The sequence below is a fragment of the Lampetra planeri genome, chromosome 34 (genome assembly GCF_965212315.1).
Source record: "Lampetra planeri chromosome 34, kcLamPlan1.2.h2, whole genome shotgun sequence".
Lineage (NCBI taxonomy): Eukaryota > Metazoa > Chordata > Hyperoartia > Petromyzontiformes > Petromyzontidae > Lampetra > Lampetra planeri.
In genome coordinates, this window is record NC_136140.1 from 10,562,754 (window position 1) to 10,634,660 (window position 71,907).

A 71,907-nucleotide genomic window follows, 5' to 3' on the forward strand; every position below is an offset into this window, starting at 1 on the left:
GATTGTGTGTGATGTGTGTGTGTTAACTGTGATTGTGTGTGATGTGTGTGTGTTAACTGTGTGTGTGCTGTGTGTGTGTTAACTGTGATTGTGTGTGATGTGTGTGTGTTAACTGTGATTGTGTGTGATGTGTGTGTGTTAACTGTGATTGTGTGTGATGTGTGTGTGTTAACTGTGATTGTGTGTGATGTGTGTGTGTTAACTGTGATTGTGTGTGCTGTGTGTGTGTTAACTGTGATTGTGTGTGATGTGTGTGTGTTAACTGTGATTGTGTGTGCTGTGTGTGTGCTAACTGTGATTGTGTGTGCTGTGTGTGTGTTAACTGTGATTGTGTCTGCTGTGTGTGCAGTAACTATGATTGTGTGTGATGTGTGTGTGTTAACTGTGATTGTGTGTGATGTGTGTGTGTTAACTGTGATTGTGTGTGCTGTGTGTGTGTTAACTGTGATTGTGTGTGATGTGTGTGTGTTAACTGTGATTGTGTGTGCTGTGTGTGTGTTAACTGTGACTGTGTGTGCTGTGTGTGTGTTAACTGTGATTGTGTGTGTTGTGTGTGTGTTAACTGTGATTGTGTCTGCTGTGTGTGCAGTAACTATGATTGTGTGTGCTGTGTGTGTGTTAACTGTGATTGTGTGTGATGTGTGTGTGTTAACTGTGATTGTGTGTGATGTGTGTGTGTTAACTGTGATTGTGTGTGATGTGTGTGTGTTAACTGTGATTGTGTGTGTTGTGTGTGTGTTAACTGTGATTGTGTGTGATGTGTGTGTGTTAACTGTGATTGTGTGTGATGTGTGTGTGTTAACTGTGACTGTGCGTGCTGTGTGTGTGTTAACTGTGATTGTGTGTGCTGTGTGTGTGTTAATTGTGATTGTGTGTGCTGTGTGTGTGCTAACTGTGATTGTGTGTGCTAACTGTGATTGTGTGTGCTGTGTGTGCAGTAACTATGATTGTGTGCGCTGTGTGTGTGCTAACTGTGATTGTGTGTGATGTGTGTGTGTTAACTGTGATTGTGTGTGATGTGTGTGTGTTAACTGTGATTGTGTGTGCTGGGTGTGTGTTAACTGTGATTGTGTGTGATGTGTGTTAACTGTGATTGTGTGTGATGTGTGTGTTAACTGTGATTGTGTGTGATGTGTGTGTGTTAACTGTGATTGTGTGTGCTGTGTGTGTGTTAACTGTGATTGTGTGTGATGTGTGTTAACTGTGATTGTGTGTGATGTGTGTTAACTGTGATTGTGTGTGCTGTGTGTGTGTTAACTGTGATTGTGTGTGCTGTGTGTGTGCTAACTGTGATTGTGTGTGCTGTGTGTGTGCTAACTGTGATTGTGTGTGCTGTGTGTGTTAACTGTGATTGTGTCTGCTGTGTGTGCAGTAACTATGATTGTGTGTGCTGTGTGTGTGTTAACTGTGATTGTGTGTGATGTGTGTGTGTTAACTGTGATTGTGTGTGATGTGTGTGTGTTAACTGTGATTGTGTGTGATGTGTGTGTGTTAACTGTGATTGTGTGTGATGTGTGTGTGTTAACTGTGATTGTGTGTGCTGTGTGTGTGTTAACTGTGATTGTGTGTGCTGTGTGTGTGTGTTAATTGTGATTGTGTGTGCTGTGTGTGTGCTAACTGTGATTGTGTGTGCTGTGTGTGTGCTAACTGTGATTGTGTGTGCTGTGTGTGTGTTAACTGTGATTGTGTGTGCTGTGTGTGTGTTAACTGTGATTGTGTGTGCTGTGTGTGTGTTAATTGTGATTGTGTGTGCTGTGTGTGTGTTAACTGTGATTGTGTGTGCTGTGTGTGTGTTAACTGTGATTGTGTGTGCTAACTGTGATTGTGTGTGCTGTGTGTGTGCTCACTGTGATTGTGTGTGCTGTGTGTGTGTTAACTGTGATTGTGTGTGCTGTGTGTGTGCTAACTGTGATTGTGTGTGCTGTGTGTGTGCTAACTGTGATTGTGTGTGCTGTGTGTGTGCTAACTGTGATTGTGTGTGCTGTGATTGTGTGTGCTGTGTGTGTGCTAACTGTGATTGTGTGTGCTGTGTGTGTGTTAACTGTGATTGTGTCTGCTGTGTGTGCAGTAACTATGAGTGTGTGTGATGTGTGTGTGTTAACTGTGATTGTGTGTGATGTGTGTGTGCTCACTGTGATTGTGTGTGCTGTGTGTGTGTTAACTGTGATTGTGTGTGCTGTGTGTGTGTTAACTGTGACTGTGTGTGCTGTGTGTGTGCTAACTGTGATTATGTGTGCTGTGTGTGTGTTAACTGTGATTGTGTGGTCTGTGTGTGTGCTAACTGTGATTGTGTGGTCTGTGTGTGTGTTAACTGTGATTGTGTCTGCTGTGTGTGTTAACTGTGATTGTGTGTGCTGTGTGTGTGTTAACTGTGATTGTGTCTGCTGTGTGTGTTAACTGTGATTGTGTGTGCTGTGTGTGTGTTAACTGTGATTGTGTCTGCTGTGTGTGTTAACTGTGATTGTGTGTGCTGTGTGTGTTAACTGTGATTGTGTGTGCTGTGTGTGTGTTAACTGTGATTGTGTGTGCTGTGTGTGTGCTAACTGTGATTGTGTGTGCTGTGTGTGTTAACTGTGATTGTGTGTGCTGTGTGTGTGTTAATTGTGATTGTGTGTGCTGTGTGTGTGTTAATTGTGATTGTGTGTGCTGTGTGTGTGCTAACTGTGATTGTGTGTGCTGTGTGTGTGTGTTAACCGTGATTGTGTTGTCTGTGTGTATCTTAACTGTGATTGTGTGTGCTGTGTGTGTGTTAACTGTGATTGTGTGTGCTGTGTGTGTGCTAACTGTGATTGTGTGTGCTGTGTGTGTGCTAACTGTGATTGTGTGTGCTGTGTGTGTGTTAACTGTGATTGTGTGTGCTGTGTGTGTGCTAACTGTGATTGTGTGTGCTGTGTGTGTGTTAACTGTGATTGTGTGTGCTGTGTGTGTGTTAACTGTGATTGTGTGTGTGTGTGTTAACTGTGATTGCGTGTGCTGTGTGTGTGTTAACTGTGATTGTGTGTGCTGTGTGTGTGTTAACTGTGATTGTGTGTGTGTTAACTGTGATTGTGTGTGCTGTGTGTGTTAACTGTGATTGTGTGTGCTGTGTGTGTGTTAACTGTGATTGTGTGTGCCGTGTGTGTGTGCTGTGATTGTGTGTGATGTGTGTGTGTTAACTGTGATTGTGGTCTGTGTGTGTGCTAACTGTGATTGTGTGTGCTGTGTGTGTGTTAACTGTGATTGTGTGTGCCGTGTGTGTGTTAACTGTGATTGTGTGTGCTGTGTGTGTTAACTGTGATTGTGTGTGCTGTGTGTGTGTTAACTGTGATTGTGTGTGCTGTGTGTGTTAACTGTGATTGTGTGTGCTGTGTGTGTTAACTGTGATTGTGTGTGCTGTGTGTGTGTTAACTGTGATTGTGTGTGCCGTGTGTGTGTGCTGTGATTGTGTGTGATGTGTGTGTGTTAACTGTGATTGTGTGTGTGCTAACTGTGATTGTGTGTGCTGTGTGTGTGCTAACTGTGATTGTGTGTGCTGTGTGTGTGTTAACTGTGATTGTGTGTGCCGTGTGTGTGTGCTGTGATTGTGTGTGATGTGTGTGTGTTAACTGTGATTGTGTGTGTGCTAACTGTGATTGTGTGTGCTGTGTGTGTTAACTGTGATTGTGTGTGCTGTGTGTGTGTTAACTGTGATTGTGTGTGCCGTGTGTGTGTGCTGTGATTGTGTGTGATGTGTGTGTGTTAACTGTGATTGTGGTCTGTGTGTGTGCTATCTGTGATTGTGGTCTGTGTGTGTGCGCGGTAACTATGATTGTGTGTGATGTGTGTGTGTGTTAACTGTGATTGTGGTCTGTGTGTGTGCAGACCAGGTTGCTCGCTCACGGCACTTGACCCAACAACCTGTGTATTCTTCAGGGGGGATCTTTGTAATGTTTCTGGTGACCAGGGGCGCAAGTGTTGTCTCATCCATTTGTAACCTGTTGGGGGAGGGGTATCTGGACAGCCACGACACCCACAGTACCTCGAGTTGAGGGTTGCCTAGCTCAAAATCGGAATAATAATTTATCCTGGAGGAATCCGATTAGTTTTTACCTGTCGTATAATAAAACTCCTGTCGTGTGTTTGTACTGTTTGTTGTTGTACCGTTCTGACCCCGTGGCCCCCACTGGGACATCTGTGAACAAGAGCTTTACAGCTCATCAGGATTCCTCCTGCGGTATATTAAACACAGATTCTGACAACACCGCCAAGTGGCTGAGCGCGATTTCAAAACGCAAAACACGTGGTGCGTGCCCCTCGTCGCTTGTCGTATTGTTTACGTGGCGACGCCGTCGCAACACCCAATCAGTTTTCGCTTTACTCCGCCAGGCGTTCACCTCGGCCAATCAGAGACCGCGTTATTAGTCGCGTTGCCTGGACAACCGCGTGTTGACGCCGCGTGACAGCGCTGCATCCATCATCATCACCAGCAGCTCCTCCATCAGCTCGTCTCTCACCACCACCACCATCACCTCGTCTCTCATCACATCCTCCATCACCTCTTCTCTCACCACCACCTCCACCTCTTCTCTCACCACCACCACCATCACCTCTTTTCTCACCACCACCACCACCATCACCCCGTCTCTCACCACCATCACATCCTCTCTCATCACATCCTCCATCACCTCGTCTCTTTTCGTCACGGCCCGTGGCCTCGTCGCCTCATGTCTTCAGGCCGCCCCTCACGTCGCTCCGCTCCGGATGAGAAGGATGGAGCGGTGCGGGTGAAAGGTAATTGACGAATACCGAACATTAGCGGCCGCACCGTGGCCATCAAGTGGTGGTACAGAAAATCATTAAAATAACTCCTTTTTGTGTTTAATTTTGTTGTCCTTCCCAGCACCACCGAGTAGCACGGTTGGCTACGTGCGGTGCGAAAGAAGTTCAACATACATAGACTCATAATCTTGGTTCTTTCGGTAAAGTCACGTAGAAGAAAAAGAATCAAATAATAAAAATAAAAACGGTTTATTATTATTTTATTATGTCCTTTCTACGTGACTTTACCGAAAGAACCAATAATATGAATCCCTGCAGTCACGAAAGCTTTAAATCGAAATACATAGACTCACACAGAGGCCCATAGACTCACACAGAGAACCATAGACTCACACAGAGCACCATAGACTCACACAGAGCACCATAGACTCACACAGAGTACCATAGACTCACACAGAGTACCATAGACTCACACAGAGACTCATAGACTCACACAGAGACCCATAGACTCACACAGAGACCCATAGACTCACACAGAGACCCATAGACTCACACAGAGAACCATAGACTCACACAGAGACACATAGACTCACACAGAGACACATAGACTCATACAGAGACCTAGACTCACACAGAGACACATAGACTCACACAGAGACACATAGACTCACACAGAGACCCATAGACTCACACAGAGACCCATAGACTCACACAGAGACCCATAAATAGATATTCTGATTCTGACCATGGCCCATGGTGATTGGCCATTGTCCCCCCGGACCTCCCCCGCCCCTCTGATCTGCCACTCGTCAAAAGTTCATTAGGTTGCAGGTCAAGGGGTGGAAATATTTTCCGGAGGTCAGCCCCGGACAGCTCCGGCTGAAATGAAGCCCTGCTTGTATACGCGTGTGCCCGCGCGTGTGTGCATATTGTGGGGAGCGGTAGCGGTTAGCGCGCTGCGCTACAAACACGGCTACCACCAGTGACGATTATTTTAATCGGTCCTGGGCATCTCCTAGGTTGACTTAGCCTCAAATGAGTACCTGGTGCGGTGTGTAAAATCATTGCCTCTGGGACAACAGACAAAGGCGATTGGGTGAGGTGGTGCTGGCCATGCGTACCATACCCCCCTTCATAGCTGCTGCTCGCTGACAGCACGTGCCCGAGCAGTCTGTTACAGGCTCTACGGAGGGGGGGGGGATCTTTGTCTCCGTGTGCGTTTGCCTACGCAGCGGGCGGCACAGGAGCGCCTCCTCCCCGAGGGAACCCGTTCCGAATCCCGGCAGACGTGGACGTCCTGCAGCTGCGGGCTCGCGAGAGGGAACGCGCGAACCAGGTGACGATGGCACCGCGTGTCTCACCCAACAGGATGGGATCGTAAATGACCTGCTCGCATTGGGATCGTAAATTGACCCCAACCGGATGGGATTGTAAATTGACCCCAACCGGATGTGATCATAAATTAATCCAACCGGATGGTATCGTTAATTGACTCAAACCGGATTGGATCGTAAAATGGCTCCAACCGGGATTGATCGTAAATTGACTCTAACTGGATTGGATCGTGAATTGACTCCAACCGGACTGGATCGTAAGTTGACCCCAACTGGATGGAATCGTAAATTGACCCCAACCTGACCCCAACTGGAGGGGATCGTAAATTGAACCCAACCAAATGTGATCGTAATCTGACCCCAACCAGGGGGGATCGTAAATTGACCCCAACCAAATGTAATTGTAAATTGACCCCAACCGGATGGGATTGTAAATTTTCCAATGGGGATGGGACCATAAATGGCCCGACCAGATGAGGTTGTAATTTACCCAACCAGATGAGGTTGTAATTTACCCAACCAGATGAGGTTATCTGACCTGACCCATCCCGACCTGACTTGACCCAACCCGTGCCAATCAAGCAGCCGTAACCATGCAAAACTAAGTGAACATAATGGACTGTATTTTCAACAACTCCACCTCTTTGCAGGTAATAACAGTGTGTTGAAAATCTGTAGTGCATACAAGTGCACTGAACTGGTTTATATCAGCCCTTTTTTTTCAAGGGAGTGATTTTTGTTTCTGCGCGTGTAAAAAGGGCTGCTGTACACCAGTAGGGGGTACAGCTGGTGCATCTGCCAGTCATCTCAGTCAATCAACCCATGGCACCACCTGGGTCTGTCCCGTGACCTGTCAGCGAGCCTTCGATACTACACTTGGCCTCAAAGTGCACCTAGCTTGGCACAGGCGCCGTGGTGACGAATGGCAGGTATTGATATTGCAGTTAAGTGCACCGGTACTGTATGTACTACAGCTTTTCAATATACTCTACTGTATTACCCACCAAGAGGTGGAGTATAACTTGCTTACGTGTTTAAATACAGTCCATTATGTTTACTTAGTTTTGCATGGTTTACATAGTCATAGATTGTTGGGGTAGTTTTACAAATTATGAAGCACAATCAATGTTTTCTAAATCGCCCTGAAAATATATGCAGGGTGTCATTGTGAAGGCGATTGAAGTTTGAGAAAATTTATTTATACAGCGAGTCGGTGTTTTAACATGTGTTGTACACACATCTGAATGCACCATCACCACCATCCCAGCATGCATGAAATATTCAGTTCATTGGAGTGTGTTTGACACCGTGATATTTTACGAGCATTTCTCCCTCATCAACAATGGTGGACACTTTATTTCTACGCTAATCAATGTCACAATTTGCTGACGTACCAACACCAAAAGTAAAAAAAAGCCAATGCGTGATCACACAAACGATTACCCACATCAGTACAGGGTCTGAATTGTTCCGTTCGAAAATCATGGAACTGCCCATTCAACCGTTTGTTATCCGTCATCAGAAACAGAGCTCACGTGAACGCCACGGCCATCGGCACCCTCATCGGCCATCACGGTCACATGTAATCAAGCCACTGCTAGATGAAGGTCTCCCACATGCTGTGGTTAGGTTCGTTCAATGACTCGTCATGCCTCACGCATTATCTTTGCTCCTGTTTCGTCCTGCGCCATCTGCCCGTGACTCTATCGTCACCGGACATCTCGCCTCGCGATACATTCTACCCCGCGTCTTTAACCCTGTGCACGTCTCTATTCTTAGACCTGTCCTTAAATCTCCCCCTAACTCTAAACCTGTTTAGTTTTGTTTCCAAATTTCAACTTTTCCATAACCTTAACCGCGTGCCTAAAGCTAACCCTTCCTCTAACCATAACTGTGAATAACCAGCATCATGTATTACTGCATGATAGACTCCTGGTGCCGTTTTGGTCAAAGGGGTTGTTGGTCAGCATGGATTTGTGGAGCTGGAGGTTGGTGGGGTGTTTGGTAAATCTAACCTATCTCTAACCCTGTCTCTAACCTTGTTTTTAACCCGGACCCTCTCCGTAATTCGAACCCTGTCTCTAACCATAACTTTGTCTCTGTCCCTAACTCTATCTCTAAACCGACCTCCGCTCCTAACCCAATCTCTCCCCCTAACTCTGCCCCTAACCCTGTCTCTAGCCCTAAACCTTGTCCCCAATTCTATCTCTAAACCTAACCCTGCCCCTAACCCGATCTCTAAAAACCTCAACCTGCCCATAAGCCTCTCCGTAAATCTAACCCTGCCCCTTAACCCCCGTCTCTAAACACAACCCTGCTCCGATCCCGGCTGTGTGAACTCATGGCGTGCAGGAACGCGAGAACGCCCGCGGGCTACGCGTGCAGGACAAGAGCACATTCGCGAGCCGCGTGCGCGCAAACCAAGCCCGGAGCCGGCATGGGGACCCCCTTCACGACGCGGGGGAGGAGGAGGGGGACGATGCTGAGCAGGGGTCCAAGCTGCAGAAGAGGCCCGGAGCTTCCAGCCTTGGCAAGGACCCCGCGTGGACCCTGGCGCTCACGAGGGGTGCGTGACGATCCGTGAATATGTTTTATGCCCGTGAAATTATTCATTTCACCTTTCCCCAATTGTATGAATCGTCACAATTGATGGATCGCTACTGGTTTTTAGGTTTGTTTGTAGACAGTATTAACTTTTTGGCGAATGGTATCGCCTCTAGTGGTAGTAGTTGTGATGTGAACGCACTATGTACTCTACCTCTGTATGTATGAATGTTGAACTTGTTTCGCACCACATGTAGCCAACCGTGCTAATTGGAAGTGCGGGGGAAGAACAACAAACTAAACACCAAAAGCATTTCTAAAGAAATGAGTTTTTAATCGAGATTAACAAAATATTGCTTTCCACTTATGATAACCATAGCTGGGAAGTTATTGCATAACTTTGGATGATATAAAAGTTATGTGCCCGGACTTGTTCTCGAATTTTTCATCTCAGAGCTGGAATTATGCCAAATTAAGTGAGATTTCAAGTTTGACATGATGGGGTTTTTGTGTGTGTGCTGTCATTGTTGTCCCAGTTGAGATTGTGAACTCGCTACACTTTACAACCCAGTTTAGTCAGGGAAGATTGGAACCCGGCTTTGAATGCAGGATCTCAGCAGTGTTGGCAGGGCGCCGCGGTGGCGAGATCTTAACTACCTCGCCGGGTATACAGGAGGTTGTGGGTTCGATCCCGACCCTGACACCTGCATATTTGGAGTTTGCATGTTCTCTCCGTGGTCGCGTGGATTTTTCTCCGCGTCCTCCGGTTTTTCCCTCCACATTTAGAAACATGCGTTAGTATTTGGCTGATATATATTTCCATGTGACAAGGTCGCTTCTGAAAAAGAGCTATATAGCCCAGTGGGCCTTACCTGGTAAAAAAATATAATAAACTAGTTCTACCTTGCTCTCTCTCATCCTCCCTTGGTCACCCTGTCAAGGAAATTCCCTTCTCTGTAGATAGTTTTGAATGCCTGACCACTTTCTCATATTTCCCTCATTCTTTAGGCATTACTCGTTATTCAATATCATTCTTTTTGTTACATTTTTGGGCTGCCTGTTTGACGTGCGTGTCAATGTAAGGTCATTCTTACCTCGCCCTTGTCATGTTGAGCCCCCTGTCTTTTTTTTCTCTTGTGTCAAGTCACGCCTCGTGTGTTTTGACAACATGCAGTGTGACCTGGGGACAGCAAGGTCAAACTCTGTGTGTCGCAGCAACCTCCCATGTTATATCTGGCAGCATGTGTGTATGTGGGTAGAGGTGGCGAAGGGGTTAGTGCACTGCACTACGGACCCAGCAAACTGAGTTCACATCCCAGCCGTGGGTGTCATCAGTCGGCGAGCGATATTCGAACCAGTCTTGGGTCTCCTCTAGATCGACCCAGCCTTAAATGAGCACATGGTGCAGTGAGTGAACATCAGCATTGGGGGGACTAAGGCAGCCAGGCGTGGTGCTAGTTAGTACTTACGGCACTTGCCCCATCAGTCTATTAAAGGTTATATGGGGATCTTTGTGTTGTACGTTAACTCTGTGAGTTGGGATTGTGTTGTGACTGGTGTAATCGTGTGTGTTCGTACAGACCGCCAGGTGGAGAAAGAGGGGCTCTCTGAATTTGTCTCCCGCAAGCGAGAGATGTTCCTTGTGCAGGTAACGGGGTTCAAGGGCCAACATGCCGCTGCTGACTTCTCGCTCACACACACAAACGAGACTGTCTCGCTCCGGCCCGTTTTCTGGTACTATTCCGATTATTCCTGAACCCAACAAGATGTACGTATGTGCACACATGCATTGAAATCCTATGCAAAAGAGCTTTATAGCTCATCGGATTCCTCCAGTAAAAATAGAGATTCTGAAAATACACGATTCAATGTCTGTACCCTGAATGCGAAAATCTCTTTTAATTGATAAATCCCGCTGAATCGTCCTGCGCATGCTGTGTGTGCCGTGCACAGTATGGCCTGAGCGTGAAGCGCGAGGAGATGCGCGCCCTGGAGCAGCAGGGAGCGCGCGAGGAGCGAGCGCTTGAGCAAGCGGAGCGCTTTCTGGAGGACGACGCGGCCATGTTCGATGAGTTCCTTAAGCAGAACGATCGCAGCGCCGTGGAGGCCATCAGGGTGTGAGCGTTCGCACAGCATCGGCACTGCACTTGCGCAGCACCCGGTACTGCACCGGTACCGCATCGGCACCGCACCAGTACCGTACTGGCACCGTACTGGTACCGCACTGGAACTGCACCGGCACCGTACTGACGCAGCACCGGCATCGTGCTGATACCACACCGGCACTGACTGGCACCATACTGGTACCGTACCGGCGCAGCATTGGCGCAGGACCGGCGCAGGCCCGACAACGCACCGGCACCACACCATTTCCATGGTAATACTACAGCAGCATAGCAATGCAAATCAAGACACAATCACCACACCATTACTACAACATCATCACACCATTGCCACAGTAGTATCACACCATTATCACACCAACGCTGCACCAGTACCACACCATCAGCACACAATTACCACACCAGCACTGCACCATTATTTCACTAGTACCACACTGCGCAAGAACCATCATTGCACAATCTCCACACCAGTGCCTTACCAATACCACATTTCCACCACGTTACTTGCTAGACTCACCTGCAGCATTGCCCAGCGTGACTCAACAAGTCCCACGTCGGGGTGGCTGATGTGCCGCGTGGTTTGTGTGCGTGCTCGTTGGCGCGCCGTGCCCCAGAGCGGAGATGGAGATGAAGGCGCGGATGGAGCAGGTGGCTGAGATTAAGAAGCTGACGGCCCAGATCGTGTCCGCCAAGAGGTGAGGCCTGTGTTCCGCTCTGCAGGCCGCTTGGCAGCGACATCGTATTCGGCCAGGGGTGGGCAACGTATGGCTCTGTGGGCTCGTTTCCCATGGCCCACGGCTTCATTTAACACGGCCCGCACCATTATTTCATATGGCTCTGTGGCTTCATTTCACACAGCCCACAACTTCGTTTTTGTTACGTGGCCCATGGTCTCTTGAGTCTTACCAAGAGCTTAATGTCAGCCGGGTGTCTCCGTGTCAGTGAAATCGGAAAATATTTCCGCACATGGCACACTACATCAAGTATACCTCTCGTCATGGCTGGCTGCTCATCACGTGCGACCTACTCCAACCAACCAGCGGCATCAAAATTACTCGGTGAGAATATTAGGCCAGTACCTATCACTTCGAGACTATCACTTAGATATGGCCTGCAATGATATTAATCCATCACTGCCAGCATCAGAGCCACACAAATTGGGTACTGGAGGGGAATATTTCCAAATTGCCAGCACTGTTTCTATTTTGAACGAACTCGGTCACTTATATCACTGCAGGTGCCTCTTTGCAGAGAGCGATGTCTGAGGTGTGTATGCTCCTGTGCGGGCGCGTGGCTGATTCGCGCTTCGTGTTGCATTGTTCAGTGAGATCGCACGGCAGGAGGATCTGCTGCAGGAGTACCGATTGTATAAGCGCTTCCTGGAGGGGCTGGCGCCACCGGAGTGGCACCAGCGGCGGCGCGAGCGCAAGCGGGCGGCACGAGCGATCACAGCACCCGGGGAGGGAGCAGTGGAAACGGAGGGAACCTCCCCATGCAGTGAGACACAGCAAATAGGACGGCCGCCCATCCTGAGCTCTCACGCTATGCCCCCCTGTTCTGTGACCTGCACGTGTGTGCCTCTCACTATTTCAACATTCGTGTTCGCAGGAAAGCCCAGCGGAGTCTGAAGATTGTTCTGCTGGAGGGTTGTGTTACATTGTAATGTTTTGCCAATTTAGTTTTTTAAGAGAGTTGGGATTCACGTGGGAGGAAATCGGAGTTCCAGTTTAAAATCCAGAATGTTTGTGAGGATAATGCTGAAGAGTTTGCACAGACGATAACAACAGCCCTAATTTCAATTATATAGCATCTAAATACAACCGCATCTCAATATGTTTACAAGTGTGATCATGACATGAAGGTAAAAAGGATTGGGGTGTGGTCAGGCCAGGGAAACCTGTGAAAGAAGAGAGCAACACCACAGGACAGTCCGTACGTCCGATTAGCACGATTGGCTACGTACGGTGTAAAAGAAGTTCAACATACATACAGCCAAGGCTGAAACAACTGTGGCCCAGCATCAACAACACCCAACAATCCCCACGGAAAGCCAGGGCAGCACCAACGAGTCCTAAGGCATCCTCAGGGAGGTGGGGTCCGGGGTGATTCACCAATCATTCTCAGGGACAGCCAAGGTAGCACTGACACATTCCATTCCAGGGCAGCCCTGGCGACAAACCAAGAAAGGAGGCATTGGGAGCAAGAACGCAGAGGAATGGTCAGACAAGGTTCAGGAGGAAGTGTGTGTCAGTTCAGTCAAGCTATGGGGAGCAATGAAAACAAATTAGGTGGTGGAAAAGCCCGTAAAACAAAGAGGCAGAGGGGATACTTGGGGAAGGTTTGTGTCGGACAGCAGCAACATCAACACCAATATACAGCCACGTCCACCCAAGTGGAGGTCAGGAGAGAGGCACAGCTCTCAGGCGGCCAACCTACCCGCCACCACCAGACGGGGGTTCACAAACCCAACTTCTGTCGTGCCAACTCCTGGCCACCTGCTCTAAATCGCAGTGGTGATGGTGCACCACTATGGCCAATTCAACATTTACCATTGTGGGTGCACTACAATGATGTGTGTGTATGATCGCTGGTGATTGCATCACGGGGGTGATTGTGCGTGCAATTCCTGCAGAGCCAGAGAACAGCAAAGGAGACGGAGGCAGCTCCAACGCCTCCCAGGACAACTCTGACGACAGTGAGGGGGTGAGTGAGGCGTCTGCATCCCTTGCTAAGTCAATGGTCAGTTCACCACTTACACTGGTCATTTCACTCAGTCGTTCACTGAACAGATCACTGAATAGATATCCGACAAGTTAAATAGTTCGTTTATTTATTAGTCCACTAAACAGATCACCGACTAGTTCACTGCAGGTTAAAGGTACCGAGTGTTCCGGTTTGGCCAGAACAGTCCTGGTTTTAAAAAGTATTTTCCTGAAATGTTCTGGCCTCATGCTCGACTCATGATACAGGCAAACGCTGGAGCTACCTGAGTGGTGGATGGCGCTACCTGAGCAGTGAATGGGGCTACCGGAGTAGTGGGCAGGTTTACCTCTGGAGTGGGTCGGGCTCTCTGAGCAGTGGGTGGGGCTACTTGAGTTAGTGGGAAGGGCTACCCAGGTAGTGGGCGGTGCTACCTGAGTAGTAGGCGGGGCTACCTGGCAAGTGGGCAGGGCTACCTGACGAGTGAGTGGGGCTACATGTGCAGTGGGCGGGGCTATCAGAGGAGTGGGCAGGGCCTATGAGCGAATCAGAAACAGCCAATCCCCTCATTGTGTGGAAGAGGCTAGTGATTGGGTGTTGCTATGTAAAAGTGCGTAGGGCTGTCATCTCCCCATATGCCCCAGTTTAGCCGCCCCTGAATGAACGTGCCATTGTTTCACTTCCATACTAATCATGGATGCTGGTATGGTGTAATAGTGAGCAATTTACTTTTCTAGAGGTTACCGGTTCACTCTTGTGGTGCAGCAGTTGAAAACACCCCACACCTCTGTCCTCCCACCATTATAAATGGCTACACCACAGGTATTGTGTGGTTGAAGAGTAGGCCAAATACCCTTTAGAAGGGGCTATCTAAATTTCCCTCTAGTGGAGGCCCTGCCACCAGCAGTGGCATGAGTAGGCAATTTCAGGGCTGCTCATTTACCTTTATCGTCCAATTTAGTCTTGGAGAATCGTCATGAGCTGGATTGCTCCTCCGCTGGCCGGGCCATTCTGCGGCCTGGCGAGATGTTAACTCCCTTGCCTGGTATACAGGAGGTTGTGGGTTCGATCCCGACCCTGACACCTGCTGTATATTTGGAGATTGCATGTTCTGCCCGTGGTCGTGTGGATTTTTCTCCAGGTCCTCCGGCTTTTCCCTCCACATTTAGAAGCGTGTTTAAAGCATTTGGCTGCTAGAAATGTCCACGTGATAAGCCACTTCATTGAGCTATCATTAGTGGCCAGGTCGCTTTATGAAAAATAACTAAATAGCTCAGTGGGGCCTTACCTGGTGGTAAAAAATATATCTAAATGTGGATGCCGTTGCTCACCCAGGAGTTTGAGCTGCCGCTCAGCAGCCCCCAGGAGCTGCTGGACCTGTTCACGGAGTTGGAGGAGCAGAACCTCTCCCTGATCCAGAACTCCCAGGACATGGAGCAGTCCCTGGAGGAGGCACGCCAGAACATCGCCAGCACGAACCAGCGGCTGTGAGTTCAGATGCTTGCATACAGCACCGAGTACTCGTTTAAGGCTGAGTTGACCCAGGGGAGGTCCAGGACAGGATCGCATAACACATGCCACTCATGTTCTGCATCATGGTCGAGAATGAGAAGGTGGCCACTCGGATAGGAGCTGAATTCACGCAAGAAAATATGCAAACTTCTGCACAAAGCACCGACAAATATCCCCCATATAGCTTACATAGACTGCTGGGACAAGTTAAATTAGTTTGCACCTACTGAGGCTGGAACGATGCACAAGTAAGTGGTGTGGCCATTGTTTACACTTCACCAGGTACTTGTTTCAGGCTGAGTTGACCTTGAAAGGCCCAAGACCTGTTCAAATATTGACGAGGTTTGATATTCTTTGGGTCTTTCGGTGAAGTCACATAGATAGGTTAAAAGAAAATAACAAAAAACTACGACGTTTCGATCGCAACACAAGCGGTCATCATCAGGAAAAGGGGGTTAGCTTCTAAAGGTAAACTGTTTATAAAGGTTTGAAATGGGTGTAACCCAAATGTCAGCAGCTAATGTGGTTGGCAGCAACCACGACCGTGGTTGGTTTTCCACCAATCAAAGGGCTGCCAGGGGAAAATTAGCATGTTAATGTAAAATCGGTGAGCAGCCTCCATGGCGCGCGCGCTGAGGTGGCTATGTTCATGTGAGAGATTAACATGTTAATGTGAGAGATTAACATGTTAATGGGAGATTGCAGAGCAACAACCTCTAAGGTGGCGCGCGAAGTAGCTGTGTTAGTGTGAACCTGTTAATGAACAACTAACATCGGAAAGTGCTAGGATCGGAACATCATAGCCATACACTTTGGTTCTTTTGTCACGTAGGTATAAAATAAAATAAATCACGACGTTTCGGACGCAACACAAGCGTCCGTCATCAGGTGGGAAAGCATGGTCTGCTGCTGAGGCAGACTGTTTTAAAAGGTTTGAAATGGGTGTAGCTCAAGGGTTATAAAGAAGTGGCCGGGGCTAGTGATGTTAATGTGATAAACTGGTTGATAATGTCCTTCCAATGATTGCTCAATTTGTACCCATCTTCTCGGTTGGAATTGTGTCTGTGTCTTGTTTTATAGATGGCTTCATGAACGAATCTTTGTTGATAGCCAGTGGGTTTGCAAAGTACCTTCATCTTAGAGAAATCAATTTCATGTGAGCCCACCGCATTAAAACAATGATCAGCCACGGCCGTGGTATTGGTCCTACCGTGTTTCAGATCTGCCTTATGTTCACGAACACGGTCCGAGACATGTCGCTTAGTTTCCCCAATGTAACTACTGCCGCAGACACAGCTTAGTTTGTAGATGCCGAGGTATTGCATGTCAGGGATCACATCCTTCACATCCCAAGTTCGATTCCCGCTCACGACCAACACCAGTGCAACCACACACCACCATAGAACCACACACCACAAAATACAATCCCACACCACTACATACAACCACACAACACTACAATCATCCAACACCACGTACAACTACACACCACTACGTATGATCACACAGTACTGTGAACCAGTCCTGGGTCTCTCCTAGGCTGACTCAGCCTCAAATGAGTACCTGATGCTATGTGGAAATCATCACCACTTGTAAGACAAATGCGGCCAGGCATGGTGTTGGCGACCCACCCCCTCGTGTGCCGTGTCGGGCTTTTATGTATGTAGAACTTCTTTCGCCCTGTACGTAGCCAACCATGATAATCGGAGGTGCGACCTTCATAGGTGCTCGCTAACAGCGCTTGCCCCAACAGTCTGTTAAGGCTATACGGGGGATGTTTGTCTTTGTGTGGTCACGCTCGACGTTACAGGAATAAAGAGACAGAGACCCTCGATGTCCAAGTGCAGGAGCTGCGTGCCGCCATCGCTCACGAGGAGGAGAGGGCGTCCGACCTGGAGCTCCAGGCCAACGTGTTCTCCCTCGGCGAGCTCCGCCAGGAAGAACAGGTGGGCAGCCCCGACCGCTGGCCCAAGCCCTCGCTCACCCTCACCACGCATCCTACCCCACCCAACTCACTCTCCTCGCACCTCCACCATCGCAAACTACTCCCGTGGCTCTGTGTGTTGGTCGCCATGTCTCCTAGTATCTGTGTGTCCCTGTCTCCGTGTACATGTTCCTTTTTTCGAAGTGTTTTGGTGTCTGTGTTCTTGTGTCGAAGCTTCCTGGGGTCTGTGTGTCCTGGTCTCCATGTGTCCTGGTGTCAAAGTGTCTTGGTCTTTATATGTTTGTGTGTCGAAGTGACCAGGTCTCTGTATGTTCTTGTGTCTAAGTGTCCCGACCTATTTGTTTCCTGACCGCTGTGCGTCTTTGGTGTCTAAGCATCCTGGTCTCCATGCATCCGAGTGTTTAAGCGTCCTGGTTTCCGTGTGTCACGGTGTCTAGGTTCCCACGTCTCCTTGCTTCCTTCTCTTTATGGTGTCCTCGTGTCCGTACGTGCTGCCCTCCGTCCGCGCGCCCCGCTATCCACGCATTGTCGTCCTCTCTGCTCGCGCCCTCCGCTTCGACCGCCGCAGGAGCAAATGCTGGAGGCACTCAGCGCCAAGGTGTGCGCCGTGTACCGGGCATGTGTGGGCACCAGCGAGGGGAATCTGGGAACACTGCAGATGCTCACGAGTGTGGAGAACCGCCTCGAGGAGCTGCTGGTGGAGCTGGAGGGGATGCCCCCGGAGCGGGTGCACAGTGCCGAGCGCGCCAAGCACAAGGAGCGACGCTTGCGGTGAGACTCTACTCCTACTGTTACTATTTTACCAGGTAAGGCCCCACTGAGCTATGTAGGTCGTTTTTAGGAGCGACCTGGCCACAAATGATAGCTTAACGAGATGGCTCATCATGCAGAAATTTACCGCAGCTAAATACTCTAAACGCACGTTTCTAAGTATTGAAGGAAAAACCGGAGAGCCGGAGAAAAATCCAGACGATCACGGGGAGAACATGCAAACTCCAAATATACAGCAGGCGTCAGGGTGGAGATCGAACCCATGACCTCCTGCATACCAGGCGAGGTAGTTAACATCCCCCACCGCGGTGCCCTTCCTCTCTTCCTCCTCCTCCTCGTATTCTCCTTTCCCTTCCGGCTGCCGATGCATGCTACGTACGTAGCACCCGGCCATCTGATTATTAATGTAATCGCTCATGTTCTCAATAATCGGTTCAATTACGTTATTTGTGATCGTGTACGACAGTGTGATCATATGGAGTGGTGTGTGGTTGTACATGGTGTTATGTGATTGTAATGTTAGGTGGTTGTATCTGGTAATGTGGAGTTGGTGCATCTACTAGTCATCTCAGTCAGTCAACCCATAGCACCTGTGTCTGTCCCGTGACCTCCTTTCAGTGAGCATTCAATACTTAACGTAGCCTCAAAGTTCACCTGGCCTGGCACAAGTGCCGAGGTGACGTCATCGCTACTTAGTGGTGAATGGTGGCTGTTGTTGTTGGTGGTGGTGGTATGTGGTTGCAGTATGCGGGAGGAGAAGGCCCGGCAGCAGAAGCAGCACCAGGAGGAGCGATTGCGCCGGGCGTTGGAACGAGCGCAGGCTGAGATCACACATCGGGTACCGCGCTGACACCGAAGACACACACCACACTCACCGCATACACACCACACACATGCCGCACTCACACCGCACTCACAACGCACACATATCGCACTCACACCACACAGACACATCACACTCACCAGACTCACACCGCATACACACCACACACATGCCGCACTCACACCACACTCACACCGCACACATATCGCACTCACACCACACAGACACATCACACTCACCAGACTCACACCGCATACACACCACACACATGCCGCACTCACACCGCACTCACACCACACAGACACATCACACTCAGCAGACTCACACCGCATACACACCACACACTCATGCCGCACTCATACTGCACACACCGCACTCACAGCACACACACATTGCACTCACCGCACTCACACCAGATACCATGCGGACATATCACACACACACCACACTCACCGCATACACATCACATACAAATCGCCACTCACACCACACACACACTGCCGCACACACTGAACTACCACATACACACGCTCACAAACTCCAGTATCATACTGTAGGGGTGTCAGGGGAAGGATTCCCACCAATAGGAGGGTTATTACCACGCGTACACACACCCCGCTTGAACACGTGCACACAAACGGTTACACTCGTCTACGAGAGAAATGGATTCTTGGTCACCGGACACCTGCAGCACGTTGGTGATAAAACTTGATGAATAGAACAAAAATGTAAAACATCTCCCCACCCCTAACCTCGTTGCATCATTGTAGGCTGCCTATGCTACATATGTACACAATCGCACAAGTTGTTCCGGTAACTACTGTGGCTGCCAATGTATGGCAGTACGATAATGCATCGTACGATATAAGAACCACAATAACACATTGTCCATTTTGCTACGTATCGTCGTCATTTTTTGACAACCACCTACCCATCAACCAAGACCTCCACAATGTTCCTCGCTGCTGACTCAAGTCCCGATCCCCCATCTGAGATCACACTGTCACCATCCTAAAATCCGTAAAAACCCTTGCGAACAGAGTGGCACAAAGCGGACATCCAGAATAAACACCTCATTCGAGAACCAAACATCGCACACCTCCTGGCTTTGACATTGCTCCTCCTTGATAGACACCGGTGGTGTAACCATCAACCGCATCAGAACATCACCACCAGGCCGACGCACACAGCTTCTTCATGGGTGGAAATTTAAAGACAAGCCATAGTCATGCTATTGTGGCCGTGCAACATAGAGTAAACTACTGGAGTCTGCGCTCCTTCCACGGAGGAGATGGAATTGCAAAACTACACAAACTCTCTCTGCTGAAGCCATCTCATGATTCGTAGACCTCAACATTGGCATTTAATTCCTGAACCCATTGCCATCATGCACACGCACAGTTCAGAATATCGTCATATCGTTGTCCATTCATTTCTCATTTCCTGATAAAATATTTAGGAATCAGCGATGATTAAAGTTCACAATATTAAAGTTCTAATAATATAATTATTGCACTACACTTTTAAACTCCTTTTTTTTTTTTTTCTTATACGAATATCTGATGGGATGGCGATGTTGTGACATTATCGCGTTCTGACAGCACGTGTGCATTATAAGCATGATATCGATTTAAAAGTTTCAATGATTAGGGTTATGGTGAGTGAGCTGAGGTCAAATTACTTTTAATCACTTTTTATTTCCATTCAAATTCCATCACAGGACAAAAAAAAAGCAGACGATAACATTGTGATATACAATTACAAAGCTGAGGGAAACAGGGCATCGCGGTGACCATCACAATGTGAAACTCGATAGCGCGCGTTATCTGTCATGTCAAAACGATATCGCGGGAACGCCGGCGATCGGCGACCCCGCGTGCGTTGGCGTTCACAGACGGGGCGCCGGCTGGTGTTCCGCTCGGAGCCTCCCGTGCGCCGCACCCACAAGGAGCGCGGTCAGGAGAGCAGCGAGAGGGAGCAGGAGGAGGCCCTCTATTTCTTCAGCTGAAGATTCACGACGACACGTCAGCTCGCGTGCAGGTGCTGGGCGGACTCTCACGTCGCGCGATCGCGAGAGGTTTGAAGGAGGCCTTCATCCAGCATCGGATTGACCGCTACTGGTGATGATAATGAATCTTCTAGCCTGGTGCAGTCGTGCGACCGCCCTACACAACGCCGCCTGTGTGCCACATGTGGTTGGCTGTGTGTCATCAGCCCCATAGTGGGAGGGTGGGGAGTTGTAAAGGGCTGAAACCCTCCCCCTGGTGAAGCATCGGGCCCCCCTCCTGAATTAATATCGTCATCATCATTCCATTCCTTTGTATTGAAGTGTCCCAATGCGACCTCGTGTGTTTTGTTCTCATTCAGAAGTTATTCGCTACATACATGGACTCCACTTATACATATTAATGACTTAGTTTAACACGTAGACTTTCACGACCAATATCATCCATAATAGAGGTTTGTTTGGGTTAGATCGCGTAAATATATAAATTTGTCGTTAAAACCCGCCACCACCCGACACAGCAAACTAGTAAGGGTTGTCACGCAAACAGAACGTGCCAATTCGTCACTAGTACAGCACACCGGTGTGGTGGAGAGCAAAGCCACAACATTTACAATCTGAGTACGACGTTTCGCCAGTAATTACTGGTGACGTAATCTTTTTTTAATCTCTGCAAGGAACTACTGGTGACGTAACTATTGGCGAAACGTCGTACTCAGATTGTAAATGTTGTGGCTTTTGTCTCCAACACACCAGTGTGCTGTACTAGTGACAAATTGGCACGTTCTGTTTGCGTGACAACCCTTACTAGTTGGCTGTGTCGGGTGGTGGCGGGTTTTAACGACACATTTATATATTTACGTGATATAACCCAAAAACCTCTAATTATGGATGTTTACGACTTTTTAGGGGCTTATCATTTGCATGAACTTATAGCAATATCGGAGTTAATATGAGTTGCATAACTCTGCCTGAAGTACTTGTGAATTCAAACACGTTGCGTTTGATTCCTTGCAGAGATAAAAAAAAGATTATCATCGTCAAGTCAAAATATGTTCATAACCACTTAAAATGTGCCTGTGTGCATCTGCTTCACCGCCATGCATAAGTATACAACTCACCCATAGATGTGTGCCGGAATACGACTGCATAGTTTTACGCGGTTGTGCTGTCAAGCTATCGCGTTGGACTGCTTGTTGTTGGGTATGATGTCCGACGTTTCGTTGCACGTGCCAGGAACTTTTGAATCCATGCAGATCCAACAGCAGAGGGCAAGCGACTGCATACATAACACCTTAGCCCTCAATTCATTTTCTGAAGGTCTCAGCACGTGGTCTGAAACATAGAACTTCAAGATAGAACCCGAAAAACACATCAAAGAGCTGCCGTGTTTGAAATAGTTTGCACTCTGCTGGTACATCGCCCTTACAAACGACAGCAAATTTCACGATAGAATTAGAGATGATTTCACGATACAACCCGAGTAGAATGCACGGCTAGACACAAGCAAAAATGTTGTTGCTCTGTCCGTTCAGCGTTTTCACATTTGTCAAAAGTGTGTTTAACGTTGACTGTGCAGCCCTCCAACCTCGCCCCCCCCCCGTTTTTACAGGGCTGCTGCTGCTGTGTGTGTCCATCAACCCACGTGTGCTTGCTTACTCATGCAAAGCTGCCTGCGTGCCCTATAAGGCGGCGGTGTTGACTGTGTACTGGTAGCGAGAAAAATAAAAAAAGCGTCTCTATCGACACCACCATTTGACATCTTGAATGTTGCTTTTGAAAGGAAAAGTGATGATGTGTGCCAAGTCCTCATCATCACCATCCACTCTGGGTTTCTACACGGGTGGAAGGTGGGGGGCGGGGCCAAGAGGAAGGTTACATCATGGCTTGAAGCAGCCCTCACGCGAGAGAATACCCGTCGAAATTTCCCAAACCATTTTGGCGATGCGGATTTGAGATTAATCTCACGCTGGCAGAAGTCGGTCATTATCCTGGATCTGGACGTATTGGCGGTACTACACCAGTGCAGCGAAACACACCGGTCCTCATAAAACCGTCTACAAACCAAATTTGAGCTGACGTTCGTCTTCCGACTGCTTCGACATCGCGAGAACTGATTTTGACTCGCACCACCCCGCAAGAATTTCTGACCGGGGTTGCGAATCGCGGGTAAATAACTAAATAATGCGTTAATTTGCCTTTTCTTTGTTATACCGCATACCGCCGGATATGCAAAACAATACACGGTTCACGTGCACGAGGAAGAGCAAGGATGACATGGATAGATAACATCAAAGCATGGACGAGGCTCACGCTGGAACAGGCAATGAGGAGGAGGAGCAGAAGACAGAAGTCAGTGGCGAAGGATTGCCCACGGTGCGGATAACCCTCGGATCGAGGTGGGCTGAACGCAAGACTACTACCGATGTACTGCCAATACGTTCATTTAAGCAGAAGATTAAATCAATCCGAGACACATGAAACAATGCCTCTGTTGACAAGACCATTAAGCAGACAATACGCTGCCACATAAATAACAAAAGTTGTGTTTTTCTTACATACCATTAGCCACACGACCCTCGGGGAGCGTGTACTTTTAGCAGCGTTGTTTCGACACAAGCGAATTCCGGACTGGTTTTGACATTGGGCGTCTCAACAGCCGTCAGGCTTGCTTGCAAGGGCCACTTCGAAGAGAAATTCACGTGAATCGAGATAAGGATGCCAGAAATTAAACATAGTTGAGCCTGGGTAGTGCTTGGATGGGCGACTAGCGTGTACAAACAGGTTGTCACAGGGTTTGCGGGGCTATGTGGTGGGTAATGTTCGCGCGCTGCTCTTCGTAACCCGGTGACCCGAGTTCGATTCCCGCTCACGGCCAACACCGATGACGATAATCTGAACCGGTCCTGGGCCTCCCCTAGGTCGACTCAGCCTCAAATGAGTACCCGACGCGGTGTGTAAACATCGCCACTGGGGAGACAAAGGCGGTCGGGCGTGGCGCTGGCCATCCACCCCCTCGTGTACCGTTCCGGACTTCATAGGTGCTAGCTAACAGCACTTGCCCCTACAGTCTGTTAAGGCTATACGGGGGATCTTTTTGTGCGTGGAAAGTGGTAGTTTAGCGGTTAGCGTGCTAAACCTGACGATTATCCGAACCGGTCCTAGGCCTCCCCTAGGTCGACTCAGCTTCAAATGAGTACCTAATTCGGTATGTAAACATCGCCACCGGGGCGACAATGCTAGCCGGGCATGGTGTTGGCCACCCACCCCCTCATGTTTCGTGCCGGCCTTCATAGGTGCTCGCGAACAGCACTTGCCCCGAAAGTCTGCTAAGGCTATACGGGGGATCTTTGTCTAAGGGCTACATCGTGGGCAGCAGAGGAGACTAGCAGCAACGTGCATCGTTTTTTTTTACTGTACTGTACTCATTTTCTTCAAAATCTACTCACCCCCACCCCACATCTCCAACCGGCGCTGCTCAACGTGTGGTCAAATACCACTCACTGATTAGCACCTCCGATTAGCACGGTTGCCTGCATACGTTCCGAAGGAAGATCAACACACACACATCACTGCCTGCGCGAAACGGGGAGGTCTTCACCAATCAGTGGGTGAGCAGAGCTATGTAGGGTACACATGTCGAGTGTCAATTGTGAACGTCTCACAGCCCCTGCAGCTGCTGCTGCAGCGCTGGACCGGCAGCTGCTCACAGTGGTGCGGGTCTCGTGCAAGGCTCCGCTCCACGAATTGTCTTTACTCACAGACTTTCTACGAGAAGAACAGCAGTAAACTAATCACCACCCTCCAAGATTATTATTATATTTACCATGGCGGGCGGGGGGGGTCACCAAGTAGCGACGTTAACCACCTATTTCTGCCACGAAAACTCATTTCTACCCCCCCCTCACCCCTCTTTTATCCAAAAGTGGTCTCATCCTTCCCAGCGTGACACTTAAACTTTTCTGTGCCTCATTTTCTTAGGGGTTTTTTTCTCAGTTTATTGGGTTTCCCTCTTGGGTTATTCGGGGCTTATCTCAGTTCATTGGGGGTTCTCTCTCAGGTCTTACAGATGCGAACCCTTCGTGGGTTGACGTGCACGCCAAAGGGCTTTAAATTATAATTGATTTGGATTTGAAGCTTTCGTGGCTGCAGGAATCCATACTCTTTGGTTCTTTCGGTAAAGTCACGTGGGTAGAAATTAATAGATCACGACGTTTCGATCGCAACACAAGCGACTATCGTTAGGTGAGACAATCACAGCAGGGAAACTGCTGAAAGCTTTTTCAGCAGAATTTTGTTTGTAAACTCGAATGTGCTGTGAACCACTGCACCGGCACTCGTGACATGTAATGGGCAAGGGATCGAAGCAGCTTTTAAAGCGCTTACCGAATGGCAGGTGTGTGTTTAAGCTGGGATCATCAAATGAGGTGACACCCATTTTCTGGTGCAGCGTTTCTGAAACTCTTTTGGACCCGCGTGCCACTCGGTCGATGCAAACATTTCAGCAGACCCCCCCACACCCACCTCTGGTGACAAGCCAGTAATACAAACATAATGATTCATATTACCGCTTGTAACATTAGACATGTTGTTTTTAAAACGCAGCTACAAAGGTATTTTAGGCGGGGAGGGGGCATTTAGATCTTGGGGTTATGATAGTTTAATCAGAGTATTTTACCGAACTTGATTGTTCAATTAAATACCACGAGTAAAATATGAATTCGTGTACGAAACATAAGGTAAAAACATTGGCATTACTGTCGGGATCAGCCTGCATTTGCATCACAGCCCCACGGAGCACCTGGAGGACCGTCACAGACCACCGCTGGAACCGGGACCCACACTTTGAGAACCACTGCTCTGCTCTCAGGGCAAACTTTGATTAAGCACGTGTAGTTCAGGTGATCGGGATTGTTTGGCCATACTTCACCACGGTGGTCCGTGCGGGTTGATGAAGGGAGGGGGGAGGATGGAGAGAGAGACAAAGGCCGCTTAGGATGATTTGTTCAAAGTTTGTTTAACGTTGACTGTGCAGTCCTCCAACCTCGCCCCCCCCCCCCACTCGCTCATCGCGGAATTTAAGGGCTGCAGTGCGCTAACCTTAATAGCGCCACCACTCCACCCACGGTGGTTCAAATTGCCGTGGTTCTATGGAGGTTTCTCGAGTGTCTCCGAACGGGCGCGACTAAGACGATCCTTTGTGTAGTAGCCTGGTTTAAACTGACTGTTGGGGCAAGTGCTGTTAGCGAGCACCTATTAAAGCCGGAAAACGCGAGTGAGCGATGTGGCAAACACCACGCACGGTCGCCTTGGTATCCCCAGTGATGTTTACACATCTGGCTGAGTCGACTTAGGGGTGGGTGGGGGGGCCAAGAACCGGTACATATATTCGCCACCGAAGTTGACCGTGAGCGGGAATCAAACTCGGCGCGCTAACAACTGCGCAGCCTCCCCCCATCATCATCACAACAACAGCGATCGCACCCCGCACACCTTCCACGCAGCCGCGCGCATTCCTCGGTGGCACGCGGCGCGTGAAGAGGAATGTGAACGACTCAGGCTCGCACCGGCTCGACACAATGAGATAGCCGCCACCACCAACCCCATCACCCCGCATCTTCCCCCCCTCCATCCCTCAACACGCGGTGTTTCACCTCTCTGCTCCCAATCTCAACCTCGCCTCCTGCTCCTCCCACCATCACCACCACCGACAGCGCAGGTTCACCGCCCGACCACAACAACAGACGGCCTCCAACCCCCCCCACCACCACCCACGCCGCTCAGGAGTCGCGTGTGCTTCACAGCAGCCGGGGTCTCGCTGGCTGACTCGATGCGGGCCGAGCAAGAGAGCAGATCGCGAAGCGAACAGGAATAACCGGAGGGGCCACTCTGCTTGACGAGAGGAACGGCGAGGGGAGAGAGGCGCTCTCGTGTTCCCTGTATCTCCACTGGCGCCTCCTGCACTCTGCTGCGTGTCCCCGCGGAGCACCGCTGGTGCCGGGGTCTTCTCACCTGCGCCTCCCCGCAGCTCACCGCTCACCGCTGCGACTGCCCGTCTCCCTCTCTCTCTGCGTGCTGCCTCTGTGCATCGTTTAACCACTCTGCTCATCCCCTGCAGCTCCCTGTTCATCCCTGACCGTCCAGTTCCCCCCCGCACCCCCCCCTCCCCTGCACATCACCGTGCCTCCGTCAATCTCCTAGCGGACCTCCTGCTCCATCCCCCCCCTCCCCCCCCTGCTTCAAGACACGGAGGCGGGAGCCTCCTCTGCAGGGCGCCGGGGCATGAAGGACACGAGCTGATGGGCCCCAGAGTGGCCGTGTGGAGCAGTAACCACCCGCTGCTGCTGCCGCCGCTGCTGCTGCTGCTGTTGCTGCTCCGCCAGAGGATGTGTTGTCTGTGCGTCTCCGTTGCGCCACTGGGAGCCATCGCCTCCACCGCGCTGTCAGGAGGATCTCTCTGTCCGCGACCCCCCTGGTGCTGGGATTCGGTGAGAAACCTCCAAATCATCCGCATCCTCCCCCCCGCCCGCCAATCGTTGTGTTCCCCTTCAATGGGGCCCTGCACGGCCGTGCGTCGAGTTCTAATGGGGACGTGTGTCCGTGTGCGTGTCTCTCTCTCTGTGTGTCTTGTATTTGTGCTCAGGAGCTCAACTGCACTGCGCGACCAGGTGAGGCCAGGTGCGACCCCCGTGTGTGTGTGCGTGCGGGCGTTCGATGCGTGTGGAGCGAACGCGGTGATGAGGTGCGGTGTGGAGTTGTACGGTGAGGCGCGTGGGATGGTTTAGTTTGGTGTGGTGAGGTAAGAGTGGCGCGCGTGTGATGTGGCCTTGAAGCGGCGCGTTTACGTGGTGTGGATGACTGCACGCTGTGGTGTGTGGTGTGTGGCGTGTCCTCCAGGAGCCTGCGACTCACCTTTACCTGCGTGGCGAGCTCCCGTCTCCCCCCGGGACCTCCTCGTCTCCTCCTCGTTCCACGAGGGCCGCCTCCTCCTCAACATCAGCTGGGCCGTGAGCCCCGACGGTAGGGTTGACACCTCCTGAGGCTCAACATACTGGGACATGTCACCGGAAGAATATAGAACTGCACTGGGTACTCCATCACGATGCCCGATGAAGGGATAGTTGCTCGTGAACTCGTGGGCTTGAGTGGCGTAAACTCCCGTTATGATGACGACTACTTCTACTAACGCAGTTGAAAACAAAAAAAACATGACTCGTAATGTCCCCGGGAAGACGTAAAAGAGACGAGATGCCACGGCAGGGTTGCCACCTCCGTGTGGTGAGGCGTCGTCACCGGCCCAGGGGCTGGTGGATCACGGGCAGATTTGACGAGTCTGTCGAGAAATCACACCCGTGGGCTGTGAGATGTCAGGGCAACCAAAGCAAGTGAGTGGGTCTTGATTTTTTTAAGCTTTCGTGACTGCAGGAATTCATACTCTTTGGTTCTTTCGGTAAAGTCACGTAGGTGTCAAATAAAATAAATCACGACGTTTCGGGCGCAACACAAGCGTCCGTCGTCAGGTGGGAAAGCATGATCTGCTGCTGAAGCAGACTGCAAGCAGTCGCTTGTGTTGCGCCCGAAATGTCGTGATTTATTTTATACCTACGTGACTTTACCGAAAGAACCAAAGAGTAAGTGAGAGGGTCTCGTGTGGACCACTTTGAGCGTTACCAGCTCCCTCAAACATTACGAGGTGGGCTTTTCTCCCCAGGGGATTGCTCAGATGGCTTTGCCGCTGTGGCGTTCCGCACGACGGTTAAAGCCACTTAGTTGAGATTGTGATTGATGGTGGCCAGGTCGTTGATGAAAGAGTGGCGAATGGATCATTGGTGGGCTTTACCTGGTAAGATAAAAAAATAGTGTGGTTTTATTTGTATAAAAATTTGTAAGGGGTTGTTTACCTTTCCTTGGTAAGATTAAACATGTAGTTTGGTTTTATTTGTATCAGTTTTGTAACGATTTGTTTACTTTCCTACACTTTACACTCGTGTCGTGTTTTTGTTCTGCTTGTTGTCACGTTCTGACCCGCCCCTACTGGACATCTGTGAACAAGAGCTTTATAGCTCATCGGATTCCTCCTGCAGTATACATATATACAGATCATCGATGTTGTATTTTTGTGTTTTTCATTGGTTTACTACGTCAAATTCGCATAAACAAACGTACAAATAGACAAAAATACATGTCCTGTGAACGGTTACTGTACTTACTGTACTACCACTCTGCATCACGGGGTGATGTATGTGGTGCAGTGTTTTCATTGTTTAAGTTGTATGTAGTGTATAATGTAGCGTATACAATATTTAACACTGAAATCAAGCCTAGAGCTACTCGCTTTGTCACGCACGCGGTGCCGACAGCCGGACTCGTTACGGCCTTTGGAACGGTTTTGCCGGATCGGCCCGGGACTGCCGGATCATGTCGGAAGCAGCCGGATAATCGATGATCAACTCTGCAGCATTCTAATTATGAGTACCTCGGTGACTCCCAAGTGAAGCCACTTTCTCGCCCACGGAATTGTCCAAAACATCCCGATGTAGCAGCACCCTGCTGACAATGAGTCTTGGGACTCGGTTTCTCCTAGGTAAATGGATGACAGTTGAAATAAATTCTAGATCTGAAGTTTTCGTGACTGCAAGGATTCATACTCTTTGTTGTTGTTCGGTAAAGTCACTTAGGTCAAAAAATTAAATAAATTAATTCACTTAAGCGGTGTGCTTTCGCTAAGTTGTCTCCACCTGAATAAGGATGCTTGTGTTGTGCCTGAAACGTCGTGATTTAATTTATTTTTTATGTTTTACCTACGTGACTTTACCGAAAAAACCAAAGAGTTGAAATAACTTGAGACCCTAGGTCCTGTCCATGTCTTGGCAGATATCCCACGGACAAGAGAATGTTGTTCTTCTGATCACAACAGCTGACGGAGATGAGATAAAGATAGTCTGGCTGAAGTGGTAGAACTGGATTCTTTGTGGTGGTGGTGATAATGACGCTGACAATGACAATGATGTTGACAAATATAATGATGAAGATGATGATGATAGATTGATAATAATGATTATGATGGAGGCTGATGATGATCATGACCAGTATAATCATGGCAAGGATGATGAGTGAGATGACCAATACTAATTATCATCATGAATACTGTATTATGATGACATTAATTATGACAGTGATGGTGAAAATGACGGTAATGATAATGGTTAAAATCATAGTTACTGACATGACTGTATTATGCTGACTGATGACAATAACCCTACAAATGCTGTCGATGAATATTGTCGTGACGATGTTGACGATATGACCATAATGATTATGATGGACCGTGATGATGATGTTGTTGTTGTTGGTGTCGTTGAAGCGAGCGCTCTCGTGCTGCAGGGCTGGCGCGTGGAGCTGGTGTTCACCGACCTGCACAGGGAGTGCACCCTGCTGCTGCTGCGCCAGCCCGTGCCCACCCCGCGCCACCCCCGGGGCCACAAGGTGAGGAGGCTGTGCGGAGGAGATGGAGCCAAGAAGCCAGAGCACGGGGAGGCTGAGTGTAGCTGTGTGGAGGAGCTGTAGCTGAGAGGACACGGGGAGGCTGAGTGTAGATGTGTGGAGGAGCTGTAGCTGAGGGGACACGGGGAGGCTGAGTGTAGCTGTGTGGAGTAGCTGTAGCTGAGGGGACACGGGGAGGCTGAGTGTAGCTGTGTGGAGGAGCTGTAGCTGAGGGGACACGGGGAGGCTGAGTGTAGCTGTGTGGAGTAGCTGTAGCTGAGGGGACACGGGGAGGCTGAGTGTAGCTGTGTGGAGTAGCTGTAGCTGAGGGGACACGGGGAGGCTGAGTGTAGCTGTGTGGAGGAGCTGTAGCTGAGGAGACACGGGGAGGCTGAGTGTAGCTGTGTGGAGTAGCTGTAGCTGAGGGGACACGGGGAGGCTGAGTGTAGCTGTGTGGAGGAGCTGTAGCTGAGGGGTCACGGGGAGGCTGAGTGTAGCTGTGTGGAGGAGCTGTAGCTGAGGGGACACGGGAGGCTGAGTGTAGCTGTGTGGAGGAGCTGTAGCTGAGGGGACACGGGGAGGCTGAGTGTAGCTGTGTGGAGGAGCTGTAGCTGAGGGGACACGGGGAGGCTGAGTGTAGCTGTGTGGTGTAGCTGTAGCTGAGGGGACACGGGGAGGCTGAGTGTAGCTGTGTGGAGGAGCTGTAGCTGAGGGGACACGGGGAGGCTGAGTGTAGCTGTGTGGAGTAGCTGTAGCTGAGGGGACACGGGGAGGCTGAGTGTAGCTGTGTGGAGGAGCTGTAGCTGAGGGGACACGGGGAGGCTGAGTGTAGCTGTGTGGAGGAGCTGTAGCTGAGGGGACACGGGGAGGCTGAGTGTAGCTGTGTGGAGGAGCTGTAGCTGAGGGGACACGGGGAGGCTGAGTGTAGCTGTGTGGAGGAGCTGTAGCTGAGGGGACACGGGGAGGCTGAGTGTAGCTGTGTGGAGGAGCTGTAGCTGAGGGGACACGGGGAGGCTGAGTGTAGCTGTGTGGAGGAGCTGTAGCTGAGGGGACACGGGGAGGCTGAGTGTAGCTGTGTGGAGGAGCTGTAGCTGAGGGGACACGGGGAGGCTGAGTGTAGCTGTGTGGTGTAGCTGTAGCTGAGGGGACACGGGGAGGCTGAGTGTAGCTGTGTGGAGGAGCTGCAGCTGAGGGGACGGGATACGGAAGCTCAGCACCAATGGCAGTTCGAATGTCTCTCACACTCCTTACCAGTGGCAGATCTGAGTTGAGGATTGGATACTCAAACTGGAGTTATTGAGAGTGGACTTTTTCCCTGATGAGCAGGATGTCTGTTTTGGTAACAGCTACCTGGTGGAAGTTTGAACCAATCCACGACGATGTGAGAGTGGATGGTGAGGCTGGGTTCATGGAGGATGCTATTGAGGAGTGACGCTCCTGTTCAGTTAGAGGCAGTCGCCCTCCAGCAACAACGAGCGGAGTACCGGGTGGCTAAAATGCAGCACGTTGGCACAGTAGGGGACACAGCTGGTGCATCTGCCAGTCCGTCAACCCATGGCACCCGGGTCTGTCCTGTTACCTCCTGTCAGTGAGCCTTCGACACTTTACATGGTCTCAAAGTGCACCTGGCCTGGCACAGGCACTGTGGTGACGTCACCGTTACTTGGTGGTGAATGGCAGGTGTTGGTATGGCGTCAGTGGCGATGCAGAGCCCGGTGTCATCAGCACAGAGAGTCACGGTCAATGTTTAAACTGGAGATGTTTTTGCCGAGCGGGAGGAGATCTCCTGGGAAGCGCAGCAGGCCCCTAGATGCAGCCTCTGGGGTCTCCACGGCACAGGGTCTCGTGAGCAGTTACACGGCCTTCGCACAGAGACATCGAAAGAGCGGTGTGAGAGGCGAGAGTGCCACTGGGAGAGATTTAAGGGATGCCAACGTAGCCACGAAGGCGTGCTTGGAGAGGATGGAGTGAGTGGCGTCTGGTGTCACGAGCAGCGGAGACCTGGGAGTGAGAGGAGCGGAGAAAGGTGTTCGCTGATCTCGTGTAGGAAAGTGGCGTCAGTGGAATGGCCTTGTGACTGGCGTCACGAGAGCATGGAGATCTTGACACTTTCAATGCCCACATTCAACATCAATGCTACATCTCTCCCTTGAGTTTCATCAACAGCAGCAGCCGTAGACAATCCACTGCAGGTTTAAGTCCTCCCCAAGCCGCCACTACCCCTCACGATGCTGCAATGTAATAATAATCTACCTAGCGCTTTGCACATGAACCAAAATCATCGCTCTATCTCCTCAGTGGATGCGCTCTCAGACTCGCTCTATCTCTTGGCTCCCTTGAGTTTATGCCCTTAAATCTCAAATCATCCCCAGAAATTCCTTGGGCAATCTCGTCCTATATTTCTTCAGATCAATGTGGACCCAACTCCTGGAGACTGCGTTGATAACAAGTTTCTCCATCAGTGTCTCTGAAGAAGGGCCATTGCCCGAGACGTGAGCAATTATGTTTGTGAATTAATTAATTATAGGGCCACGGTGTTATTGACGAATGTTTTGAGTTTTAGTTACGCTTGTTTGTGTGCCATTGCCAACGCACTGTCACAAAATAATATTGTTTAAGCCTTTAAACGTCACAGCGTTCTTTGTAACTAGTTTATTTTGGGTTATATCATTGTATAGGTATAATGCCAATGTTCAGCTGTACCCTTCGCTACCCGACAGAGCCGTTTAAAGACACGCGTTTAGAGCATTTGGCTGCCGTTATAAATGTCCACATTATAAGCCAATTCGTTGAGCTATCATTTGGGCCAGGTCGCTTCTGAAAAAGAACTGTAATAGCTCAGAGGGCCTTACCTGGTAAAATAAAAATGGTTTATTTTTAGTTAAGAGCCAATTAAATCAAGTTGTTACACATCACGAGCACATGTCCCAATTGATTTGATGTTTCATCAAAAAGCAGAGGAGGAGGGAGGAATGTTGAAAAGCAAGCAAAATGTTGACAATTGTTTTCTCTGGAGATTGTATCGAGCATCACGACAGCAGCCCAACTCTCGCGTGAGCCACAGCTTGTGTTGTCTCAGCGTCACGAACGCCGCCTGCGTGTGTGAAACCGGCTCACGAAAATACTACAAATATTGCCTCTTATCGTGTCTCCTGTTGTCGCGGTTGTGCAAAGCAGTCCAACAACTGGGGTGATCATCTGATAGGCAAATGATTCACCCCTCTACTTTACACAACATTCCCGACGACTTCCTCTCTTTACAAAAAGCGTCCACGTAGAAAGCGACACGCAGAGTTATGCTGCTCCCAATCCACTCGCCCTGCTTGAGTGGCACGTGGCCACCACATTGCGTGTGCGACACTGTCAGCCTTGCCTAGACCACCAACTCAAGAGAAAAATCACCACGCAGAGCTGTGCTACTCGCACACGTCAGGAAGACACTGCTCCCAACCACTTGCCCCACATGCATAGCACGTGACCCTATACATTGCGTGTACCTCCGATGAGCACTGTTGTGTATGTACGTTGCGAAAGAAGTTCAACATAGATACATACATAGACCACCATCTTCAAAGAGCGCTGAATGTGGATTGTTTGGGCCGTGATATTGTTTGGACCACCAACTTTCAAGAAGGGTTGAACATCTGGTCGCTCCGTCGGGCAGCAGAGAAGCGATCACAGCTCCGCACATCTTTATTCATGTTCTTGGTTCTTTCGGTAAAGTCACGTAGAAGGGAAGTAATAAAATAATACAAATAAAACAATAAAATTCTCACGACGTTTCGATTGCAACACAAGCAATCGTCATTAGGTGTGAAACCCACCATCATCAGGTGTGAAACCCACCTGATGATGATTTCCAAGAATATGAATCCCTGCAGTCACGAAAGCTTTAAATCGAAAAATCTTTCTTCCTGTTCAGTTTCAGCCTCCACACCACGTTCTCCTTGTTTCGATGGATTTTCTCACCATTCACAGGCAGCGTCGGATCTAGAAAATAAATGCGCGCACGCGTTCACACACTCGGCGACCGAGCGGTGGCATGTCGGCATTGCGCAGGTCACCCCTCCCGTCCTTATCCCCACAGCAAAGAGATGGCGGCGCTTGCCTGCGCGACCGTGTCACTGGGCACGCGCGGGCGCTGTGGCCTAAACGGAATAGTGCCCGACCCCGTCTGGGGCCCCACGCGGATCATCGTCAGACTCTCGTAGACGATCATTCTCCAATCATGGCATCAGTAACCGATGCCGGCAGTCATCGTATCCAGACGGTGCCCAGCAGCTGTGTTGATGAGGTCATTAATGCAGTCTAGACAGTTGTGCAATGGGCAGGGAAATAGTTGACATTTTGTGAGACAGTCGGTAAGAAAACTTGGTGCGGAAAGTGCTGCTGATTTGATCAGGCAAGAATGGTCGCGCTGGATAGGACCACGCGTATGCAGGATGGGGGAGGACCGATTGTCGAGAGGGGCATTGGAGTGGTCTCCAGGAGTCTTATGTGGCAGATCTCTGGGTCTGTGTGTAAATGTATGGGTGTCTGTGTGAGTCCGTGGGTCTCTGTGAGCCTGTGGGGCTTTGTGTGAGTCTGTGAGTCTCTGTGTGAGCCGATAGGTCTCTGTATGAGCCTGGCAGTCTCTGTGTCAGCTTGTGGGTCTCTGTGTGAGCCGATGGGTCTCTGTGAGCCTAAGGGTCACTGTGTGGGTCTAAGACCAAATGGTGAGATATTGTCAGGGCAGATCACGGAAGTCACCGCGTGTCGACTGCGCAGCAGCTGCAGAACCTGGCCTGAGCGTAAAACGCCTCGGCAAGGAGGTGTCGTGGAGGTGGCATCAATGGCTTTTGGCCATGGTCCCATCTCGATCTTTGTGGAAAGAAAATCGTAGAATCTGCAACAGTCTCACAGACCACTTCGCATGGAGCCGCAGATCAATATTGGCCCATGACCCACAAGTTGGGAAACACTACTGTAGTATTAACAGCTTCTGCAACGTGTCTGCCGCACGGCCCTGTTCACTTGGAATGCGATTTGTGTATTGTTGCCATCGCCTGGTCTTCTCGTGCCAATGTCAACATGAAACACGACATTTGTTTTCTGGAATATTAACCGATATGAATGTATCGCTGCCCCTGGGTGGATCTTGCTTCTCCTGGGTTCACGTGTTTGTCACTGGTTGCTCTCGGACACAAAGCACAGAGGTACCCCTGCATTAGAGGAGGCTTTGTGAATTCAACTCCAGAATTTAAACATTTACTAGAGCACTGGTGCCTGTGGCCAAATCAACTGGAGCACGCGCAATTTCGTCCGATCTCGGAAGCTGAGCAAAATTTTAAGGCTGGATACACCTTGCATGGGCGACCGTCACCATGCATAAAACACGTGTCGTAGATATTGTTCGCAGTAGAGGGCAGTGCAGGAAAGTTCGTGGCCATCCCGCACTCCTCCTACCTTCAATTCACACTGACCGGCGTGGTGAAGTATGGCAGAAGGTGTGTTGGTGGAGCCCCTCGTCCAGCAGTGGGTTGACAAAAAACACTGTGCACGGCACTCGGTCGCTGGAGCCCCATTACGCCACGGCGTCTCGCTAATTGCATCACCCCACTCCCTCGGTGTGTTCCTGTGAGCAAATACAAGGCGACAGCTAAACAAGAATGGTACTCTCTTGATTTGAAGTTTTCGTGACTGCAGGAATCCCATACTCTTTGGTTCTTTCGGTTAATTCACGTAGGTAGAAAAGTAAATAATAAATCACGACGTTTCACTCGCAACACAAGCAATCATCATCAGGTGAAAAGATACAGCAGTAGAACTGCTGAACAGGAAAGAGCTGCTGCAACAAGAGGTTATATCGAGGTTTGAGGTGGGTGTCACCCAAGGGTAAGTCGGCGGGGTCACAGATGGAAAGGCGTCCCGTCGCCGCACGCACGCACAGCAGCGGCGTTTAAGGGAGAGATTGGCATGTTCGTGTACACGAGTTTAATGGGAAATAATCCTCGTCGTCGCACACGAGCACCGTCGCCGTAGTGGCTCGTGCCACTACTGGCCGAAGGGCTTCCCTCAAAGGGCAGACGAACGACGCTCACAACAATAAGTGGAGCGCCGGACGGCTAAGACGCCGAGTTAGCACTGTGAGGAGCATAGTTGGTGCATTTGCCGGTCATCTCAGTCAACCCATGCCACATGGGTCTGTCCCATGAACTCCAGCCAGCGGGACTTCAATACTTCACGTGGCGATGTCACCGCTGCTTATTGTTGACCGGCGGCGGCTGTTGTTGTTGTTGTTGTGCCGCAGTGGCGAGTGCAGGCGTGCGCATGCGTGTCGCCCGGCGAGGCGGTGCTCGTGAACGTGTACAGCCTCCCGGGGGGCAGCGAAGCGGCGTCTGTGTTCTACACTGCTCCCGGTACGGCCCGCACGCTGCTACGCTGTGCACAGCCTCGCCGCGGTGACCACTGGCTGTGCGGGTGCACATCACGTGCTACCCGCTCTTGACACGTGGCGCAGAAATGCACGAACAAAATTGGGGGGAAAAAAATTTAAGAAGCGCGGGGATACGGACACTTGCCTGGGATTGCCTTGCGAATGCGTTGATTGTAGAACGCACGGGGGATGACATCAGTCACACTGTTAAGACAAGTGAGTGGGATTGAGCAGGACACGGCACAGCTAGAAGGGACGATAGTCGATGGCCAACACTAATTATGGAGTTGCAGAAAAGGAATGGAAGTCATTCGAAAGGCGATGGAGCGATGAAATCAGCTCATGTCGTGCGCAGGTGCTGGGTCGACCACGAGAGATGGCGACAGAATGGGAAAGACTTTACCCAGCAGTGGATAGATTGTGGCTGATGATGACGATGATGATGTGGTTGTACACAAGCTAACCGCACGCCGCTGCCCCGCCCCTTGCCGCAGGTTGCCACGAAGAGGAGGTAGCCAGGGGCGCCACGTGGAGCTGCCACGGTGAGCTCCCTCCCGCCCGCCTGCCCCCCGTGCCCGCTGATCCACAATGGCACAGACTCACAACGGGTACTGGCACACCCACTCTCCGAGCTAGGGCTGCCGCGATATACTTCGTCATGGTACGATCCGGTACCACCGTGGGCGTCTCGCGAGCGTTGGGTCACCCCCGCGCGTGAGCGGTGGACGTGGCTCAAGGTGGTTGGCTCCATAGCCGAGCTATCAGCTTTGGCGTGACCTCATCCCCTTTCGGAATAACGACTCCTAACCGCCAGCTGGTACGTGGACCTCACGACTCACAGAGACGTCCGCTGCCCCCCCCCCCATCTCTCTCGCCCCTGCCAGAAGACCTCCCCACCCCACTCGTTTCTCGAGACCAGGGGTCGGCTCTGGAGCCGCATGCGGTGGCTCTTTAAGGCCTGCAGTGCTGCTCTTGAAATTAAAAAAAAAATGGGTTTTGTTATTTTGGTTGCCAACCCCTGACTATGGAAGTCCAGTTCACCATGGAAGTCCAGTTTACTATGGGCAGGGATCGGCAAACCTGCAGCTCCGGAGCCACACGTGGCTCATTAAGGACTGTTTCGTGACGTTAGTTTTAGGGACTGTCTTGTATTCACGTGGATTGTGGCTCTTGAAATATATATATAATTTTTACCAAATTTCAAGCAAAAGCGGCTCTCCTTGTTGTGTTGGTTGTCGACCCTCTGCTGTAGATACACCAGCTCCTAAATCGCCGATCCATTCCCCACTCCCGTGCTCCCCGTGCTCCCCCCCCAGGTGATACGGAGCTGCAGGTGGGAGTCCTCCCCGTGGGGGACCAGGGGCTGAACGTGAGCTTCGCACGTGGGCCTCGCCCGATGGGAGTGGCGGCGCCACGGCGAGGGCGCTGGGTGGTGCGCGCCTGCCAGCGGAGTGCCACGGGGGGCGCCTGCTCCTGGGAGCTGGAGCAGCTCAGCGTGGAGGAGGGGGAGGAGGGGGAGGAGGGGGGTGCCGTGCTCACACAAGTGCCCAGGCTGCCCTGCGTGTGTGTGCAGGTTCGTGTGTGTGGGAAGGATAATCGACAGTGGGGTGAGCGGAGGTGTAGTGGTTAGCGTGGTCGGCTACGAACCCGGCGACCCGAGTTCGATTCCCGCACACGGCCAACATTGGTGACGATTATCTGAACCGGTTCTGGGCCTCCCCTAGGTCGACTCAGCCTCAAATAAGTACCTGGTGAGATATGTAAACATCACCACTGGGGAGATAAAGGCGGCCAGCGTGGTGCTGGCCACCCACCCCCTCGTCTGTTGTCCCGGCCTTTGTAGGTGCTCGCTAACAGTACATGCCCCAACAGTCTATTAAGGCTATACTGGGGATCTTTGTGTGTGTGTGTGGACCTTCATATGTGATACTTGCTATCAGCACTTACCCCAACATTCTGTTAAGACTTAACAGGGGATGAATACCTGATGCATGTGTAAACATTAGCACTGGAGAGACGGCGGTGGCCAGGCATGTGTTGCTGGCCACCCACCCCCTCGAGTACCATATTGGCCGACCTTCATAAATGCCTGCTACGTGCACTTGCCACAACTTTCTGTTCAGGCTATAGGATGAATCTTTGTATTTGTGTGCACAAACTCAAGGGCAGGCGTGTATGCATAGACTGGTGTGTATGAGTGTGAGTGCACAGGTGTGTGTGCACGCATAGGTGTGTGTGCATGCACACAGGCATGTTTTCCGTGAGTTCACAGGTACGCGTGTTCACCGCTATGTGCTTGTCTGCTGGGGCTCACCACGGTGGCGAGATGTTAACCACCTCGCCTGGTATACAGATCATGGGTTCAATCTCGACGCTAACGCCTGTATATTTGGAGTTTGCATGTTCTCCCCGTGGTGGCGTGGATTTTTCTCTGGGTCCTACAGTTTTTCTCTTCCACGTTCAGAATCAACACGCATTCATATTATTTGGCTTATGTAAATTTTCACGTGATAAGCCACTTTGTTGAGCTATCATTTGTGGCCAGCTCGCTTCGGAAAAAGAGTTAAATAGCTCAGTGGGCCTTTCCTGTTAAAATAAAAAAGTTTAGTTTTAGTTTGATTAGCACCGCGGTTCCTCTGCTGGTCTGTAATTGTTAATTCCTCGGATCTCATGTTTCTCGCTGCCTCCTCCCCCCCACCTCACTCCTCCACCCCCCAGGTGTTCTTACTGGCACACGCCCAGGAGCGAGTGCAGGTGTGCCCCTTCATGGACAGTGAGCGCCGCACCACAGCGCACCTCACCCACTCACCCACCAACGTGCGCAGCTACCCACCCATCTATTCACTCACTAACCCACACCCCAACCCTCCTATCCACCTACTTCAGCTACCTATCCATACACTCAACTACTCACTCACCCATGCATTCACTTACCTGAACACTTAGTAACTCAGCCACTCACCCACTCAATAACCTACTGACCATACAATCGATCACCCCCTGACCCATCCACCTTGTCACACCCCCACCCATGCACTCACACTCCCGTTCACTCACGAACCCACCTCACTTACCCACTAACAACTTTGTCCTCCCAGACACCCTCTCAACTGTGGAACATTAAATCGATCATCCACTCAATCACTAATCCATCCATTCACTACACTCTTTCACCCACCCGCCCATCCATTCACCCAGCCACCCACTCATCCATCCACCCAATCATCCATTCAACCATCAACTAGTCCATTGACCCAACCACTAATGCATTCAACCATCCACGAATCCATTCATTTACCCACTATTTCATTCACCCACCCACTGATCCATTCACCCACCCACTGATCCATTCACCCATGAACTAATCCATTCACCCACCCACTAATCTATTCACTCACCCACTACTCCGTTCACGCATAAACGAATCCATTCACCCACTAATCAATTCACCCATGAACTAATCCGTTCAACCACCCACTAATCCATTTACTCACCCACTAATCCGTTCACTCACCCACTCATCCGTTAACCTACTCACTAATCCGTTCACCGGGCCACTTGTCTGAGCGAGTGTCGTCTCCCTGCTGACCCTCCCACAGCCGCCCTGCAGCTGCGAGTGTGGCTGTCGGGGCCAGAGGGGGGCGCGCTGCACGCGCGCGTGGCCGTGGAGCCGGGCGGCTGCGCGCTGCTCGTGCTCGCGTCGCTCTACGCGCGGGGCACGCAGGAGGAGGGCAACGCGCGCACGGCGCTCGCCGACACACTGGAGCTCAGCGTCGAGGTGCACGCACCGACTCACTCGTACAGCGGCTCACTCTTACAGCGGCTCACTTGTTCAGTGGCTCACTCGTTCAGTGGCTCACTCGTACACAGGCTCACTCGTACACTCACTCACTTATTCATACACTCACTCACTCATACTCCGGCTCGCTCATGCACTCACTCACTTATACATTCACGCGTACACTCACTCGTTTACACACTCACTCGTTTACACACTCACTTCTACACTCACTCACTCATAGCCTCGCTCACTTGTACACCGACTCACTCGTACAGCGGCTCACTCTTATAGCGGCTCACTTGTTCAGTGACTCACTCATACACAGGCTGGTTCGTACACCCGCTCATTCGTACACTCACTCACTCATACACTCACTCACTCATACTCCGGCTCGCTCGTACAGCGGCTCAATTGTACAGCCGCTCACTCATACACCCGCCACTCGTGCACTCACTCACTTATACATTCACGCGTACACTCACTCGTTTACACACTCACTCGTTTACACACTCACTCACTCATAGCCTCGCTCACTTGTACACCGACTCACTCGTACACTGGCTCACTCACTCACACACTCGTTCACTCTTACACTCACTCACTCACTCATACAAAGATAAAGATCCCCCGTATAGCCTTAATAGACTGTAGGGGCAAGTGCTGTTAGCGAGCACCTATGAAGGCCAGAACGGTACACGAGGGGGTGGGTGGCCAGCACCACGCCCGACCGCCTTTGTTTCCCTAGTGGCTATGTTTACACACCACACCAAGTACTCATTTGAGGCTGAGTCGACCTAGGGGAGGCCCGGGACGGGTTCAGATAATCGTCACTGGTGTTGGCCGTGAGCGGGAATCGAACTCGGGTCGCCGGGTTCATAGCGCAGCGCGCTAACCGCTACACTATCACTCCCCGTAACTCATACACACACTCACTCACACACTCGCTCACTGATACACTCGCTCACTCTTACACTCACTCACTCACACACTCACTTACTCATACACACACTCACTCACACACTTACTCACACACCCACTCATACACTCACTCACACACTCGCTCACTGATAAACACACTCATACACTCACTCACACACTCGCTCACTGATACATCCGCTCACTCTTACACTCACTCAGTTATACACTGGCTCATATGCTCGCTCATCTTTTACATTCACTTACACTCACTAAATTAATTGATCATTCATTCACTCACTCATTGACCTACCTACCCACTTCCTCACTCACTCATTTACTTACTTGCTCATTCACGAACTCACTCACCCGCTTACTCACACACTCAATTACCCTGTATGACCCAGTGTCACCCTGTCTGCCAGAGTTTCCCCGTGACCTTTGAGCTGACGCAGCCCATGATCGACGCTCTGCACCGCGGGGCCGTGTGCGTGCAGGTAACACACCTGCACGCACATTAATTTGCGTGTGCGTGGATAAGTGGGGAGCGGTAGTGTAGTGGTTAGCGCGGTGCCCTATGAAGGTCGAATTAGCCCCAACATCACCACTGAAGAGACCGAGGCGGCTGAACGTGGTGTTGGCCATCTACTCCCTCGTGTGCCGTGTCGGCCTTCATAGGTGCTCGCTAACAGCACTTGCCCTAACAGTCTGTTAAGGCTATATGGGGGATCTTTGTCTTTGTGCATAGAGAAGTGGGCGGTGGTAGTGTAGTGGTTAAGTGCACTTCTCTGCTAACCTGGCGACTCGAGTTCGATTCCCACTCACAACCAGTAACGTTGCCGATTATTTGAACTGGTCATGGGCCTCCCCTAAGGCGACTCGGCCTTAAATTAGTTCCTGGTGCAGACTGCGAAATCAACACCGAGATGCTAGCTAACAGCACTTGCCTCAACAGCAGTGGCGGCTCCTGCAAAATCTCTCAGGGGGGGCAAATGTCTGGATGATTGATAAGGATAAGGTCCACCCATGCAATGGATAAATTAACATCTTAAGCATATAAAGGCAACTTCACTTCTTTAATATTAATGAAAAATAAAGTGACTCTTACAATACATCTTGTTAGTTTCTATACTCACTATTAAAACAAACCACTCAAGTTTCTTTTATTAAAGATTCCACTAGGTGGCGACAAATTATATTGTTGGATGAAACGTGCTTACGTATGATGACGTAAGCACGTATGATGACGTAAGCACGTTAGGGCGAGCCCTCCCGGAAGCCATAGAGAATGCATTGCAGCGCCCCCGTTCGAAAAAAAACATCTTTGAATGTAAGTCTATGGGACCACTCTGGGCGATTCTCAGCTGGAGGGAAATCGCCCAAAAAGAGGCGGTACTCCACAGAACGTAGCATGACGCTGATTGGACTATATCCAGAGGCACAGTGACGGCTAGCGTGACTCTGTGGTTGAATGACATTGGTGGTGCGTCGCCCAATCGCCCTAATGAAGAAACCGCCCCTGCTCAACAGTCTGTTCAGGCTATATGGGGGATCTTTGTGCGTGCAGAAACATGAGCCATTGTGGAATCTCGTAGGCTATCATGAGCAAGCAAGGGCCATCATCAATAATCACAGATCACCATCAATATGCATAGCCATCAATTGGCTATTAGGGCCAATCTCAAACCATTGTGACCCATCACACACCATCATGAACTAGTACAGGGGCTGGCAACCTGCGGCTCCGGAGCCGCATGCAGTGGCTCTTTGACCGACCCCTTGCAGCTCTGTGGCTGCCACCTTGCGGGCAGCCATTTTTTGAAAACTGAATTGAGATAATTCAGTTCTTTACGCTCGAAAACGTGGCACAGGCGGTCTCCCCCCGCTTTTATGACGTTGAAATGCATGCCTGGAGACCCCGTCGTAAATCGGGCCCCGCTCCCATAGATGTGTATTGAGTTTCGCGAGGTCAGACCGCGTGCAACCACTCCACTCAAGATCCCACCAGGAAGCGCCCCGATAGCCCCGCCTCATCTGGTGACGTCACTGTTCTCCTCCTGGGCGTTCTCTCTATCACGCCCCGCCTTCTCTCTCACGCCCCGCCTTCTCTTTCTTTTCCTTGGTGACGTCATCTTAACAATAACCTGGGATCACGTGGTTATTTCTACCCCCGGATCGCGTGAGTATTAGCACTACATATGCAAGCGTCTTGGTGACAACAAAATGTACAACAGACAAGCCGCATTGCTAAAGACTAACAAAGGGGGAAAAAACACCTAAATAGACGCAGTTGATTCGATCACCTATTTTGTTTATTTAAGTCAGGATGTGTGGCGTCATCTGCTGTACCCCTGCTGCTGTGTGTTGTGTACAAGTGGCTCTTTCTGCGTGAAATGGGGCTCTCGAACTATTTTGTTAGAAAAAAAAGACCTCTTTTTCTTTGAAAGGTTGCCGACCCCTGAACGAGTACGAACCGTCTCTATCCATCGTGGGTTTTCACGAGCCATCACAGACCATCACGTCCCATCACGGCCCATCAGTGACCGCTCGTGTGTGTGTGGCTTAGGTGTGGAGCTCCAGCGAGTACCGGGTGCTGAGCCACACGGACTGCATCTCCACGCCTGCAGGTGCCGGAGTGCGCAGCGGCAACCTCACCGCGTGCCGTGCCACAGACTCGCAATGAACACATTCACGGAACAGAGGACAGAACCTGCATCACAAATATGGCCGGGAAGGGGCAAGTGGTGTGGTGGGAAGAGCAAACTTAGCACTGGTTCTACCCCGAGCCAAAAACCTTGTCATCCAGAGACTAGCACGAGCTGTAGCCCTGGCTCAAAGCCAACTTGCCCGCCAGATGCGAGTCTTTAGACTAGGGGTGGGGAACGTCCGGCTTGCGGGCCGTATAAGGCCCCGAGAAATCATTTGGTGTGGCCCTGCCAAGGCAACCGCAGGCGGGACTCGAAATTCAATAAATCTAAGAGCAAACCTGGAAAAGCAGTTGCGAGTAGCAACAGCATCAATACCAGCTAACATCATCACACGCCTCGCCAAAGAAAAGCAGTTCCAGCCATCGCATTAGGGGTGAGTTAATTAAATGTTTGACCACATATATAACGGGCTAATTTTTAAGGTGATAATTTTGTATGGCCCGCGAATGATCTTATACATATCCAAATGTCCCTTGGCAGCAAAAAGGTTCCCCACCGCTGCTTTCGACCTAACCCAAACCAACTCGAGCCCCGCATGCGCGCAGCCCAGAGGTCGTAACCGGGTACCTGATACCCGTACCCTACCCAATACCCGGCTACCCGTACCCGGCCGGGTACGGGTACGGGTACCCGTTTGCGACCCTGGTGCGGCCGGGTACGGGTACGGGTAGACCGTGAGTCACTGGTGAGTAACCGTTTGTCACTCATTTCCCAACGTCTTGTCTCTTCTCACAATTCAAGTTCCTAGAATGAACCCACCCGCGCCTGCAACATGGCTTCAACCCAGAGGTCGCAATCAGGTACCCGATACCCGTACCCTACCCGTACCCGGCCGGGTACGGGTAGGGTACTGGTATGGCCGGGTACGGGTACCCGTTTGCGATCCTGGTGCGGCCGGGTACGGGTAAGGAATCAAAACTTATTTGTGACCTCTGGCGCAGCCGCCCCGCTCCGCGGCCACGCGCGCGTGCATCGCCCCCGTCTGGTCCCGACAGCCACCCGCAGCTGCAGGGCGGCTCCACGCTCAGATGAGTGGGTGGTTGAACGGATTAGTGGGTGGGGGCAATGGCGGAGCCAGGATTTTCAGGTAGGGAGGGAGGCAACCCCTCCAGCAATGAAAAATGGAGTTGTTAGTAAGGACTTGTCCCTTGCTTTTTATTCGATGCGTGGGTTGAATTCGAACTGTGTGTGATCGGCATCGTGCTCGCTGAAGGTGTTTGCCTTCAGGGAAGTCGTGGACTGTATACGCTACTGCACACAATTTTGTGAGTCACTTATAACTGGTTTGCCGTTACTTATTGCCAATTATGGACTCAGACTATTGTCCTATCATCTCATAGAGTCCCTGACACGTGATAACATGCTTCACAGTGGCAGTGCTGATTTATTACTAATAAACCGCAATGATCCGATCGAAATGAGGGATTTCGATCGGATCATTGGGGGGGCACGTGCCACCCCACCCCCCCCCACCCGCACAATAATATAGGATTATTGTGGATCAGGCATACCTTGTGCTCTAGTGGTAGTGCCTTATGCCAATAGTCCCTACTTGCAAGCCAGCCTAGCAGCTTTTAAGAAATGTATCCCAAGTTGCTGGGGAGTCGGTAATGTTTGTCCTCCTAAGCCGCTCCTCTCTTGCCTCTCTCCCATCGCCCCCCACGCCCCTCCTAGGATCCCTCCAGTTCCTCCTGCTCCTCTTCCTCCTCCTCCCGCTCGTTGGGGCGGTGCTGCTCGCTGTGCGGTTCGCACGTGGAACGCGGCACAGAGAGACGTCCTACGCACGTGAAGGTGAGCGGTGGCATACTCACCACTACTCCCAACAACTCACCACCACCACTTGCCACAACTCACCACCACGACCACCACACCCTGTACCGCTCACCGTCACCACACCATGCACCGCGCACCATCACCACCACCCCCTACACCGCTCACCATCACGACTACCCCCTACACCGCTCACCACCACGACACCCTGCACCACTTACCACTCGAGCTGCGATATCCGATTATTTGAGTGATTTGAGTGATTTATTTCCCTACCGAATACTAGTTCGACTACTCGACCAATCAAACAACACAAATTCTCAGGAGTAGTTTTATAATGTCCAATCCCGGGCGTCGTTCGCCGTCATAAGTGTGCACTGCTCGCTGAAATGTTTTCCAAATGGACGCTTCACCTCTCGACATGGCACCCATCGCACAACCAGAACAGCACAATTCGGGTCACTTTTGGCAAGTTATTTGTTGCAAATCAGACGTTGAAATCACACGCGGCAACAAATAACTATGCCACAGACACGAAATCGAAATAAACACATTCCTGCGGAGGGAGCTGGTAGGAACGTTGGGTTGCTCGTTCAATGGCCAGGGTCAACGGCGGCGTGGTGTATTCCGCAAATATGCCCGACTGTGAGGGCGGGCACAAGCTGGCGTGAGTAGGTTGAACGTTGAGTTTTATAAGGGCACCACGGGGTGACCAGCCCCTGTCCACCCAGCCCCACCCCTCCCACTCCCCACCCAGGCCCACCCTCCCCACCCAGCCCCTCCCCACCCTCCCCACCCAGCCCATCCCCACCCTCCCTACCCAGCCCCTGCCCACCCTCCCCTCCCCTCCCCACCGAGCCCCACCCAAACCCACCCACCCAGCCCCTCCCCACCCTCCCCTCCCCACCCAGCCCCTCCCTGCACGACGGACGGACACAATAATCCCCTGTGGGCTGGTGTAACCAGGTGGTTCCTACCAGTATTAAACTGATTGTCTGATCCCCTGCCAGGTGGATTACCAATGACGGAATCGCCGCTCCTCCGCTCTTCGACCGCGACGCCATCGCCGCCATCGTCGTTACCACTGTCACCGTCACCTCCGCCGTCGTCGCCGCCACCACTACCCTGGCCGCCTCTCCTCATCGTCCACTCGCACGACCAGGCCATCCTTCACCAGGCCGTGCTGCAGCTGGCGTGGCTGTTGCGCGCTCGCTGCGGGCACGCGCTGCACGTGGTGCTTGACGCATGGGAGAGCGTGCGTCTCGCCCAGCTGGGCCCAGCTCGCTGGGTTGCCACCTCCTTGACCTCCGTTGTCTCCTCCACTACCCCCTCCTCCTCAACGTCCTCACCATCATCCCCATCGACAGCATTCCCATTTGCATTATCCATAGCATCCTCATCCCCCTTATCTCCGTCGGTGTCATCGTCGTCATCTGCTTCCTCTCCGTGGTGGTGGTCATGGAGGAGGAGAAGGAGGAGCGAGGAGGAGATGCGCGCCACCGTGCTGGTGATCTGCTCGCCGGGCACGCGAGGTCGGGGTGCGGGGGCTGAGCCCAGAGGGGACGGTGAGATGGGAACCCCCCCACCACCACCACCACCAACGCACTACACACACACAAAGTTACTCAAGCCTCTCCACTCCTGCCCCCCACTTCAGTTATGCTGCAAATTCACCCCGGCTCTTCGGTTCTTACAATCAACCAACCCTCTCATATTCTTAGTTCTTTCGGTAAAGTCACGTAGAAGGGAAATAATAAAATAATATAAATATAAAACAATAATTTTTTTAATGGAATTCTTTGTTATTGTTTTATATTTATATTATTTTATTATTTCCCTTCTACGTGACTTTACCGAAAGAACCAATAATATGAATCCCTGTAGTCACGGAAGCTTTAAATCAAAATGTAACCAACCCTCTCCTCATACCAAATTATCACCCCGGGATACGTGAGCCCCAATTATACCCCAACGTACAACCACCCCCCCACCCCCCCCACCCCCCCCACCCCCCACCCCCCACCCCCCCCCACCCCCCCCACCCCCCACCCCCCACCCCCCCCGGTTACATTTATTTTGACCTCACCTTGTACCCCAGCATACAGGACCCCTAATTATACCCCTGCGAATGGGACCCAAAATCATACCCCAGTGTATGGGACCCCCCCCCCACAATCTATCCCTTTGGTCCATACATTTTCCTAGAGATAGTGCACCTTAGGCGCCCTTAGTCCTATTGACTCCCCTAGTCCCATTAAATCCCTTAGTCCCATTCAAGCTTGTCCCACTTTACAACCCCGTCCCATAAAATAACCCCTGTGGACGATTCCCTGTGAACACTAATTATGTTTTATATCACCGTTGGACTGATATATAGAGCTTGATTGCACATGTAACTTGTCTGGCTTCTCTTGCTCTCATATTGTTCTGGTGTGCGCTTTATGGGGAGCCACAGTGGCGAGATGTTAACTACCTCGCCTGATGTACAGGTCATGGGTTCGATCTCGGCCCTGACGCCTCTATATTGGGACTTTGCATGCTCTCCTGATGGTCGCGTGGATTTCTCTTTGGGTCTTTTTCCCTCCAGATTTATATACATGTGTTTTGGACTTATATATATTTCCATGTGATAAGCCACTTTGTTGAACTATCATTCGCTTCTGAAAACGAGCTATATAGCTCAGTGGGCATTACCTGGTAAAATAAAAATAGTTTACTTTTACTTCAGTTTACGACCGTTAAACGCTTCATTTACTAGTTGTGCAATATCCATCAAGGACCCTTCTGCACTCGTTTTCTGCAATATCGATGTTTTTATGTTCATGTTGCTGCCGCTGCTCACTCTATTCACGCAGCACCACGGATCCCCCGTCTAAAATATCCGCGTAGCCGGATAAACGGAACCACCCAGGTAACAAATCCAAACAAACTAAACGTTAAACACGGGACCCAAAGTGCGCACTAACCTGCCCCCCTCTGCCCCATTCACCCCTCACCTCCCACACCTTATGTCAGTGCTGGACGCCACCCTGGAGCTATTGCTGGGTGCCCCCCACTGTGGTGGGGGGCCACGCGTCCTGGTGGCGTGTCTACGTGGCGCGGGGGGCCCCTGGGACGTGCCCCCCGCGCTGAGGTCGCAGCCCTGCTTCTCGCTCCCGCGCGACCTGGACGCTCTGTGCGCGAGGCTCCTGCGGGGGGCGCCCAGGGCCCAGGGGTTGGGGACTCAGCGGGGAGGGACCTGGGACCCCCGGGAGGACCTGGAAGCCTCGAGGGCCCTGGAGGCCCTGGAGGCGACGCTCTCGGAGCTGGAGGACGCGAGGCAGCGCGTGGACCTGCTGGGCGTGGACGAGGAGCGGGAGGGGGTGTGGGGCGGCCCTGCGCCACCACGCTCGCTCGCGTCCAGCGTGACCAACGCGGGACAAGGAGGTGTCATGACAGACATCTGACGGCCAGTTGCCCGGACATTTGGACGAAGATTTTTTTTTTTGCTAGATAAAGGCAAAGGCGCAACCCCACAATTTCTTTGTGATGCCACTGCCGGCAGAAAGGCCTCTACTAGAAGAACTCCAGAGAGTCACTCTAAAATGTGTTTGGCCTACTCTTCCATGCTGCCCAGACGTCCTGGAAGAAATAGGAGTACCCACATTTTACCCCACCACACATGACTTGCTGAGTGGACAGAGGTGAGGAGTGTTAGGGGTGGAGGGGAGGGTGTGATTTCAGGAAACGTTGCCACCGTTTAAACCACCACATCTGGAGATCGCATCGAACTGGAGGGGACCTCTGCTGGATTGCACGCCCAGGGAGCTTCACCAGTGCGGTGGCATCACGGTGAGACAAACCGAAATGGCAAAGCACGGCAACGGGAGGAGGCTTTCATCCAGCAGTGGATTGACAAGGGGGCTGTGAATGGTTAAGTTATTCACGCGGTGTTTGTGAAATGTTGTGAATGGCGCTCGCCGTGAGTGGGGATGCGCAACACCCGCCCAGTATTAACTGCATCGAAGACATTGGTGAAAACTAAATTCGTCTCAGTGTTTTCTTTTTTATATTTTAGTCGACGATGACCGTGAGCGGATGGTGACAACTGGTGCTAAACCACAGATGAGCGTTTGTGAAGGAGCGGGATTAGATGAAATCGTCGAGTCTGAATGAAGCAAGGTGCTCAAGAGTAATAACTATATTAGAACTTGAATATTGTAAACTTTAATCATTGCCGTTTTCCAAATGTTTTGTGAGGATATGAAAAATCAACAGGCAACGATATGACGATATTCTGACCTATGCGTGTGTACGATGGCAATGTGTTCAGGAGTTAAATGCCAATGTCGAGGTCTGCTGCGATCCACGACGAGAGGGCCTCAGCAGAGAGAGTTTGTGTAGTTTTGCTGTACCACCTCCTCCTCCTTTGAAGGAGCAGACTACAGTGGTTTACGATACATTCCATAGTTTAGAATGCATGGCCACAGCCGTACTCCTGTGGCTTGTGTCTTTAATGCTCCATTCATGAAGGAGATGTGCGCATTAGCCTGTTGATGTTCTCACGTGGTTGATGTTTACAGCGGTATTTGAGGAATGTCAAAGCCAGGCATGCGATGTTTTGGTCTGGAACGAGGTATTTCTGGACGTCCGCGTCGTTCCACTCTCTTCACCTGCGTTCTTCCAGATCGGGGTGAGGTTCCACAATGGTGACAGCGCAATCCCAGACCGGGGATTGGGACTCGAGTCGACCGAGAGGTTAATTGTTAAAGTCTTTGGTGATTATAGGTGGTTGTTGTTGGCAATTAAACGTGCAAACTCCTTTGCAAATATTGTGCATCATCCCAACGCAAAGTACGTATCATCTTAAGCGTGGAATCGTTTTGCATATTTATAATCTGAAATAAAAGCAATGGAGAAACGTGTGACGTGCCTGCCGCTGTGTTCTTGGAACTCTGGTGCGAAGTCTGGGCATCTTGTGAGGTTCGGTACACCGTAACTCAAACTCGTGGCATCACGGTGGCGAGGAGATGTTATCTCGCTCGTTTGGCCTGCAGGATCGCGTGGGTTCAACCATGGACACTGGCGATGCCTGTTGTATATTTAGAGCTTGCGTGTTCTCTATACTTGGTGGTCACCTGATTTTTTCTCTGCATGCTCCGGTTGCTGATCTATGGGTGAGCGGGGCCTATGATCAGTGGGCAGGGTATATAAACAGCTGATAGTATAGGCATGGCTTTGTAAAAGTAAGAGGGGCAGATGGAGAGAGGGGCTATACCAACTCACAATGTGTCTTGGTTGGGCCTCCCAGCAAAGTTGTAGCCTTCACCAAGGAACAATGAATGCATCGTGGTTATATCTCCTGTCTGTTCCCATGTAAAGGCCTGGTTCGTGTCATGCCCGGTGAGTTTTTGTTTTGCCATTCATCTTCGTCGTGTTTATTTGTGCATGTTTTGGAGTTAGTTTTTCTATTTCCACACCAGCAACACCAATAATTTTAGATATTTGTAAACAAGCAACCGTGACAAATTTTTACCAATTAAGGATTTGTATTGAATTTACAAATAATGTATTTAAATAATGTACGGGTGTGCAAATGGAAACTCAAGATGATCGTATGATCACCCCAGGGTGCTCTTAAACATTCCAGAAGGCTTCAGAGAGGTGCCCGCTTTGCAGAGGAATGGTCTGATGGGCAAAACAGTCCTGCGGGCAAACACACAACACCTTCCAACGCCTCATGGAACTTGTACTGTCGGGCCTACAATGGGAAATTTGTTTGATTTATTTTGACGTCATTGTTTTTAGTAGATTTTATGAACATCTGAATAGACTGCAACAGGTTTTCTTGAAAGTGCGAGCTGCCAAACTGAAATTGAAACCATCTAAGTGCCATTCTGTACGGGGCTCGGTTAAATATGTGGGGAATGTGGTCAGCAATAAAGCGGTAGCAGCTGACCCTGACAAAACGTCCGCTATTAAAAACTGGCCAACGCCCACTTATGTACAGGAGGTGCGGTGATTCCTAGGATTTGTTTCCTACTATCGACGATTTGTACCCCGGTTCGCTGCAATAGCAAAACCATTGCACCCCCTCACACCAAAAGGGGGGAGGAAGAGGAATCAGCATTTAAAGCGCTTCGTTCAAGGTTAACTGATGCTTCACCACTAGCATATCCGGATGTCTCGCGACAGTTTATCCTTGATACAGATGCTAGTGATGTCGGTATAGGTGCGGTCATGTCACAAATACAGGGGAAACGGAAGTTGTAATTGCATACAGGAGTCACGTGCTTTCCTCTACTGAACAATGCTATTGCGTCACTCGTAGGGAACTCCTGGCAGTAGGTCATTTTGTCACATTTTTCGGGTTTACCTGTACGGCCACTGGTTTACCGTGCGGACCGATCATGCGGCACTACAATTCTCACTTAAAATGGATAAATCCTCGGGACAAATGGCGAGGTGGATCGAAAAACTCCAGCAGTACTCTTACGATGTGACACATAGGATGGGCACTCGTCATTGTAATGCGGACGGCTTGACAAGATTGCCATGCAAAGACCCATGTGCATGTGCTACGGGATCGGCACGGTGTAAACCGAACCTCCCGACTCACTGAGACAGGCGATGTCGATAAATGCAACAACGATAGAAAATGATGAACCGCCCGCAGATCATGATCTGGGCAGATAAGTACCGAATGGATCCGATTGCAAAAAGAGGATGAAACGATACAGTCCTTCGCAGCAGAGGCAGCTGCTCAAAATGGTCAATAGGAGGCGCATTTATCACATGGCGAGGGCTTCTGATGAGGTGGGACGCGAAGATGCAGCGTCGTTGCCTAGTGGTGCCAAAACCCTTGCGACAATAATTACTACTAGAAGTGCACGCCGAAAAACGAATGTGCTTGAGCCACGGAAAAACATTTCTCATGCTGCAGGCTCGATATTTTTGGCCAGGAAGGATGTACACGAGTGAGTAAATCGTTTTCAGGAGCGTGCAAAAAGGAAACCTCAATCCATACAGCCTCCACTGCAGTCGATAGCAGTGTCGAGGGTAAACGAGCTGGTAGCATTGGATATTCTGGGTCAATTCCCTAAAACAGCAAGAGGAAATAAAAATGTACTCATGGAGACGGAGTATTGCACACGCTGGCCCGTCGCATGGCCGATACCAGACCAAACGGCTGCAACCATAGCAGAAGCCTTCCTCCATGGCTATGTATTGGACAAGGGACCCCCTGAGAAACTGCTCATAGACCAGGGTCGGAATTTTTCAGCTCAACTGTGATATCATGGGCACTAAGAACATTATAACGTCACTGTACCACCCACAGTACGATGGACAAGTAGAGAGGCTTAACCGCATGCTGCCCGCCATGTTGTAAATGATGATCAGACAGACTGGGACTTGCACATTCCAGGAGTTCTTCGGGCATATCGCAGAGCACCACATGCATCGACCGGGCTCTCTCCCTTCTTTTTACTGTACGGGAGAGACCCTGAGCCACCTACTGAGGACCAACTGGTGGCTCTCCCTGCTAAAGTTATTTCGTGGCCAGTCTCCCTCAGGCTGCCACTAGAAAGGCTCCATGAAGCTCGCGAAGCTGTGATAGCGGAGTCGGGAAGGTCGCAAACAGCGAACGGTTGTGGAAAAGAATGGAGACACCTTTACCAATTGAGCAGGGCGATCGGGCTTGGTTACTCGTTACACTGTCCCCAGGTCCAGATTGGCACATCAGCCAACTACACCGTCCTTGGCAAGGCTCAGGGGAAATTGTCAAAATCCTCCACCCGCAAAGTGTTCGCATCCAAATGACCGCCTTAAACCATATAGAGAACGACCGATACGAGAGGTCGTTCAGGCTCAACAAGGCTGGGTCCGGAGCATCCTTCTCGCGGAAGTACTGCCGCCGCACTCTCTTCCCCTCTTCTCAGGGACAACTGGAATGAAGATGGCCGCGATGAGGGGAGCCGACAGAATAATTGAGAGAGGCGCCGAGAAGGAGTGTCACTGGGTCAAATGTGCTGTTCGACCACACATACATATTGCTGGCTTGTTATAAATGTATGGCTAATGATGTTGTGTATTGATTGCCTAAAAATGTACACCCTTAATAGGGTAGCCCAGGTAAGAGTTTAGTTATGATACGGAACGGTCAAGTTGGGTTGTAACGCCTTTCCCCCCTTGATTCAAGGGCCTATTTTATGCCTTAACCCAGAGGTTAATGTTTTGTACTCCATGCCCCCAGGGTTAAATCTATTGTGCGATCCCGGTGTTAATGACATACAGCCCCCAGGGTTGAATCCCTTGTGTGATCCCATTGTTGCCGAAATACAGTCCCTTATTATAAAATTACAGTTGTAGCCAAGACGGCTATTTTTTTACGGTGGGGGGGGGGGGTGTAGGGTACTGTACATTGCAAGGGTTATAGTGGGGTCAGTGGAGATGGGTGGAAACAGGTGCAGAGTACTGTCTGAGGGAAGGTTCCAGAAGGGAAGTAGCAGACGGTAGAGTCTGCTGGAAGAATCTACCGGGGGAAAGTGCTGGATGTTACCAGGGCGTGACGAGAGGGTATGTAAGGGGAAGTGAGGCCCGTAATTGGGGGGCTGGCTCGGGGACTGAAAGACGACTGCAGGTGGACAACATCAGGGCCGACTGTTGGAGATCGACATCGTGGAAACCATCGGGTCAACTGTTCGAGATCTACATGGTGGAAACCATCAAGAAAGATTGTCCGAGATCTGCATGGTGGAAACCATCAAGGACTGTTCAAGATTAATCTAGTGGAAACCACCGCCGCTGCAGATAGACATAACCTTGAGAAATGTGTTAGTCGTACTCTCGTCTTGTAAATACGTTATTGTAAAATAAATCACCTAGAAAATGGAACCTGCAAAGGAGCATCTTTACAAAGACACGATTCCTTGCAAAAGGTTTATGTTTGGTGTTTAAACATCTCAACACCTGTTTTATTGCCAGAGAGGGTAAAACCTATTCTTATATTTTGATGCTGGCTAGGGAGGTCCCATGATGTAGCTGCTCACCCCGAGCTTTCAATGTCCTGATAGTGCATCATGTTTGTGCTGTTTGCCTTTTGGCATCCTCTGGTCTAACACTGTTTGAGACTAGGCTCTAAAGAAAGCTGTGTCTGGTGTGGACCAATTAGTTTCGAAGACAATGCATATACTATCATCGCATGTTTTTTTTGTTTGCATGTTCACCACAAGTATATGTGGCTAATGCAAATATGATTCCTTGCAAAAGGTTTCTGTTTGGTGTTTAAACATCTTAATACCTGATTTATTGCCAGAAAAAGTAAAACCTATTCCTATACCAGAACCCAGTGTTCACCACTGCCACTGCCTCTCCCAGACCCCTCCCTACCTGTGCTCCAGCTAGTCGCCAAGTCGCTCTGCCTCCTCCTCGCTGGGTCCCTTCTTCTCGACCAGGAGAAGGGGTTTCTCTCAGCAGAGGCGTGGGGCTCTACATCATCGTCAGGTGGGGAGAGCGGCAAGATGACCTGGCGCTCTGACGGCGCTCACGTTCATGGTTTACACACCAGATAGAGAGTGCACACGTCTAGTACAGATGTAGTGCATTCAACTGAGTCGCAGTCGTACTCTTTGGAGGCATCACATTTATTGATACCAACACAAAGGGGTAATTGCCCCTTTACCAGACAGCGACCTATGGTGGTGGACCACCAGGCTAACTGCTGCAACGAGCAGGACTCCGGCTTGAGTCCTGCCCACGTGTTGGTGACTCTTCATGGACGTTGAACGTAGAACCCCTGTCCCTCTGGGGACCCGGTTAATATGCTCACTGGTCGTGGCTGGCTCCGCCCTAAGCCACGACCACCTTCTCGAATCCTCTTGCAGGATCTCGCCCTGACACGTGACTACCCCCTAGCCCCCACTTGGGGCCCCTGTGTAGACTTTACACGTCACGTGCCTTCCGGGGTCACCCAGAGTGCCATGGCCCACATTAACCCCATTCATGACTGACACTCTCACACCCCCCCCATAGAGGACAGCACTGCACGCCACGCGTGGTGCCACTCAGCGCCATGACTCAGCGCTCACTGAGCCCCACTAGGGCTGGTACGACACCCACATATATGGGGTGTGAGTACTGTACATCGCATGCCGTGCCACTCTAGGGCCGGCAATACACAGTCACATCCCTGATGTCACTACACATCTATCAGCAAGGCCGGAGGACCCAGAGAAAAATCCACGTGATCACCACAGGGAGATAGAACACGCAAGCCCATAATATACAGCAGGCATTGCCAGATTCCGGGACCGAACCCACGACATCCTGCATGCCAGGCGAGGAAGATAACGTCGCCTCGCCACGGTGATACTACGATTTGGGGTTACGGTGCTAAGAACGTTACCAGGCCCAGACTCCAAGAACACAGCAGCGGTCACGTCACACGTTTATCACTTTTTATTTCAGATGCTAAAGATGCAAAAGTTTCCATGCTTAAGATGACAATACTCTTTGGTTTTTTCGGTAAAGTCACGTAGGTATAAAATAAAATAAATCACGAGGTTTCCAGCGCAACACAAGCGTCTGCCATCAGGTGGGATGCTTGTGTTGCGCCCAAAACGTCGTGATTTATTATTATTTTATACCTACGTGGCTTTACCGAAAGAACCAAAGAGTATGGATTCCTGCAGTCACGAAAGCTTCAAATCAAGATTAAAGATGACAATACTTTGCATTGAGATGATACGCAGTGATATTTGCGGATACATTTTCGTCTACGTCACAAAAATGATGAAAACAAAAATTGTTCGGCTTCATGTGGGGCAGAATCCCCCAAAACCCTTCAGGCACGGCAGCGACACTGCACGGCTTTTTACACAAACTGTTCCACCATCAGTCGCCATCGGCACTTTGTGACCACGAGCGTGCATTCAGCAGAAATCACAAAACGTCGAACGTGTCCGGCCCAGTCCGCCTGGTTATCCAGGCGCCACTCGCCACCCAATGCCAGAAGCCACCACCCAGCAACAGCACCACCGTCACCACAACCAACAACAACTGCTGTAAGCCATCGTGGCACATTATGCGATCTCAGACCCACATCTAACAGAGCGGGTCCTTGCCTATCAACATTTGGCGGTTCGCCAGCGTTGCTTCCAAATAACCCTTACTACGGATGAAACAATGAATGTCAAAACTGTTGTAGAGTTTGCTTGTATCAGACTATCAAAGGCCGTGTGGCTGATGGAATGAGTACAACATCCTTGTATTTGTTATGTGGAGGGATGGACATGGACAAGTGGGAAATTGTCTGCTTAGATATGTTGGTTTATGTATGGCTGTCGCCCATCCAAACACTATCTAGGCGCAATCCTGCTTAGCTTCCAAGATCCAGTAGTCCAGACTTATAATGATGTCATATAGGGCAGTCTGCACACAAATGTCACCCTCCATCAGCAGTTCGCTTGGGAGATCACCTCTGCCTAGCGCTTTTCCTCGTCTCAGACTCTAGATTTCTTTCCGTACTTCCTCAACAGATGGCATCTCAGCCAACCACTCACAAGGTGCGACTCCTTCTTCTGACATTTGAGGCACGGCAGCCTCAGCAGGGGTATCCCCACTTTCCCCCATGATTTTTTCTGGGTTAAGGGATTTCCCTTTCTCTAAGACCTCAGAAATGTTTCACAAACCTGCACACCTGTCCTTGGGGATTAGAGATCGGATCACCTTTCTCTCCCGTAAGGATAGTGAATTCTGCGCCGTTGCAAGTTACTTTTTTATGGAATTAAAGAGTGATTTGTAATCCCGGGCTAGGAAGGCAGCTCCATCTCATCAGCAACCTGCGACCACGAGTAAGCCTCCTCATTTCGACGTAGGACGCTGTAGACAGTGGGAGTGGGCATATCGTGTTCTCTCAGCCAGCTAGAGAACCTCCTCCATCAGCCAGGGTCTCTGGGGAAGTGTGGAACGCATAACCAAAGCAGCCATTGCAGCTGCATGAGCCACATGTCTATACTTCAACCATTCCCCCTCGGCATCAGGATGAAGGGGGGAAGGATGCCAACCCCAGCTGCTGGCAATGATGAAATTATTGCTTGCAACTTTTATCAGCTAGCTGAGACCAGGCGACTGTGTCTTTGAATGGGGTCCGAGATGGACAGTCACCACCGCAGTGGAACAATGGTAGGCGCATCTTACAGATGACAAGCTAGCAGTCAGATACACTTCACGGTAGGTCCTGGTGTCTACGCCGATGCTGGAACAAAATGTTGGTGATTACCAGGCCATGAGCTGCACAGAAGTCTAGCAGCCTCCGACCACCAACACCTCCACTACACCACCTCCAAACCACCACCCACCACCTCCACTACACCACCACCTCCACTACACCACCACCCACCACCTCCACTACATCACCACCTCCACAAAACACCACTACCTCCAGCACGCCACCACCTCCACCACATCACCACCCCCTTTACCACCACCACACCGCCACACTCACGACACAGCCACCTCCACCAAACCCACACCTCCACCATGCCACCACCTCCATCAGACCTCCGCTATACCACTACCTCCAACAATAACCGCCGTTCACAACTAAGTGGCAGTGACGCCAAGCGACTGGATTATTTTGGCTCCTGTGTTGCACACTCGAAATGAAGGACGTGGGCAGGTGCTCGAAATCGAGGGCAAGCACATTTATTTGTGGTTAATATTAATCTTGTGAAGAACAGCACCGTCACTCTGTAAAATGCAACAGCACGTGTGTTACAACAGCATTTCTTCCGAGTCGCCATTAACCATGTGGCTGGTTTACACGTCCGGTTATTCATTAACAGTTTTCTCTTAAACCCAATTCTACTACTGATAAACCATCTTTGTCTTTGACAATCATATTTTCACATCACTATTCGAATATTCCTTTCATCCTAAGCTGTATGTCTATCTATACCATCCACTTATATTGGTATCTTACACCCATTATATGTATTGTATGTGTACAGTATACGTACTGTATATCACCATTGTACAGCTTACTACTTTACATGTGTTCTATTCTCAATAGCATTGCAAGTAGTCATACTCTGGGTACATGGGCATGGTTATAGACTAAACAGTATTAGAGTTAGAGAATTACAATGACAGTAGGTAATTACAGTGCGTCATCCTGACAATGCACAGTGCTAAAACGCCTCTAATTGCATATATCACATACGAACAATTCAAAGCCAAGCTTAAAGTCTAGAACAAGTCTAGAACAAGTGTAGAACATTTATATAACGATCAAAAACAACCTTTGGGTCCTTTACCTGTAAAATGCAACAGCACGTGTTACAACAGCATTTCTTCCGAGTCGCCATTAACCACGTGGCTGGTTAACACGTGCGGTTATTCATTAACCCTGCCAGCCACCTACAGCCCAACTCAGTCATCACATGCTGCTGTACACACATGCATTGATGCACTGCACAGCACATCAGGACTTTCACAGAACCACACTTTACCCTCTTGCTGCACATGGATATAATTAAAAGACTGATCCATTCCTAATGTGCCACACCTGTAAAACCCAATGTGCAATACATGCTCGCTTCCGATGGGGATCTGGTTGTACCATATACACCTGGGCACTGGCGCAAACATAACGCGAACAAAACCATTTATAAACACATGTACAGGGTTCCGTGTACAGGGCCCAGTGTGCAGGTTCCAGTATGCAGGGTGCAGTGTACAGAGTGCAGTGTGTAGGGTCCAGTGTACAGTGTCCAGTGTAAATGGTCCAGTGTACAAGGTAAAGTTCCGAATGGCAAGGTCATGCATCAACATCACGGCACAATCAGCACACAGAACACGAGGCGAGATGAACACAATATGTAAGTGTAGTAGATCCAACTGCGTCGCAGACGTACTTCTTAAAGTCAGCACGAACTCACAAAGGGGTAGCTGCCCCTTTACCAGATAACAGCCCAGGGTGGTGGACCACCCGGCTAACTACACTAACACACTGCGAGTTAGCTACAACGGACCGGACCCCAACTCGGGTCCAGGTCCACGTGTTGGAGACTCTTCTTGACGTAGAAAGTAAATCTTCAGATGACGGTAGCAACGCTGAACTCCGGTCCCTCGTCGGGACCCGCTTATATGCTCCCGGGTCGGGGACGGCTCCGCCCTTGGCCCCGCCCACCTTCGAGAGAGCTCTGGCTCTCTCTCGACTCTTCTTGAGACAACTTTCCCCGGACACGTGACCACCTATTAGCCCCCACCTGGGGGCCCCATGTACAATTTGCCGGTCACGTGCCTTCGGGGTCAACCAGAGTGCCATGGCCCAGGGTAACCCTGTCCCTGGGCTGACACTCTCCCACTCCCTCCTGGTAGGAGACGACACTGCACGCCACGCGTGGTGCCACTGCGCTAACCCAGCGCTCACCAAGCCCTCACTAGGGCTGGTAGTACACCCACCGACGGGGTGTCCGCGATGAGGGTGCATCGCACGCCGTGCCCCTCAAGGGCCGGCACCACACAGTGACATCCGCAATGTCACTACAAAAGTAAATAACTTAAAGTGTGCAAACAAGAGCGATCACTTGCATTTAAACTTGTAGGGATTTGAGGTCCAAAAGTGATTTAGAGTAGGGCAAGTGTGGTAAGGTGTTGTCCTAAACGTTGCTTGGGTATTCCAAACATCATGGGTTGCCATACGGAACAGGGGGTGGGGGGGGGGGACTGAGCACGAGGAGCGAGGAGCTGCTACGGAAGCGTGCGCAGGGATTGTGGTCCTGGCTGTCAAAGGGACGAGCCACTGGTCTGGACAACAACTGACATTGCTGAGAAACAGACGCCTAATGTTAATTTTTCATGTAAGACGGTGTTATTGACGAGCCTGTCGTGTCGAGTTTGTTGTTAATTGTCCTTGTTCTCCACTGTCAACGCAGCACGGACAAATAATCTGTTGGGATAGATTTGTGAACAAGAAGGCATCCTGTGCAGGTGAACTGCATTGTCACATCAACAGGGTCAGGTGTTGAGCCAATGCATTGCTGCGTGGAGTTTTGCACTCAACTCGGACCCACATCTGACAGAGTGGGGCCTTGCCTGTCACATCTGGCATTGATTCAAGCGATGAGCCATTGAGGGTCAAAACCTGTCCAGAGTATTGCTTGTTGTTCAACCAATGCTGCTGATAGAATGCATTCTTAGAAGGTTGTGTGGCTGATCGGATGCGTAAAACACTTGCATCGTTTATGTGCAGAGACAAATATGATTCAGCTCGTGTCTGCTTAGGTATTTTGTTATTTTATTAATGTATCTGTTGTAGCTGTGTATTTGTCCAGAAGAGAGCATCACGTGACTGTGTACCGTGGAGTTCTGCACCGGGACTCCAAATATGTCCCCCAGAGGGCGACTTAGAGCCACAACACTCATCTCTAACCTTCACCTCTAAACACTTAACCCTAATGACTGTAACCCTTGACCCTAACCGCTAACGATGAGCACTAAACGGTGAGTCTGTAAGAGAGTACTGAATATGTCCACGAGAGGGTGGCAAGTAACCACAGCTAACTCGGACCCCTAACCACCGTCGTATAAACTTACTCGTTGGCGACTCAACCACAACCACAACACTAACCCCCCCAAACCCCTAACCCTGAGCCTAACACCCCTGATATAAATGTTACTAGTGGGCTTGTGGCCAAATCTGCGTCATTACATGTTTCTGCATGCTGCCGGACTTGTTTGATTCTCTGCTTTCATTTCCCTAAGTCGACACGAGTGTATGGTTGAAGCACCAGCCTCCTCTCTAGGCCCCTCCTCTTCAATACACGATAATAATTTACTTATTTATATATCCAGGAGAGCCACACTGAGAGGGTCCTCCTACATTGGGTTCATATTTTAAGAGGTTTTATTTTGCCAATTGATTATGAGTGTTTATTATACAACGTGGGGAAGAAACCCAAGCACCTGGAGAAACCCCACGTGCACAAGGGGGCAACACTCTATCCCTGTACTGATGGAAACAAATTTCGGTTATTCCACTCGCGAAAATAATGGCCAACCTTCACCCATAATCTCACTTAAACCTTCCATAATCTTTACATGAATCATACATTATTATCCCCACTTTTAACCACACGCGTTTATCAGTTTAACACGTGGTAGGCTTTAGCGACTAATATTATTCATCATAAAGATTTTTGGGGTTAGGGGCCGTCCATAAATTACGTCACGCGAATTTGGACGTTTTTTGACCCCCCCCCCCGTCGTCACAAACAGAAAGTCAGACCTCACCTCAAATATGACGCCACAAAGCTCTGCCTCCCTCCCCCAAAATAAAAGATGCTTCAAATCGCTTTAAACTATTGTCATTGTAGTGCGTAGTTAATGTGGCGCTGCACTCTGATGTTGTAGGAGAAAACATTTATTAAAAAAAGTATAATTAAGTAGAACGTGTTGTCTATATTTATTTAAAGTTGCGCATTTTGATGTGACGTCACATTTCTAAACCCCCCCCCCCTCATCACACATCGTCACAAATGTCTGATCCCCCCCCCCCCAGGTGCGTGACTTCATTTATGGACGGCCCCTTAGATCCTATAAATATAAATGTGTCGTTAACCCACCACTACCCGACACGCTCATCATTCTGCCAAATCGCCTGAAGGTGGTTATAATCACCAGCGAAACATCGTACTCTTATTTTTTATTATGTGGGTTTACTCTCCAACACAAAACCGGTTAGTGCTGTCGTAGTAACTAATTGGCACGTCTTGTTAAGGTGACAAACCTCACTAATTGGATGTGTCGGGTGCTGGTGGGTTAACGACTAATTTATATTTACATAATCTAACCCCGAGAAACCTTTACTCAGAACACGTGTATTAGCTTATTCGTGCACAAAGACCCTTTGCCGACACGTGGTGCACCGTGCCCCGTGTGACCCGGCTGAAGCGACCTCCACTCACTCTCCCAAAGCGGAGTTCCTTCTAAGCCATCGCGCCATGAGTCCACTCGCGACGGACGGAGATCGAAGATGTCGAGCAGTGGAGATGGCCGTGCGCGTCGGTCACGCTCAGCGCGAGCCACCACCACCACAGCACCAGCGGGTGCAGTTGCAATCCGCTACGGTGGTCACAGAGAGTTCAAGAAGTTGGTGGTGGTGGTGGTAGCTTTGGACATTCTGGGTCCGTTGCCGACATCCGCGATGGGAATAAGTGTATCCAAGTAGCAATGGAATCACTTGACGAGGTGGTACATTAGTGCGTCCTGTCGGATGAAATAGTCAAATCTATTGCAGATGCATCTATCAAGGGCTATGTTCTATTTTTATTTTATAAAAGAACTGCCGAAGCAGCTTCTAACCGATCGTGGCAAATTTTGGTATACACCAAATCGACAAAATCCTCCGATTGTCCACAAACTGCTATCATGGTCCAACACGCTCAACAGACCTCTCATTGCCTTGCTCTCCCATGCCATTAATGCCCCACAACCGGTCAACGGGACTATCATTTATGTTCGGCGCTATTCACTTAGAGCACGAGCTCTCACGTAGCCGCCGTTCGTTAGCCGTTCTATTTCACACATGGCAGGGAGGCAGGTTGTCAACTGAGAATGACACTCGGGGGGAGGAAAAGTAAAAAGGCATCTGGTGGTGGAGCCACGTCGCGTTCGCTGCCCCCACGTAGCCGTTCCCATGGCAACAGCGGAGCGGCTACGTGGTCACGAGTGACGGCCTTTAGAAGAAGGGAGACATTTCTCAGGACAAGACGACGAATGGGGACTCAGCGCCGAGGGAGATTTAGCGTGGAGTTTGGCCATGGATGGACTTTGGGGGTGGGTGGGGGGGGCACGGGGTACGGGGCACTGTCTTCGTGTGGGTGAGGAGGGGACGACTCTCTCCGTGTGGTGTGTTTAGTTTGTTGTCCTTCCCCCGCACCTCCGATTATCACTGTTGGTTATGTACGGTGTGAAAGACGTTCCACATACGTGCGTATATACTCACTCATTCAAACCACTTATCATCATCATCATCATGAAGTCAGTGTCACTTTCATCACGGTTTATTTCACGCATCATCATATTCATCACGCACCACGATCCTTCTCGTCAACGACTCATCTCATCCCACCACACCATTCCGATGCACAAATTGATACTTCTGAGTTTATCGCCCTGGTTACAGCGCTATATGATTGAATTACACCCGTTGGGTTGCACTCCCTCGTCGAGGAGGCCGCTCTTCTTCTCCTTCTTATCTACAGTTACATGCTAATCCCTCACATTAACATCATGCTGATCTCTCACATTAACATAGCCACTTCCGTGCCCTCTAATTTCTCACATTAACATGCTAATCTCTCACATTAACATAGCCACTTTCGTATCCCTCTAATTTCTCACATTAACATGCTAATCTCTCACATTAACATAGCCACTTCCGTGCCCTCTAATCCCTCACATTAACATCATGCTAATCTCTCACATTAACATAGCCACTTCCGTGCCCTCTAATTTCTCACATTAACATGCTAATCTCTCACATTAACATAGCCACTTTCGTATCCCTCTAATTTCTCACATTAACATGCTAATCTCTCACATTAACATAGCCACTTCCGTGCCCTCTAATCCCTCACATTAACATCATGCTAATCTCTCACATTAACATAGCCACTTCCGTGCCCTCTAATTTCTCACATTAACATCATGCTAATCTCTCACATTAACATAGCCACTTCCGTGCCCTCTAATCCCTCACATTAACATCATGCTAATCTCTCACATTAACATAGCCACTTCCGTGCCCTCTAATCCCTCACATTAACATCATGCTAATCCCTCGCATTAACACAGCCACTTTCGTGCCCTCTAATTTCTCACATTAACATGCTAATCTCTCACATTAACATAGCCACTTTCGTGCCCTCTAATCTCTCACATTAACATGCTAATCTCTCACATTAACATAGCCACTTTCGTGCCCTCTAATTTCTCACATTAACATGCGAATCTCTCACATTAACATAGCCACTTCCGTGCCCTCTAATTTCTCACATTAACATGCTAATCTCTCACATTAACATAGCCACTTCCGTGCCCTCTAATCCCTCACATTAACATCATGCTAATCTCTCACATTAACATAGCCACTTCCGTGCCCTCTAATTTCTCACATTAACATCATGCTAATCTCTCACATTAACATAGCCACTTCCGTGCCCTCTAATCCCTCACATTAACATCATGCTAATCTCTCACATTAACATAGCCACTTCCGTGCCCTCTAATCCCTCACATTAACATCATGCTAATCCCTCGCATTAACACAGCCACTTCCGTGACCTCTAATTTCTCACATTAACATCACTAGCCCCGGCCACTTCTTTATGACCCTTGTGCTATACCCATTTAAAACCTTTTAAAACAGTCTGCCTCAGCAGCAGGCCACGCTTTCCCACCTGATGACGGACGCTTGTGTTGCGCCCGAATCGTCGTGATTCATTATTATTTTATACCTGCGTGACTTTACCGAAAGAACCAAAGAGTCAAGTAGAATGAAAGTAGGAGGTGGCACCGCGGGGAAGTTGTCGAGTCACGCCCGACCGGTCTGCCGCACCTCTCGAGGCAAGGGTCGGCAGTGTCGGACGAAGAGGCAGGGACGAAGTGAGGGAGGTCGTCTCGCCGTGTGCGGCTAGGGCGAGGCGTCGAACGTGACTTAATTTGCCCAGTATGTACGGTACCGTATGTTGGACTTCTTTTGCATCGTACATAGCCAACCGCGCTTATTGGAGATGCGGGGAATGAAAACAAACGAAACAATGCGTAAGGTGAACTTCTTTCGCACCGTACGTAGCCAACCATGCTAATCGCAGGTGCGGGGGGAAGGACAACAAACGAACACACAATAACAAGAAGCAGTTTTAAAGAGACGAAAAATTGTCCGTTTAAGCGTTTATCCTCGCGACGATCATCACGCACGCCGCGTGGGGGTCTCTTCACTCAGCACATTTCGACTGCCGCAGGATGCAATCGCTATTAATCTACACTTCTCCAACGATTCATTTGCGTTCATTCTCAGTTTTCTCGCGCCGATGAAAACAAAACCGCCTTTTCACAAATCGAGTTCTTGGCAGAGGCCTGGACTGAGATCCATGGGGTGAGGTCGCCCTCCTGCAGACGACACATTGCTGTTCGCGTCGAATTAAGAATGAACAACTAACGACTAATATATATGATACATTAAAAAAAACCATTCTTTTTGCGTTTAGTCTGTTGTCCATTCCCCTCCCCGCACCTCCGGCTAGCACGGTTGGCCATGTACGGTGCGAAAGAAGTACAACATACGGGACGTGCATACGAATGTAACAGCAGTTTGTTCTTGCGGACGAATCTGACAATGCCCTCTTGCCCGTGACGCGTGCCACCTACCGGGGACGCGAGCCCCCCACTCCCTGCAGATCCGTCACACCGCTCACTCACGAGGGGAACGCGTCACTACAAGTGGACATGATATCGTCTTTGACTTCACCAATAATTTGTCTACGCTCTGTGTATAATCATTGGCCGGTTGGATTGGCATCGTGCGTATAATGTATGTTCATGTGTAAACATTATGGGCAGGAATGTTACAAACCCTGGTGTTCCACAATGCTGTTTTTTTATATATTATGTTTTACTCACTATATGATCCACTGCTTTGCAAATGACAGCACATGTCATGCATCATAATAATTTAAATCACAAGTTAAACGTAATTGACATTTAGCTGCCCCAAACCTGCGAGATGCCTCACTATCAATCGCCACTGAATCGAAAACGAGTCTTGATTGAGATGACAAAACTTGCCCAGGTTCAACTTTTAAAAAACCCAGTTATTATGATATCACGTATTTTTTTTATCATTTTGATACTGGCAAAAAGGTCCCATAGATGTAAGTATGGCATTTCCACAATTACGCCCATCATGTTTAACAGTTTTATTATTATCCATGATCTCGCAACAACAAAAAAATCTGACCTATCGTGGAAGGTAAACGCATTTACCTACTTAAATATTTAGTCATCAGTAAACATGTTGTAAGTGTTATTCTCAGGATGCTATGAAGCAGGTCCATTGCCCATAACGTCTCCTGCAATGTTTGTTTTTCTCTTTTAATACCAAAATGATGTTGATGCTTGTGTTGATTTTATTTTTGTTGATTGTTCGTGTGCACGACTGCGAAATGCAGCATCACCAAATAGTCTGCCATGGAATGGCTGTCTTACAAATCTTGCTGATGAGGCATCGGGTGAAGCTTTTTACCTCCGAACAATTACTACCACGACACAAAGCACACATTCTGCTAAGGTTGGACTCCTGCTGCTGTCAAATATTGAGGTGCAGCACCCAGTTCCGAGCAGAATAAAATATTTATTTAGACTGGTGGAATCCGATGAGCTATAACTTTTTTTTCCACAGATGTCCAGGAGGGGGGGGGCAGGTCAGAATGTTACAACGGGTCAGCAAATGACTTAAAAAAATACAAATAAAACGAATCTGTTTTATCTCATCAGGTAAAGTCCATTGAGCTATTCATTTTTTTCAGAAGCAATCAGGCCACAAATGATAGCTCAACGGAAGTGGCTTATCATGTGGAAATGTATTACAACAAAATAATATAAACGCATGTTTCTAAATGCGGTGGACCCGGAGAAGAAGCCACGCAACCACGGTGGGGAGACATGCAAACTCCAAATATACGGGCGCTGAGGGTTGGGGATCGAACCCAAGTCCTCCTGTATACCAGGCGAGGAAGATACCATCTCGCCACCGTGAAGATGAATGATGATCCAGCACTCACCCATTGACTGCAGCCAGTCACTCGCTCCTCACGTGCGCACAGTCGCCCCCTGGTTACTCTTCTATCCCCACTGCCATGGGCACCGTTGCGGCAAACTTCACTCGTCGATTTCTCCTGCCGTGTTGAGGACGTCTGCTTCTCCCCTCGCAATGCTCTGCTCTGGAATTCCCTCCCATCGTCTCTGTTCCCCAAACTCGTATAATACCAATTACAACAACCTTGCTCAATTCAAGATATACACGTTGACTCGTACCTGTTACAACTTTGAAAGTGCTGTCTGTTGCTGGCAACTTGACATGTACGCCTTTGAGCTTTTGTTGAGCAACGATGTAGACTAACGAAAAGGTTATATTTTAACAGAAAACCGTTAAAGATAACTCGCTCAAAGCACTCGGTGCAGGGAAGCGGAGGGCGCCATTGTAGCTAAGAAATGTTTACTCCCTCGCCTGGTATGCAGGAGGTCGTTGTATATGTGTTAAATTTGCTGTGTTTTTCTCTCTGTGATCGCGTGGATTTTCTCCCGGTTCTCCGTTCTTTCCCCTCCACATTTAGATACACGCTTTTCGAGTATTTGGCCGCTATAAATGTCCACGTGATGATAAGCCACTTCATTGAGTTATCATTTTTGATCGCCAGGTCGCTTCTGAAAAAAAATCTGCATAGCTAAGTGGGCCTCATCTGGTAAATAAAAAATAGTTGAGTGTATTTTTATAGTTGGGATGTTTCATCGCGGTATTTGCTTCGCACGTGGGAGCCGCAAAATCCTGCATCAGGAGCGCACGCGTATCCCTACCGTGTGTCGCTCGGCGACTGTGAGCGCCAATATGAGCGATCACCACCACAGGGCGCAGTGAATCCTGGCTCCAGTGAGCACTGAGGCGGGGCTCATAGCCTCTTGACAGCCCCCCCCAGCTTGTGGTGCGGCTCATCAAGAGACATCCCGGCATGAGCAGCGGTGATTTCCGCTCAAATCGGGGCTCCCATAGTCGTGTTCGACACGCTCCAGTACTTTGACGCAATTTAGCACGCGAAGACAAACCACGGCTGCCTCAATGAGCCCGGTGAGTGGACGTGCAATTGCCGTTCATTGCCAAAGTTCATCCCCCCCCCCCTCGCGTACAGTTAGGGCTGCAGCTATTTCCCCCCAGCATCACCGCTAAATGGCCACTTGTGTGTGCTCGTGCAGGATTTGCCCTTATTGTATTCGGAATTCTACAAGGAGCCCAGTTCCTCATTAGTACCTCCAAATGACCCCACCAGTGAAGTCGTTCACTCTCAGGGGAATGCGAACATTCGACCTCTCGGCACGGGCGAACAGCAGGCGGCTTCTTGGGGCACTTGGAGAGCCGCTCACCCGGTCTGCCATTAGCGCCTTGCTTTGTATTCCTGTCAACAGGGCTTTGTACAATCAATTTGACGGATGCAAAAAAAAATAACATATACTTGAAGTGAAAATAATAATACTGTTAAATACCACAACGGATGAGCTTTATTTCTAATTAATGCAATTCGGATTCAGTGAATCAGAAGAAATGTGTGTTTGTGATGTAACGAAGGCGCAGCCCTGCAATGGCTCACTCACGCCACTGCAGGCAGAAAGTCCACCCCACCCCTCCGCATTAGAAGAAGCTCCAGAGGGAATTTGATCGACTCTTCCATGCTGAGCCGAGGTGTTGAGAGAAGTGGGCGCACCCACCCACACATATGTGCAGTATATATAAACAGCATATATAATAGTGGAACAATTTCACCTGTGCTCAACTGTAAACCAAGAGACTGACCTTGACCCGTGCCTCGGCGCCCCAACAGCCGTGTTGCTGCTCGCAGGAGATTGCACAGCGTGAGGCCGTGCAGATGTGGGCGGTGATCCTCTCTGCGTTGGCAACGCGCACCGTCGAAGGCCGAGTTGGTTCTGCATCGATGGTGAATTCTTCTTCGTTCCCCTTTAGCCGATGTCTCCGAGGTGTTACAGCTCCCACGCTCCCATGGCCACTGCGGGCATCTGTGCCCCAGCGCGGCGCTATTAATACCCGAGACCCTGCGAGACTATTGCTCACTCTTTCCATCATCACTGTCGTTGCCTAACGCAGTTAATTCAGAGGCAATAGCACCATAGGCGCGGTGTTTCGCTCAACGAGCCGTCCACTGTCAGTCTTCGAACCGCGTGCGCATGAGCACCAAATGCTGCTGACGACTGGGATAGACCTCAGAGGGTACGGACGCACGCAAGAAGTAAACTATGCACGTTGTCACCTCGTGTGCTAAGACACGAGGCCACAGGTTTATATACATCCCAGAGTGGTAACACTGGGCAATACAGTGCAATAGGTGACGAAAGGGAAATGCGTGGTATGGTGGGCCAAGTGCTCATCGCTCACGTGGCATCCCATGGAGACGCGTCGTAGCCTACACGAAACACGATTGCATGACGAGGAATGTTAAAACCTCTCGGGGCAATTGCTGCAGCAACCCACGTGCCATACCCGAATACAGGCAGAGTCCGACTGTGCCAAACAATTCACTAAGTTGTATCCCCATTTATATAATATTATTGACAAATAGTAGCGAAATCTATGTGAAGCTTAAACTCAACAAATTCGTCAGTAACGCTTCCTCAAGAGGAAAATATAATTAACGACGTTTCAGGCAATGAGATGTTTTCGCGGCTCAATAGTTGTTTAGTCTCTACATTTTCTATGCATCTCTTCCCAATAGTTTTTGTGAATAAACAATCATATACAGTACGTGCGTTAAGAGGCGAATGTGTGGGGGCCGTTGGCCCCCGGGTTCCCCCCCCGCCATCATCCCCTATTCCGCTTATGTTACCCCACCTCCCTAATACCCGCTAGGGTTTCGCCGGCATTCTAACGCGACGCCCCTACTGTTTCAGCCTCGCGCCGCGCTCCCACGCTGCGAGCACACGTGCGCACAGCATCATCAATCAAACGCCACACTCCCCCTCTTTACACCGCTACGTACAGCTCTCGCACGCTGCGAGCGTGTGCCCGTTTATAGCCCTGTGCGGCACTCGCCTCCACGTCGAATAACCACGTTACCAATGCGCATCCGTATCCGAAACGTAACGAACGTATGCGCACTCACGCACACAGCTCTCCGCGGCACTCACTCACCACTGAATACTCGCGTTATGATCGCGCACCTGTATCACACACGGAGTGAATACACGCGACACCCACTCTCGCACCGCTCTGCGCAGCGCTCCCCCGAGGCGAGCCGCAGCGCTACAGAACCACTGTGTACACACGCTCACCCACGCGCTCAGCTCCGCGCAGCGCTCACTCACGTGGCGAACCACTGTGTACACACGCGCACCCACCCGCTCACACTGCTCGACAAGATCACGCGAGGCCACGCTTTGCTATTAATGATTTATTATCTGCTACCTGGTAATTTAATGTTATGTCAGTATGAGTCGACGAGGCTGGCCTATCCTACTTCCCCTGGACCTATTTCCTATTTATCGGCTTACGATACCCTACTTCACCTTCTTACTCCCTGTTAGATGCCCACGGCGGTTCGTTGATCCCGTACTCGCAGCGTGCCTCGATGCGTCTCACGGACGTTCGGGTCGCTGGACTGGAGAGCGTCCTGTCGCCTGGCGCTGGAGAGAAGAGAGCCCGATTTCCCCTTTGCGCCCACTATTTATCCTCCCTACCTCAAAGGGAATACGGCTCTGGACAATAGGCTCGCGACCCTCTGGCACGCGCACCGCGGTTCCGGGCGCTTTTGATATGCTACTCAATGCTCAACCTGCGCGGCGCAAATTCCAATCAATCCCTTTCTCACGCAGGCCCCCCCATTATCGCAGTTTATGCGGCGGCGTCCGTCACAAAGGTGCGCCGTGGGAATTTGTGCACGGCTCCCCGCGTGACCCCGCTCTCCCGATTACTCATACTAACAGCCTTATCCTTTAACTCCCCTAACAATGGTGCCTGCGTGCCCGAGCGTAATTATGCCGTCCCTCCGCTCCCTGTGCGGGGGTGCCTGATTATGCAATTCAGATGCGCTGCGTGTTTTCTAATGATGCTCCTCCATCACAATGCTTATTCCCTCTGCCTGCCCCGTCGATACTTGCGTGTGTGGGGTGTGTGGGATGCGTTTCACCCGCGGTGGCCGAGTGGTCCCTCGCTGCGACCTTGCAATCTTAAGGCCGGTCGCAGCGCCGCGGTGCAAGGTAGCGTCGGGGGAGGTCGTCCAATTCCCTGGTCGCCGGAAACCGTGAAAGTTTAATCCCGGTAAGGGCTTCTCGGATAAAAACCGGTCGGCCAGGTGACCTCCCCTCGGAGCTCTATGGGGGGGGGGGGGGGGGGGGGGAATGCGTGCGGGTGTGTTCATGTGAGGTGAGGTGAGGGGGACGCGGGGTCGGCTCCGTCGCTTGGTGGTGGCGAGGTCGGAGATGGGGCGCCTGCTGAACGGCTTCGTGGCGGCGGCATCACAAATGCATCTGCATTCGTTTTTCGGTTAGCTTTATCATCGTTTTGTGAATGGAAGGA

At 50.3% G+C, this 71,907-nt stretch overlaps 2 protein-coding genes across 4 annotated transcripts; both read left to right on the top strand.

The window, feature by feature from the left end:
• The first annotated feature begins 3,826 nt into the window (after nt 1-3,826).
• CFAP100 (cilia and flagella associated protein 100) lies at nt 3,827-22,248 on the top strand. Its single transcript, XM_078610722.1, has 14 exons — nt 3,827-4,749; nt 5,970-6,073; nt 8,424-8,637; nt 10,196-10,263; nt 10,569-10,732; nt 11,353-11,433; nt 12,063-12,235; nt 13,371-13,441; nt 14,774-14,925; nt 16,761-16,896; nt 17,464-17,666; nt 18,411-18,504; nt 20,384-20,529; nt 22,107-22,248. Exons 1-13 carry the CDS (start codon nt 4,683-4,685, stop codon nt 20,495-20,497), a joined length of 1,641 nt encoding a protein of 546 aa, XP_078466848.1. The 5' UTR covers nt 3,827-4,682; the 3' UTR covers nt 20,498-20,529; nt 22,107-22,248.
• A 3,657-nt stretch (nt 22,249-25,905) lies between these two features.
• On the top strand, nt 25,906-50,470 carry IL17RE (interleukin 17 receptor E). Of its 3 annotated transcripts, none has more exons than XM_078610723.1 (14): nt 25,906-26,982; nt 27,138-27,162; nt 27,392-27,514; nt 29,859-29,980; nt 36,267-36,375; nt 36,887-37,000; nt 37,709-37,965; nt 39,111-39,165; nt 39,992-40,170; nt 41,496-41,585; nt 43,655-43,715; nt 45,471-45,587; nt 46,577-47,131; nt 48,582-50,470. In XM_078610723.1, the coding sequence occupies exons 1-14, from the start codon at nt 26,794-26,796 to the stop codon at nt 49,010-49,012; spliced, it is 2,427 nt and encodes an 808-aa protein (XP_078466849.1). In that variant the 5' UTR covers nt 25,906-26,793; the 3' UTR covers nt 49,013-50,470. The 3 variants fall into 3 exon arrangements, with proteins under 3 accessions (XP_078466849.1, XP_078466850.1, XP_078466851.1); XM_078610724.1 differs by having other exon boundaries at nt 41,514-41,585; XM_078610725.1 differs by having other exon boundaries at nt 25,907-26,982; nt 36,887-36,934.
• Nucleotides 50,471-71,907: the final 21,437 nt, after the last annotated feature.

Excerpts from the sequence above, each read along its gene's own strand:
- CFAP100 (XM_078610722.1), top strand. The coding sequence starts at position 4,683 with ATGTCTTCAGGCCGCCCCTCACGTCGCTCCGCTCCGGATGAGAAGGAT. Across the intron at positions 11,434-12,062 it reads CAGATCGTGTCCGCCAAGAG|TGAGATCGCACGGCAGGAGG; the intron begins GTGAGGCCTGTG and ends TGCATTGTTCAG. Across the intron at positions 14,926-16,760 it reads GCCAGCACGAACCAGCGGCT|GAATAAAGAGACAGAGACCC; the intron begins GTGAGTTCAGAT and ends TCGACGTTACAG.
- IL17RE (XM_078610723.1), top strand. The coding sequence starts at position 26,794 with ATGGGCCCCAGAGTGGCCGTGTGGAGCAGTAACCACCCGCTGCTGCTG. Across the intron at positions 27,515-29,858 it reads CTGGGCCGTGAGCCCCGACG|CGAGCGCTCTCGTGCTGCAG; the intron begins GTAGGGTTGACA and ends GTGTCGTTGAAG. Across the intron at positions 40,171-41,495 it reads CACTGGAGCTCAGCGTCGAG|TGTCACCCTGTCTGCCAGAG; the intron begins GTGCACGCACCG and ends TGTATGACCCAG.